The sequence below is a fragment of the Neofelis nebulosa genome, chromosome X (assembly GCF_028018385.1).
Source record: "Neofelis nebulosa isolate mNeoNeb1 chromosome X, mNeoNeb1.pri, whole genome shotgun sequence".
Taxonomy (NCBI): Eukaryota; Metazoa; Chordata; class Mammalia; order Carnivora; family Felidae; genus Neofelis; species Neofelis nebulosa.
The window spans coordinates 79,468,446-79,540,534 of record NC_080800.1 but is presented as its reverse complement, the minus strand read 5'-3'; positions in this window follow the sequence as shown (position 1 = coordinate 79,540,534).

Genomic DNA, 72,089 nt, shown 5'->3' with positions numbered 1-72,089 from the left:
CATAAGTGCTGTATAGTTTTCAGAGTACATACATTTTACCTCTTTGATTAGGTTTATTCATAGGTATCTTATGATTTTGGTGCAATTTTAAATGGTATTGACTCCCTGAATTCTCTTTCTACTGCTTCATTATTGGTGTATAGAAATGCATCAGATTTCTGAACATTAATTTTATATCCTGCAACTGTGTTGAATTTATGTATCAGTTCCAGTAATTTTTGATGGACAGACTCTTTCAGGTTTTCTACATAGAGTATTATGTCCTCTGCAAATAGCAAAAGTTTGACTTCTTCCTTGACAATCTGGATGGATGCCTTTTATTTTTGCTGTCTGATTACTGAGGCTAGGACTTCCATTACTCTGTGAAATAACAATGATGACAGTGGACATCCCAGTATTGTTCTTGACCATAGAAGAATATTTCTCAGTTTTTCCCCATTGAGGATGATATTAGCTGTGGGTCTTTTGTATATGGCATTTATGATGTTGAGCTATATTCCCTATACTGTGTTTGTTGAGATTTTATCAAGAATGTATCATGTATTTTATCAAATGCTTTTTCTGTACCTATTGAGAGGATCATAGGGTTCTTATCCTTTATTTTGTTAACATGAGGTATCATGTTGATTCATTTGCAGATATCGAACCATCCCTGAGCCCAGGAATAAATCCCACTTAATGGTGGTGAATAATTCCTTTAATGTACTGTTTCATTCGATTCGTTAGTTTTTTTGAGAATTTTCACATGTTCATTGGAGATATTGGCCTATAATTATTTTATTTCTTGAGGTATTTGGTTTTGGAATCCAGTTAATGCTGGTTTCATAGAAGTAGTTTTGAAGTTTTCCTTCCATTTCTATTTTAAAGAACAGTTTGAGAAGAATAGGTATATACTTTTTTTAAATGTTTGGTAGAAGTCTTCTGGGAAGCCATCTGGCCCTGGACTTTTGTTTGTTGGGAGATTTTTGATAACTGATTCAATTTATTTGCTGGTTTGGGGTCTATTCAAATTTTCTATTTCTTCTCGTTTCAGTGTTGGTAATTTAAATGTTTTTTTGTAGAAATTTGTCAATTTTTCCCAAATTGCCTATTTTTTGGCATATAATTTTTCATAATGTTCTCTTATAATTGTTTGTATTTCTGTGGTGTTGGTTGTATTCTCTCCTCTCTAGTTCATGATTTTATTTATTTGGGTCCTTTAGGATGAAATGTTCTGAATATATCTGTTAAATCCATCTGTTCCAGTGTGTCATTCAAAGCCATTGTTTCCTTGTTGACTTTTTGCTTAGATGATCTGTCTTTTGCTGTAAGTGGAGTGTAAAAGTCCCTTACTATTATTGTATTATTATCACTGAGTTTCTTTATGTTTGTTATTAATTGATTTATATATTCAGGTGTTTCAGGTTGGGGGCATAAATATTTACAATTGCTAGATCTTCTTGATAGATAGATTTCTTTATCATGATATTGTGCCCCCCCTTCAGTTTTGTTACAGTCTTTGTTTTAAAATCTAGCTTGTCTGATGTAAGTATGACTACTCCAGCTCTTTTTTGATGTCTGTTAGCATGATAGATGTTTTTCTATGCTCTGACTTTCAATCTGTAGGTGTCTTTAAGGTCTAAAATGAGTCTCTTGTAAGCATCATATAGATGGGTCTTATTCTTTATCCATACCCTATGTCTTGTGATTGGAGCATTTAGTCCATTTATATTCAGAGTAATTATTGACAGATAAGAATTTAGTTCTACTGTAATCTTTAAAGTCACAGATTCTGGAAATTTCATCTGTTCCTTTATAATCTTTGTTCCTTTAGGTCTATCTGTCCCACTTAGAGGCCCCTTTAATATTTCTTATAGGATTGGTTTAGTAGTCACATACACCTCTAGGTTTTTTGTTTTTTGTTTTTTGTCTGGGAAATTATTTATCCTTCTATTCTGAATGATAGCCTTGCTTGATAAAATGTTCTTGGCTGCATATTTTCCCACTTCTGTATGTTGAATATATCATGCAACTCTTTTATAGCCAGCCAGGTTTCTGTGGAGACATTTGCTGTGAACATGATTTGTCTTCCCTTGTAGGTTAGGAATTTCTTTTCCCTTGATGCTTTCCCAATTCTTATCTCTATGTTTTAAATTTTTACTACATTATATCTTGGTGTTGACCAGTTTTTCTTGAATTTGATGGGGATTCTCTGTGCCTCCTGCATTTTGATGTCTGTTTCCTTACCCAGATTAAGGAAGTTTTCAGCTATAATTTGTTCAGTTAAACCTGCCTCTTTTTCTCTTTCTTTGTCTTTTTATACTCCTATGATACAAATTTTATTACTCTTCAAGAAGTAGCTGAGATTTCCAGGTCTACATTTTGGATCCAATGCCTTTCTTCTTTTCTACCTTCTCTTCTTTTCAACTTCATTATTTTTCATAATTTTATCTTCTGTATCACTGATTAGCTTTCTTCTTTGTCCATTCTCATCATTACATCCAGTTAGTTTTGCATCTTAGAAATAGTATTTTTTTTAAATTTCTTTCTGACCAGTTTTTATTTCTTTTACCTCTGCAGTAAGGGATTCTCTAGTGTCTTGTATGTCTTTCTCAAGCCCAGTTAGGATATTTATGATAGTTGTTTTAAATTCTAGTTCAAGTATATTACTTATAACTGCTTTGACTAGATCCCTGGATATGACCTTGTTATTACTTTTTGGATGACATCCTCCATCTTGGCATTTGGTTTCAGTATCTGTCTTCTTGTCTGTGTTGGGAAGCCTGTTATGTTTCCTGATATTGAGACTAATGGCTATATTAAGAAATCCTATATTTTCCAGGGCCTGGTACTTCAGGAAATGTTGCTGGTGTGTGTTGTGTGCACTCTGCTGTTGTGCTTTGGCTACTCTTTCCCTCAGGTCAGTCTTCTGCAGAGTTTCTTCTTGCCTGAATTTTGGAGTGTTTGAACCTTGTCCACTGTGTGGCAAGTTTCAACTAGATGTATGTTGATCTGTTTAGTAAAAGAGGCTAGATTCTAGTTCCCCTATAACTAAAGCTTTCCAGTCCTCTATTATCAGTATAATAGGTTGGTGCAGGGTTTTTTTTTGCTGGTCTTCTGTGGGAGGAACCCACTGTTACTCTGACTCTCGGGCACACTTGCCCTAGTAAAAAAGCACCTGCAGAGCTCAGGAGAATGGGACTTCATCTAAGCAGCTTAAACCCACACTGTGTGTGCTGCACTGCTCACTGAAGTCACTCTGTGCTAATGGAGGGGGGTAGGAAGTGGTTTCAGCTGTCTCTTTCATCCCTGGTGATGAGAGTTTGCACTCATCACCATTCAGGAAGCCCACAAAGAAGAGCAATCTCCCTTCATTTGTACCAGGCTTCCCTCAAATCCCTGCCTTCATCCTGTTTGTGTCTGGGATGCCTGCCTACCTGGCATGCAGTGCTCCTGTGTCTTGTCTCAGGTATGCCAGCTGGGTTTCCAAACTACAAATTTTAGAGACCTGGCATGGCACAGACCAGCACTGATCCTCTGGAGGAGGGGGCTGTTGCACAAATCTACATAGGCTTGGAGTTTATGGTAAAATATAGCAAAAAGCCTGTCTCCAGGTTAGCTTCTTTCAACAGCTGCCTCTGCTCCTATGCTAATGAACGGAGCTGCTCAACGTCATCTGACATCCCTTTTGTCCCAGGAGAGGCAGCGCCACCTCTCCCAGATGCGCTCTAAGAAGGGAAACTGTCTCTCCCAGTGTGACCTAGGGAATCCTCAGACCACGCTGTCCACTCCCAGGCCTCTGCCTTCCTTCTCCACAGGAATACCTCTAAGCCCACCTGGCTCTACTCAGGCAACGGCGCAGACTTCTAAAACTACAAACTTTGAGCTCCCCTGCTTGTAGAAAACTTGCAATTATGAGTCCGTGTTGTTTTCTTTGTCAGTAGTTTTGGGGATATGTTTTTCTTGTGCAATGCCCTGTGCCTTGCTCTCTCTCTCTCTTTTTCTCTCTCCCTGACCAGGGCTCCCTCACCTCCAAAGCACCAGCGATTCTTTTCTCCCCCAAATCATGTCTCTGCATCCTACCTTCCACAATGTGCTCTCTTTTCTCCCTCTACTTGTGCAGTTTGTTCTCTCAGTCCTCAGATTGACTTCCTGGGTGTTTAGAATGATTTGATATTTATCTAGTTGTGTTTCAAGTGATGAGGCAAGCATAAAGTCCTCCTACTAGTCCACCATCTTAATTCTTCTTCCACTGGGAATTTTTTGATTACTGATTTAATTTACTTGCTGGTAATAGGTCTGTTATAATTTTCTATTGCTTTCTCCTTCTGTTTTGATAGGTTACATATTTCAAAGAATTAATGAATTTATTTTAGGTTATCCAATTTGTTGACATATAATTTTGCATAATATTCTCTTGAAATCTTTTCTGTTTCTGTATTTTTCATTGTTATTTCAATCCTTGTTTGTGATTTTGTTTATTTGTTTATTTTCTCTCTCTCCCTCTCCTTTATTTTTTTGATAAATTCAGCTAGAGGTTTATCAATTTTGGTGATCTTTTCAAAGAATCCATTCCTGGTTTTATTTATTCATTTACTTTTTGTTTTGTTTTTTTGTTTTATTTTTTGTTTTTTAGTTTCTATATCATTTATTTCTGCTCTAATCATTATTATTTCCCTTTTTCTACTGGTTTTGGGCTTTATTTGTTCTTTTTCTAGTACTCTTAAGCATAAAATTAGGTTGTTTATCTGAGATTTGTCTTGTTTTTTGATGTAAGCCTATATTGCTATAAAATTCCCTCTTAAATCACATTTAGCTGTATCCCAAAGATTTGAACCATTGTGTTTTTCTTTTCATTTATCTCCATGTAATTTTTGATGTCTTCTTTGATTTCTTGGTTAAACCATTCATTGTTTAGTAGCATGTTATTTATTTATTTGTTTGTTTGTTTGTTTGTTTGTTTTTGAAGGAGAGAGAGCACACACAAGCAGGGGAGCAGCAGAGGGAGACATAGAGACAATCTTAGGCAGGCTCCATGTCCAGTGCAGACCCAGAGACAGGGCTCAATCTCATGACCATGAGATCATGACCTGTGCTGAAATCAAGAACTGGATATGGAAAACAAAAAGAGGATTACTGGAGGGGTTGTGGGAGGGGGGATCGGCTAAATGGGTAAGCGGCATTAGGGAATCCACTCCTGACATCATTGTTGCACCATATGCTAATTTGGATGTAAATTAAAAAAAAATAATTTTCTTTAAAAAATTGAAAACTGACTGAGCTATCCAAGAGTCCTAGTAGCATGTTATTTAATCTCCATGTTTTTTAGTCTTTCCAGATTATTTTTTTTCTTGTGATTGACTTCTAGTTTCATAGTGTTGTGATCAGAAATGATGCATGGTATGACTTTGATCATCCTGAATTTTTGAGGCTTGTGTTGTGACCTAATGTGTGATCTATTTTGGAAAGAGTCCCATGAATACTTGAAGGGAATGTGTATTCTGCTGTTTTAGAATGGAATGTTCTGAATATATCTGTTAAATTCATTTGGTTCAGTGTGTCCTTTCAACCCACTCTTTCTTTGTTGTTTTTTGTTTGAATGATCTATCCATAGATACAAGTCTGGTGTTAATGTCCCCTGTTATTATTCTTTTTTTTTTTTTTTTTTTTTTTTTTTTTTTTTTTTTTATTTTATTTATTTATTTATTTATTTATTTATTTATTTTTTAATATATGAAATTTACTGTCAAATTGGTTTCCATACAACACCCAGTGCTCATCCCAAAAGGTGCCCTCCTCAATACCCATCACCCACCCTGCCCTCCCTCCCACCCCCCATCAACCCTCAGTTTGTTCTCAGTTTTTAACAGTCTCTTATGCTTTGGCTCTCTCCCACTCTAACCTCTTTTTTTTTTTTTTCCTTCCCCTCCCCCATGGGTTTCTGTTACGTTTCTCAGGATCCACATAAGAGTGAAACCATATGGTATCTGTCTTTCTCTGTATGGCTTATTTCACTTAGCATCACACTCTCCAGTTCCATCCACGTTGCTACAAAAGGCCATATTTCATTCTTTCTCATTGCCACGTAGTATTCCATTGTGTATATAAACCACAATTTCTTTATCCATTCATCAGTTGATGGACATTTAGGCTCTTTCCATAATTTGGCGATTGTTGAGAGTGCTGCTATAAACGACCTTTTTTTTTTCTGCCGTAATTCATGAGAGGTCTGTGGTTTTCTTGTTTGGTGCTGTATCTTCTGGTTTTGATATGCTAATAATACTGACCTCATAAAATGCACTAAGAGGTTTTTCATCTTTATTGAATTTTAGTAGTTTGTGATTTTTGAGAAGTTGGTCCATTTCTGTAAGTTGTCAATTTTGTACATATAGAGTTGCTTTATAATCCTTTATAGTCTTTTTAATGGCTTCAGCATCTGTAATGATTCTTCATGTTTCATTCTTGATATTGTAACTTGTGTATCCTCTTTTTTTAATTTTTGTCAGACTTACTAAGGGATTAACCATTTTATTTTTTATTATTTAAAAAACCAACAGTTTGTGTCATTGATTTTTTTCTATTGTTTTCCTATTTTCAATGTTACTGATTTCTGCTTCTTGTCTTTACTATTTCCAGCTCTTGCTTGCTTTGCATTGATTTTTTTTTCTTTTTCTAGTTTCTTGAGGTAAGAACTTAGATTTGAATTGGGATATATCCTTTTTAATGATGCAAAAATGTAGTTTTGTAAATATCCCACCCAGCCATGTTTTATTTGTGTTCCACACATTTTGATATGTTTTATTTTATTTACTTCAATATATATTCTTAAATTTCCCTATGACTTCTTCTTTGACCCATGGATTATTTAGAAATGTGTTGAATAATTCCCATGTGTTTTGTGATTTCCCTATTGTCTCTGTTATTGATTTCTAGTTAAATTTCACTATGGTCAGAGAGCATACCCTAGGTGATTTTAATTCTTTTAAATTTGTCGATGTTTCACTGTGCCTGGGATATGATTTTTCCTGGTGAACAGTCTGTAGGCACATAAAAAAATGTGTATTTTGCTGTTAATAGTTTGAGTATTCTACTACAGTTGGCCCTTGAACAACCCAGAGGTTAGGGACACTCACCCTATACATAAGAAAATTCATGTATAACTTTTGACTCCTCCAAAATGTAAATACTGCTGACTAGAAACCTTACTGATAGCATAAACAGTTGATTGGCATATATTCCATATGTTGTATATATATTTCACTGCATTCTTACAATAAAGTAAGCAAGAGAAAATAAAATGTTATTAAGAAAATCAAAAGGAAAATACATTTATAGTACTTTATTGTATTTATCAATACCATAAGTTCACGTCATCTGTTTACAAGATAAATCATCTGTCAGTTCCTACATCAATATTGTCTTATATGATACAAAACACTGTAGATATTATACATATTACTAACAGTGGACATCAAAAGTGAAAAGATAATGTGAGAAATAAATTCATATTTATTTGAAGTTTTATGCAGTGATAATGAAAAATCAACAGTATGATTGCTTTATGGCAGCCTAGTATAATCAATACAATTGCTTCATCATAACCTAGCCTATACATTGATGAATGAATCATTATAAAAATTTTATGGCATGCAGAGCCAAGTTTATGGGGGCTCAGTAGGTCAAATGTCCAAGTCTTGATTTCAGCTCAGTCATAATCTCTCAGTTTGTGAGTTTGAGGCCGCATTGGGCTCCGATGCTCATACACTCTCTCTAAAAATAAATAAGCCTTAAAAATTATGGCATACAGTATTACAGTAATATTCATAATACCATATTAGAAAGGTTGTTATTTTTTAAATTAATATTTATTTATTTTTGAGAAAGAGAAAGAGAGAGAGAGTAAGGGTCAGAGAGAGAGCGAGACACAGAATCTGAAGCAGGCTCTAGGCCCTGGGCTGTCAGCACAGCTGGGCTACAACCCATGAACCGTGAGATCATGACCTGAGCCAAAGTCAGACATTTAACCGACTGAGCCACCCAGGTGTCCTGAAAGGTTGTTAAATTTTTTAAAGTTTATTCATTTATTTTGAGAGAGAGAGTGTGTGTGTGTATGTGTGAGTGTGGGAGGGCCAGTGAGAGAAGGAGGGGCAGAGAGAGAGTGAGAGGGAATCCCATGCAGGCTCCACGTGAACAGCACAGAGACTGACATAGGGCACCAACTCACAATCAGGAGATCAGGGCCTGAGCTAAAACCAGGAGTGGTATACTTAACCAGCTGAGCCACCCAGGCACCCCAAAATGTTGCTATATTAAACAAAAAACATTTACCTGTGATAGTAAGCTGATACAAAATTTCTCCAATTATGAGAGGGATATTTATACATGGGGGACATACTGTATAGTAATGTAATTCTTTAAAAACAAAGTTACAAAAACAGTAATAAATCTAGCACATTATTAACTTTATAATAAATATCACTCACCTTATGCCATGTATGGACTCTCTATGAGTCATGAGAATTGACTATATATAGCTAATCTTAGGGTTATAATTAGACTTATGTATATTATATATTCATGTATATCCCATTCATTTATATATTAAAATTCACATTATTATTAACAGTAATCATTTTTATTAACCCACATATTATCTTTTATGTTGTTTTTTTTTATTTCTTAACTATATTTCCATCTTTCTGACTGGAATCATTTTCCTTCTTGAAGATCTCTATTATTTGTTTAGTAAGATTCTATTTTTGTTTGTCTGGTAATATCTTTATATTGCAATAATCTTTTTGTTTCTTTGCTTAAGGTAGAATTTTAAGTTGTTAGGTTTTTTTTGGCACTTTATATATGTCATTGTGTTATTTTATAACTTCCATTGTGTCTATTGAGAAATCTTAGTTCTCCCTGAAGAGCTGTTTTTTATTCTTACTGCTTTTGATATGTTCTTTTTATTATTGATTTTCAGCAAACTTACTGTGATAAATCTAGGTACAGCTTTTGTTTGCTTATCTTGTTTTGGGTTGGTAGGATTTCTTGAACCCAGGGCCTGAAATATTCAATGCATTGTTCTTCCAGCTTTAAGCCTTAATTGATATATAACATATCTAAGTTTAAAGTATATAATGTGATGGTGATAGATAGATGATAGATAGATACATAGATACATAGATACATAAATAGTTTACCACAATAGGAACACCTCCATCCCTTCACATATTTACCATCTTTGTCTCTGTGTGTGTGTGTGTGTGTGCGTGTGTGATAATAATATTTAAGACCCACTGTCTTAGCAACTTGTTAAGTATTTAATACAAAATTCTTAATTGTAGTCATTATGCTGTATGTCATAGCCCCTGAACATACTCATACTAAAACTGGAAGTTTGTGCCCTTTGACCAACATCCATTTCTCCCACCATTCAGCTCCTGGAAACCACCATTCTACTCTCTGTTTCTGTAAGTTTGTTTTGTTGTTGTTGTTGTTGTTGTTGTTTTTTAGATTCTCCCATATAACTGATAACATATAATATTTATCTTTCACTGTCTGACTTAGTTAGCATAATACACTTAGGATGCATTAGTATTGTTGCAAAAGGCAGAATTTCCTTCTTTTTCCTCAATCCATTTTGGAAAATTCTTGGACTTTATTTCTTTCTCCCTCTCTTGCTTCCATCTGCCCCTTCTGTGACTGTAACTATACATACACCAAATATTTTCTATTTTCCCTGCACGCCTCTTATGATCTCATCTGTATTTCCTGTGCTTTTGTTTTCCTTGTGCTTCAGTATGTATATTTTCTATTATTTTTCAGTTCATTATTTGTCTATGATGCTGTACCTAACCTGTTGTTTTACTTTGTTATTATTATTTTTTTTTAATTTGATAATTTCTACATTTTAAAATTTCAGTTCTCTGGGGAAATTTCTATTTTGTCATCTGTTGTCTTGAATATACTAATCACAGGTATTTCATATTCTACCTGATAACTCCAATATCAGTTACTGAGGTCACTTGTGAATCTATTCATATTCTTATGATCATATTTTTGGCATGTCTGTTTTTAGTTTTGAATATTAGATAATGTGTATGATAAATATTTGAGACACCATATGATTTTCTCTTGCTCCAGAGAAGGTTTCATTTATTTTCTGATAAGCAGACATAACAGTAACAGATCATCTCAAGCCAATCAGGGACTGAGATTACTGAAATTTTGGCGCCAGCTTTGTAAGGCATTCCCTAACTCTGGTCCATCTATAATTCTATGGTGAAGTCCTCCCTAGGGATCTGTTAATATGCTTAGGATTCAATGGGGCATTTCCTCCTTGGTGGATGGTATACTTCAGTGTATACTTTTTAAAAACACTCTGTGAGTTTTTATTTTGCCATTCAGAACTTTCTTCTTGCCCTTCCTCCTGCTTTGCACAGTTCAAGAATTTGGCCAAATGCTTACAAGGGAAAACTGGCAGTATGTCAGGCACAGTTTGATGCACCTCTCTTCTCACTGGGTTTTTATTGGTTGTTCAAGGCAAACTTGAACTCCAATTTTTGTGTCTCTTGACCCATAAGATTGCCAAATTTGTACTTGTTTATTTGTCTATTGGCAGTAGCCCTATGTTCTGGTTCTCTGCTGGAACAGCAGACTAAGACCAAGCAACTGCTATATAATTCTTGCTCACTACTCCATGACTTTCTTTTCTCTGTTACCTATTGAGTACTTTTGCTTAGCAGTTTTTAGATACTTTAAAATGTATTTTTAATACTTCATCCATTGGATTTTTACTAAGTAAGAGGATTCGTCTATCTCAAGCTATCTTATCAAAGCCTGAGGGAATCTCATGACTTGTTTAATTTTTATATAGTTTTAAAAGGGTCCTCTGCTATTATCCATTACTAAATAATGCCTCATTCTTTGTAATAAATTTTCAAACCAATCAAACCATTTTATGTCCATATGACAGTAATATTTATTAGCGATGTATTTTAAATGTTTTGTAAGGGCAAGCATTTTTTAATTTGTTGGGCTTTTAAAAATTATTTCATTTATATAAAAAGAAATTCCAAGTATAGCTTTTAGAGGGAAAGTCCACAATTTATTCCTTTGCTTTTTATCAGATATATATGTGCATTAAGTGTTACTCTAAGAATACATAGTGACTAGTTATAGCACAAGCTCTCCTTATATATGGACCATTAACCATACACTGAAGTAATTGACCTAATTGAAGAATCATCAAGTGATGTAAATTTCATAGATCTTCATATACCATGGATTTATCATTGGTGGCAGTTCTGAAATGAATTTGTTAAGCAGGCAGATATGATAGTAGTGCCGGTTTTTCTTCTTTCCCAAACACTCTATTAGTTTTAATTATGATGAAAACTGGAAACTGAGAAGGTTAATAGAAAATATTTCACACTTGAGGAGGATCCCAATGAATAGCCAAAAGACAAAGTTTTAAGATGTGCTCAAATTAAGTCAAAATTGCTGGTGAAAACATGAATAAATGAATAAATGAGGGACCAAACTGTAAGAATTAGGTAATAAAGACCCATTCCTCATCCTTATAATATTTACTGTTGTAAAAATTTTATTTTTATGTTTATGTTTATTAAAAAGTTTATGTTTATTTTATTTTTGTGAGAGAGACAAAGCGTGAGTGGTGGAGGGGCAGAGAGAGAGGGACACACATAATCTGAAGCAGGCACCAGGCTCAGCACAGAGCCCTGACGCCAGGCTTGAACTCACAAACTGTGTTATCATGACCTGAGCTGAGGTTGGACACGTAACCGAGTCACCCTAGCACCCCAAGATTTAATTTTCTTAAGTAGATGTCAATCAAGTCTCATATATGGTCTTTTACTTTGACATCTCATGCTATCTGAATTATAAAGAAGCTGGTAATGTCAAAGGTATCATTCTGGAAAATAATGTAAATATTTTATTTTAAATTTTTTTCTCCTAGGGGCACCTGGATGGCTCAGTCAGTTAAGCTTCAAACTTCGGTTCAGGTGATGATCTCCTGGTTTGGGAGTTTGAGCCCCATGTTGGGCTCTGTGCTGACAGCTCAGAGCCTGGAGCCTGCTTTGGATTCTGTGTCTCCCCTTTCTCTGTCCCACCCATGCTCATGCTCTGTCTCTCTCTGTGTCTCAATATAAATAAACATTTAAAAAATTAATTTTTTTTCTCCTATACTCATTTTCTCCACCATCTCTAAAAAATTGTATTGTCAGCAAGAAATTCTGATCATATCATTAAAAGCTTAATTCTGTCTCCCATTGCATAAATATGGATATATACATATATCGCTATGTATTATGTATACAGTATGTAGTATAGTTTGTATGTAAATCTATATAATCTACATATAGATTATATATTATTAATATATATATATACACATATCATTTTTATTCCTGTTAAAACTACTTAAATTTAAGCCAAGTCTTCCTATAGTAGTTACTTTTTGTGATAGAACTATTATAGCAAAAAAACAAAACAAAACACAGTGTCATTGGTAAAAGGAGTGTCAAGCTGCTTTTGAATTGACTAAACACAACTGATGTCCTCGAGGATTCTAATGTATTAAGACCCTGCCCTGTCAATCTGTTTAGCTACTGACGCTTCACCATATGGGGTCAGAGTGGTTTCCCACATAATGCCAAATGACCTAGAAAACCCTGTAGCATTTGTATTGTGAATACTTGCTAAAGAATTAGGCACAGATGGTGAGGTTTTAGTTTGTATGTTTGGATTTGTCATTAAATTACTGAATGTCACTTCTATGTATATTCCAGTCATCATGGGAAGATCCATGGTGATGAGACTCTACCTTCTGCTGGAGTCCTTCTCAATGTTAAATGCTCCATTTTCATTTGAACTTAGCAGTTTATAGTGGTGCACATGATTCTGTAAATCTAAAGAAAAAGAAAAAAAACAATACCTTGAGATAATTATTAGCCAAAGATGTCTTAAGAGACATCTTCCTCAAATAAAGAGAGAGAGATCTTGGATACAAATTTGGTAGTGGAAAAAGAAATAAATAATTTGATAGGCCATAATCACTTTTCTACATGATGGTTCATATAGAATACTTATTTCACAATACCATGTGAAAACACATCTGATATAAAAGCAAGTGGTATGGAGGATGCCAAAGGGCATGTGCAAGACATCAGGACAAAACAGTTTCAGAGTGTTTACAGGATTGTCAGTGAGGGCAATGTCGTTAGACACAGTGAATAATATTTGACCTTATAGACAACTAGGGACAAATGTTGAGGACAATGCACAGAAAAAGTAGATACCTAGTTTCAGTGAAGGAGAACAGAAATTGTTGTTCTAGTTAATACTACATATCATGTTGAAAATAAAAATATTAAAATATAGGTAAAAAAAAAGAGAGTGTTGCTGACATTGAAGAGATTTTTCATAGGGTCATAAAGGCCATGAAAATGTAGATGGCAATTAACAGACATGATCTTTATTTTACTTTAATTAAAATAAATGGTGGGGGAGAAGCGAGTGATTCTGAATGGTGCAAGGAGGACAACTAAATGCAAGAGTCACAAGGCATATTATCTAACTTTGATGGAGAAGCCATAGACATTCTTTCATCCATTTCCCCATGCTCTCCCCTGTTAATTTTCTTTTATTTTTATATTGGTTTGCTGATGAATGTATTTTTTTCCTCCTTTTATCATCTGTCTCTTAATGATCCACAACTACCTGACCTTGGTCTCGCCTCATGAATAAACCACCACTACAACAAATGTTCACAATAAAATTATAACCTTAAAAAATGTATCCTTTAGGGAAAGGTGACCTGTATTCTGCATTTTCAAGAATCCTGAAATCTGTTTAGAATATGAGAGGTTTTTATTTTTTTAAGTATTATCCTGAACTATTACACTCAGTTCACAAATGCTGCCAAAACCCTAGTGATGAGTAAACTACCATTTAATTTTCAAATAGCTTGGTGATGTCATGTTCTACATGATTTTGCAACTAGTGAGCCTGAAAAATACATGTGTTCCAGTTAAATACACACTAAATGTTATTCTGCTGTCTGATGGGTTATTGGATAATTTGTATTTGGCCTTGGGTTAATGTCTTACTCTTTTTCACTGATGAGAATATTATCTATTGAATTCTGATTATGCATTAAATTCCCCCCAAATTTTCCAACAAAGATTGCAATTCTTAATTGAACAATTTTAGCATAAACAAAATATTATCTTAAAACTTTCTGTAGTAGCCTGGATTAACACAAACACTAATAAACAGTGTTGTCTTCATTTCTGAAATAAATTAAACCATAAGAGTACATGCAGCTCTCACTATCACTAAACCCCAGAAGCCATGCTGCCTTTTCTGGAGTGAAAGAAATTAGCCTTTTTTCTAAGCTTGTCTGATAGTTTGTAATTCTCTTAGAATGCTGTCCTTCTATGATGCTTTCTTGGATGAAAGAAAATGCTGTACATGAACAAGCTAAAACTTATTTAAGCTTAAAGAAACTGCTCTAAAGAGCAAACTGCCTTCTGGAAACACTTTCTTGAAAAGGAAATATAGAAGGCCTTATGAGAATGAGAAATCTGCTCAAATGGAAATTATTATATAAGGAAGGTTTGCAGAAACGTAGAGCAAAAGGAAAAAAAACTCATGTACTTTAAATCTAACAGTATCCCTTACAAAAGGGGGTCTGTGAAGGTACGAAAAAACAATCAGAGGAAACAAACTGTACTTTGCATATATGTATGCTACCTTGCATATTCTTTTATAATGGCTCACTATGAGATAAAGGTATGTGTTTCCAGTGCCTACCTCCATGTAAATATTTCAGCATGTAGTATAGCATAAAATTATAAATTTAAGTGCTAAGGAGATAACTGCATGCCTCTTAGCATGCAAAAGAACAACTTGGGTTTAGAATGAAACATCTGTGTTTCACACAGAATTTACATTACACAATTTATGAAAACACATTTTTCCAACACATCAGCCAAGGTTAAACTTCCCAGTCCCCACTACTCATACTCACACAAAGTGTTTTTGCTGTGTAGATACAGCAGTCACACTGAACTTCTGTAAATGACATAGAGGCATCTTAGTTGCAACCTCCTTCTGATATATTAGGCATCCCAAGGAAAATTATTAGAATATAACACACTTTCTTCTTTGGCATGCACAAGAAGAGTTTGTGAAGAATAAGCTATGACATAAGGTTCCTGAGTAAACATAGGCCAATGAGGAAGTCTTTGGCCAAGCAATCCAGTCAAAAGGCCCAACTGCCCTGTGCTGTGTGTGTGTGTGTGTACATTCATTTTTAACTATACTTTATCAGACTTATTTATAGAATTTTTCTGGATCACTTTAGTTATGTGATTGAGTCATGAAAATCCTTCCTGAGATGCTAAGGATCTGAGTGGGGTTTTATAAATTGAATCATATCTAGAGGGTTTTTTTGGAGTGGTTGTCAATTATATATTTGTCAATCATATACCAAATATATCTTTGAGGAACACATTCTTCTGAAATTATGGTTATATGTGTGTGTTTAGAATAAATCATCCAATCAGAGAATGGTTTATATAATAGACTTTCCCACACTTTATGATATAAAGTAGAACATTCAATCATTTGGGGCATATTTAAGCCAAATATATACATGTACATCTTCCTAGTAGTAAGGTAAGAGAATTAATGTTTATAAAGCACACCAGGATTCTAAGATGAAAGGTCTTAAAGAAACACAAATTATTAAACATCCCAAAAAACATGTTCATCATGAAAGGTTTAAGACTAATGAGCAGCAGGGAGTTTATTCTTTGAGGTCTTTCTCAGCTTTAGTTATTAAGGTAAGAAACAAATGTTACTGGCAGAGTCAGATAGTTAGCCTTCTATATACCAGCAATTATAATTGCAATTTCTCTTTCTTCTTTCTTTGTTCTTTCTTTCTTCTTCTTCTTCTTCTTCTTCTTCTTCTTCTTCTTCTTCTTTTCTTCTTCTTCTTCTTCTTCTTCTTCTCTCTCTCTCTCTCTCTCTCTCACACACACACACACACACACACAAATTAAGGAAAATGATTCAATTTTTCATTAATAAATAACAATAATTGGGTGCCTGGGTGGTTCAGTTGGTTGAGCATCTGAGTCTTGATTTCAGCTCAGGTCATGGTCTCACAGTTTGTGAGATTGAAACCCGCATTGGGCTCTGTGCTGATGGCATGGAGCCTGTTTGGGATTCTGTCTCTCCCTCTGTCGCTGCCCCTCCCCCTTCTTTCTCAAAATAAATATACTTAAAAAATAAATAATAGTATGGCTCAAACTCAGCACTTTCATTCTGTTTAATACTATCTCTAACTCGTGACTTGTTACACAACATAGTCTTTTTTACTTCTTAGAAAGACTTAATTTTGAAATGCATGAGTTATTAAAACTGCACCTTTTGGGGGTGCATGGGTGGCTCAGTCAGTTAAGAATCCAAACTCAGCTCAGGTCACGATCTCACTGCTCTTGAGTTTGAGTCGTGCATCAGGCTCTGTGCTGACAGCTCAGAGCCTGGAGGCTGTTTCAGATTCTGTCTCCATCCCTCTGCCCCTCCGCTGTTCGTGCTCTGTCTCTGTCTCAAACATAAAAAATACAACATAAAAAATAAAAAAAAAAACTGCACCTTTTGAATGGTATTTTGAGAAATAAGTAACTGCAAAAATTACCCTTGTTATTTTCTGCAACTACATATCAATACAAACAAAATAGCTGAAATGGAATTGTACCCATTTTCACATCTGTAGCATTTAGTATATGAATGCACTGGGGTTAATCCCAGTTTGGTTACTTACTAGGTATATAACCATGGGGACGTTTTTTAACGTTCCATTTCCTTATCTGTAAAAGTGGTTAGAAACATATCTCAGAGGCTGTCAGCATGAAGAGTCAACTTGTTTAAAGTACTTATCATAGTTGCTAAATAGCACGTAACAAAGTAAAACATCCATTTGTGATAAAAAAAAAACCCTCAACAAAGTAGGTTTAGAGGGAACATACCTCGACATAATAAAGGCCATAGCTGACAAAGTCACAGCTAATATAATCTTCAATGGGGTAAAACTGAGAGTTTTTCCTCTAGGGTCAGGAACAAGACAGGAATTTACACTCTCACGACCGTTATTTAACATAGTCCTGGAAGCCCTAGCCACAGTAATCAGAAAACAAAAAAATAAATAAAAGGCACCCAAATCAGCAAGGAAGAAATAAAACTTTCACTAATTGCAGATGACAGGATACTCTATTTAGAAAACATGAAAGACTCCACCAAAAAATTGATAGAACTGTTACACAAATTCAGTAAAGTCACAGGATACAAAAGCAACAGAAATCTGTTGCATTTCTATACACCAATAATGAAGCAGCAGAAAAGGAAATTAAGAAATAAATCCTATTTGCAATTACACCAAAACTCATAAGATACCTAGGAATAAACCAAACCAAAGATGTAAAAACCTGTGCTGTGAAAACTATAACACACTGATGAAAGAAATTGAAGATGACACAAAGAATAGGAAAGATATTCTATTCTTATTAATTGGAAGAACAGATATTCTTAAATTGTCTATACTACCCAAAGCATCTACACATTTAATGTAATCTCCATCAAAAAACCACCAGCAGTTTTCACAGAGCTAGAACAAACAATCCTAAAATTTGTATGGAACTACAAAAGGCCCCAAATAGCCAAAGCAACCTTGAAAAACAAAAGCAAAGCTGGAGGCATCACAATTTCAGACTTCAAGATATATTACAAGGCTATAGTGATCAAAACAGCATGGTACTGGCACAAAAATAGACACATAGGTCAATAGAACAGAAGAGAAAGTCCCAAAATGAATCCACAACTATATGGTCAATTAATCTTTGACAAAGCAAGAAACACTATCCAATGAGGGAAAAAAACAGTGTCTTCAACAAATGATGTTGGGAAACTGGATAGCAACATGCAAAAGAATGAAATAGGACCACTTTCTTACACCATACACAAAAATAAATCTAAAATGGCTTCAAGAACTAAATGTGAGAAAGGAAATCATTACGATTCTAGAGGAGAACGCAGGAAATAACCTCTTTGACATGGGTCTTAGTAACTTCTTTGTAGATAGTCTCCTAAGGCAAGGGAAACAAAAGGAAAAATAAATTATTGGGAACACATCAAAATAAAAAAATCTTCTGCACTGCAAAAGAAACAGCCAATAAAACTAAAAGGTGCCTATGGAATGGGAGAAGACATTTCCAAATGACATATCTGATAAAAGGTTAGTATCCAAAATATATAAAGTAAGTATAAAATTCAACACCTAAAGAACAAATAATATAATTAAAAAATGGGCAGAAGACATGAATAGGCATTTTTTTCCAAAGAAGACATACAGATGGCCAACAGACCCATGAAAAAAATCTCAACATCACTTTGCATCAGGGAAATAGAAATCAAAATTACAGTGGGATACCACCTCACACCTGTCAGAGTGGCTAAAATCAACAACACACACACACACACAAAAACAGGTGTTGGTGAGGATGTGGAGATAGTGGGACTTTCTTATACTGTTGTTCGGAATACAAACTCATGCAGCCATTCTGGAAAACAGTATGAAGTTTCCTCAAAAATTTCAAAATATAACCACCCTATGATCCAACAATTGCACTACTATGTATTTACCCAAAGAATACAGAAATACTAATTCAAAGAGATACATGCACCCTGATGTTTGTAGCAGCATTATTTACAATAACCAAATTATGGAAATAGCCCAAATGTCCATCAACTGAAGAATGGACAAAGAAGGTGTGTGTGTGTGTGTGTGTGTGTGTGTGTGTGTGTAATGGAATATTACTCAGCCATAAAAAAGAATGAAATCTTGCCATTTGCAATGACATGGATGGAGCTAGAACATCTTATGCTAACTGAAATAAATCAGTCAGAGAAAGACAAATACCATTTGATTTCACTCATATGTGGAATATAAGAAACAAAACAAATAAGCATAAGGACAAGAGACAAAAAAAGACAATCCAAGAAACAGACTCTTAACTGTAGAGAACAAACTGATGGTTACCAGAGGGGAAGTAGGTTGGGGGATGGGTTAAATTGGTCATGGGGGGTAAGGAGTGCTCTTGTGATGAACACCAAATGTTGTATGGAAATGTTGAATCACTATATTGTACGCTTGAAACTAATATTATTCTGTATGTTAACTAACTGGACTTTAAATAAAAATCCGGGACGCCTGGGTGGCTCAGTTGGTTGAGCATCTGACTCTTAGCTTTGGCTCAGGTCATGATCTCATGGTTCATGAGTTCAAGTCCCATGTTGGGCTCTGCACTGACCGTGCAGAGCCTCTTCGGTAGTCTTTCCCTCTCCCAGTGTCTCTCTTCTCTCTCCTAAAATAAATGGATAAAGTTTAAAAAAAAATAAATAAAGTACCTATCATAGCGCTTGGTACATGTTAAGTAGTCACAAACATGTTAGGTATTTCTTTTTCTATTATTAGCAGTATTGCTCCTACTTCTACTGCTATAATTTCTGTTATTCCTGTTATGCTGCTACTATTACTACTATACCATTATTACTGCTGCTATCACTACTACTCCTACTGTACTCCTACTACTAACCTTCAATTAAAGGTTATCTTAAAGTATTTTAATTTGTCTTGGTATAAGCAATTTATAGTTCTCAGGTAAAGTTGCTGCCACATTGTAATCTCTGTGTAGTAGGTGCCGACTGGATTTTTTTTTCCTTGCAGGTACAGATTGCATTATTTTCTTCTCTGGAACAAGTTGAGCTTTCTGCCTCTGCAATTCTGTCAGCACAGACTGCACAATGACATGGTAGAGAGTAGCAAGTCAAGTAGGAATAGGAAAGGGCACATAAGTTAACTGTAACAACAACAACAACAACAACAACAACAAATACTCAAAAGTGTCTGTTTTATTTCCCCATTATCAAAACCACAAAGAATCCTGCTTTCAGCTTTGTGAGAAAGCCACATGTGTAACCATAAACTTCAGGCTGTTATCAGTCAAATAAACCTCTTTCAACAGATTTCTGAGAAACATGCTACAAAGCTAAAGACACAATTTATTTCCATGAAGTTAGTGAATGTTTTATTCTCTCATTTTGACAATGACATAGGGATTTCCCAAATGAACAAGTTCTCCTATTAAAACTTGCTGTCTTACCTGATCTATGCTTGAAGAAGGGAACAGTGCAAGCTTTTTGTCAGAGCAGAAATGCGAATAAACTTTGGCTTAGTTGGACGACAAGGAAAGAAACTGTGTTTATGCTCAAATGCTTTGCCATTTGCAAAAACTGTTCTTTTAGATTTGCATTTGTGCAGGCAGATGGCAAGTAGATTCTAGGGAACTATTTGTCAGGAAGCTTAAATGGAAAGTGGTTAATATATAGAGAAGTTAAACTTCTTTGTCTTGATATCTTTATTTCTAAAGTGAGATCGTCATAACATTTAGCATCCATAGACAATAGTGCTCTTGGGAAGATTGGGTTAATAATTTAATAGACTTTGAGATCCTTGATTAAAAGGTATGATGTAAGGAAAAGTAATGAGTGCAATTACACTATCAAACAGGAAGAATCTCAATTTTCTTCTGTGCAATAAACCTCCAATATGGACCACATTTTCAAAGGAAAGTGTAATGGGTATGCTTACCAATTTCATGTATATGCGTTATACCCTCCTAAGCATATAATTGCGTATGCAAAATGGATAATTGCATACAAAATTGCCCATTTGTGTGTGCAATTATCCATTTTATGAACACAAATGCTTGTTTGAAAATCTGGCCCTAAAACTTTAGCAGTTGAGGAAAAATCAGCTTGCACACATGCTTTCTGAAACAGAAATTACGGCATGGCTTGACTATATAACTGCTGTCAAGTATTTAAGCTGTCTTCTTTTCAGAGTTGAATCAGAATGTATTTCCAGACTGCATAACATGATAGTCGCTGGAAAGATAATTTTAAAAGATAAACATTGTAACTTCTTATCCAGCTTCCAGTGAAGATGCTGATACAGCTTGCGGTACTAGCAGACAGTGATGCTGTGTAATCACTACTAGGTATAAGAGGCTATTGTACATAAAGGAAAAGGGAATCATATTTGATCAAAAGTATGAAGCATTATGTTTTAAAGATCCTCACTTTTCTATGGTATAAGATGACTGAAAACAGTCGGTTAAATATTGGTCTTTTTAAAGGTAAACTGCTTTTTGCTGTTGTTGTTGTTGTTGTTGTTGACTAAGAACTGGCATTTACATAACCCCTGAGATTTCTTCATTAGAAAAGATCCATCTATGACCTAACTATCTTCTGTAGTATTTAGGAACTTAAGAAAAGAAAATCATAGTGGTGGGGTGGGGGTGCTTTATGAGATTAATTTATGAACTTAGAACTTGAATTTAAGCTATTATTTATTCTAGGTATTTCTTTCAACAGAATAATCATTGTTATAGAAGCTAATCTACAAAATTCTCATCACAGGCCTGGTTATTTCTCTTTCAGAGACCTCTGGTTATACTGTTCTTTTCCTAATTACTAATACATCCTGTCTTCAACTCTATAGTGGCTTATCCGTGTTTCCCCTACTCAGACCACACTTGCTCTCTACTAAAACAAAACAAAACAAAACAACAACAACAAAAACTTTCATTAGGCTATGTCAAACTTCCTGAAGTGCTCCTTTTCATGGTTTCCTTTTGGCCTGCTATCTGAGCTCATTCTTTTGTCAATCTCATTGTGTCTTGCATCCAGTTGTCTTATTTTTAACTTCCTGTGCTTTATCAGAAAATCCCTATCATCTCAAACTGGCAATCATTCTTATTCTTTCTTTTCAAAACCTCTACTATGTTACTAAAAAATACCTCCATCCAACCTGTTTTATTTGTGGGAATAAACTTCATTTCACAAAAATCACAAACAAAAAATAGTGTAGCCGGTATGGCTATAGATTCTTGCCACTAAATTATCACCTTGTAAATCATATGTGCAAAAGAGTTCAACTTGTTTTAATGAAAACTCCTGTAAAGGAATAGAGGTGAGGAAATGGGAAGACTTAGCACCATATATGTAGTGAGCATATTACCTGTCTCAAAAAATACTTTTGTTTCAAGATCATTTTACCAATTCTAGTGAGCTTCTAAATATATGATGCCATTAATTTTTCTTAACAATTCCAGAAGAGGGCAGATGAAGTAGTCAGAGTCATCTTTAGACATGGTAAGTTGAACTTCAGCAAGAGTCTTACTTGACCAAGAGATTGTGGGTTATTACTGGTGGATCCATGATTCTGATCCAGATTTTGTGAACTGCAAATCACCTTCTTTCTCCTCCACAGCACTACCAACATTTCAATAATTATATATGCACAGAATGAGTAATAGACAATAGCATACTCTCACCCTCTATCAGAAACAACACAAGTCCCTGGTGAATAAAATTACTAAAGCTGCAGGAATATCTGGAAATGAATTAATATTTACTCTTTAAAAGAAAAAGCTTTATCCAAAAAAGACACCTTGTCTTTACTTGCTACAGATTCTCTCACAAGCAGAGATATGGACTTAATTTCTATATGTTCTCTTACTCTCAAGTATAATTTTCTCCAAAGTCAGAGAACAAATCTCAAACTACAAGTAATAGTGAATGAGAGGCAAGAAACCACACATTCAATCAATATTTTAGTATTGTAAGGTGGGAGAAAATATGCTACTATCTTGGTAACTTCAACTGTAGTTGAAATGGTTTCTACAGATATGATAAGAACAATTATTCTTGGGAAATCCAAAATCTAATAGTCCATTTGTAGAGCAGAAATCACTGGTAGATGTAAACACTGACTTAGGAGCCATTTTCAAGTTTAAGGCACAATTTCATTCAGCGTATGGACAAAACATCAAGTGTGTACAAAATAGAGCACTTAAGATCTGCAGAATATCTCTAGTGGGATTTAAACATAAAAGTTTTGATGTTCATAGTATATAGATAATAATTCTCTGATCCAAAACATAATGTTTATTATAGATATGAATAGTTTATCCTACAAATTTTAAATTTTTTTTTCAACGTTTTTATTTATTTTTGGGACAGAGAGAGACAGAGCATGAACGGGGGAGGGGCAGAGAGAGAGGGAGACACAGAATCGGAAACAGGCTCCAGGCTCCGAGCCATCAGCCCAGAGCCCGACGCGGGGCTCGAACTCACGGACCGCGAGATCGTGACCTGGCTGAAGTCGGACGCTTAACCGACTGCGCCACCCAGGCGCCCCATATCCTACAAATTTTATAAAAATTGCTACTTAAATGGTAAACTAACACATATTAATATATCAATTACAATTAAGAAGACTAAATTAGCCATGTCTATGCATTTTTTAAATTGCCAACAGAAACACTTTAAAAATTTGCATAGTGTTTTTAACCAGATTCTTTACGTAAACATTTATACATTTCTCAATGGGTGTTATAATTAGTGACAATATATGGTATTTTCTTAATTTCACTTTTAAAATTTATCAGATCTCAAGAGAACATCTTTTTAAGGAGTAAACATTTATGAAATAAGTATTATTCAAATATTGTCATATTTATCTTTGAATTATATGATGTTACCTCCTGATTTTGTATTTGTATTTTGTATTTGTAAATAAATACATTTAAATAATGTATTTTTGTTGATATAAATACATTTAAATAATTGTATTTGTATTTTGTAATTGTAAGTAAATACATTTAAATAATAAGTAAAATATATATGCCAAGATTGCTATATTAATCTGTTATTTGGTGAAAAATTACCTAAGACCAATGTCAATGACTAATTTGTTAATATAAGTAATATTAATTACACACAGTGTAGTTTGTTTCACTTTATAAAATATTATTCTTAAAATAATTGCAAGCTATTACATTTGTAGTTTTTATACAATATACTTATTCACCAAGAGAAAAGTAGTTGAAGATAATACCAACTATTGTTGAAGAAAGTGCTCATGTGAGCTTGATGAAACATACTTTCAGTAATTTTTCTTTGGGGAGTTTAAAATAATATGCCAAAAATATCAATTATAAATTAGAATGTGATAATAATTAGAAAAAAAATGACGTCACATCAAGAGGTTCTATTGAAATTAAAGCCAGGACTTAACTGAACTTGATTGCTGAGGACACAGTACTAATATGGGTGGGATTAAATTTTATTCTATTTCCATGATTACAGTAAGCTGCCCTTACCAGCAAAATTGGGCTCTGGGTGTAAAGGGAAGGATGATCAATATAAATCCACTCCAACAACTGAAAAACTAGCTCAAAGTATACATCTTATTGACGGTTCAGAAGCATTTGTTCTTACACAAAGCATGATGCTATTATTTGAATAAATAGAAATATAAGAAGCCTACTGAAAAACACATTACACAGATGACAAGCTTAGGACAATTTTAGTGTTTTTATAAAATATAATTTGAATTATTTTCTACAAGAGAGATTACAACAGGCATAGAGAAAATTGATAGGGTGAAATGAAAGCTGTAATTTAGCTCTTGTCATCTTCCAAATGTGTTTTGTAGAGCATAACACATTTGGTTTCCAGCTATATTGTTTAAAATGAGAATGTATAGACTTTAGATTGTGGGGGCACTATTAGTAACAAGGGTACAGTCTAAATGAAAGAACACAAGAATGCTCCTAAAATGCCTGTCACATTCCACCAAGTTGTGGTTATGGATCTACACATATACTGGTTTTATCACATAATCTTTGCACATGTAATGAGAAGATCTATTTCAAATTTGCATATCTGGTAAATGATAAACTTGCCTTGATCCTCTCAATATTGCCTCTAACCCTTTCTTCCTCACCCTTCACTGGATGACACATACACTTTGAACACACACACACACACACACACACACACACACACACATCACAACTGGAGATAGTATTCAAGGCTGAGTTTTAAGTATACATTCCAAATCTGAGCAATCATGATCCCCTAACTCCTGAGCATTACCATTCTTTGGGAAAACAAAAAGCATAAGTTATCTGTTGCCATAATAATGTTAATAATGTTACAAAACAAGGGGCGCCTGGGTGGCGCAGTCGGTTAAGCGTCCGACTTCAGCCAGGTCACGATCTCGCGGTCCGTGAGTTCGAGCCCCGCGTCAGGCTCTGGGCTGATGGCTCGGAGCCTGGAGCCTGTTTCCGATTCTGTGTCTCCCTCTCTCTCTGCCCCTCCCCCGTTCATGCTCTGTCTCTCTCTGTCCCAAAAATAAATAAAAAATGTTAAAAAAAAAATTAAAAAAAAAAAAAAATAATGTTACAAAACAAACTATTCCAAAGTTCAACAGCCTAAACTGATAACCTTATAATATTGCTTGTAAGTCACTGTGTTGGTCAGTAAGTTTCTCTTGTATCTGTTGAGCTTGATAAGGCTCATTCATGGATCTTCAGGTCAGCTGAGCAATTTTACTGATCTTTGCTCTCTCTCATAACTGAGACCTCATCTGGGGCAACTTGGCTGAAAAGTTTCCACTCCACATGGTTTTCATGTCTTCCAGCAGGAAACCCTAAATTTGTTCTTATGGAAGAAACAGGGATCCTAAAAAAATAATAATAAAAATAAAAAATAAAAAAAGGTAGAAGTGTGTGAAGCCTCTTGAGGCCTAGACTCAGAACAGGCCCATCATCTGCTACATTCTTTTGACCAGAAAAAGTAACAAGATTAGCCCAGATTTAAGGGGTGGGAAAGTAGCCTCTTAACTATTGATGAGAGGTACTATAAAATCACATTGTTAAGGGCCTAGATACAAAGAGAAGTAGAGAATTGGGCCATTTTTCTATCAATATACCACAGGAATATTTCAACTATGGAAGATCTGAAAGAATTGAAATTCTCCAATTTACAAAAGTTCTGAATACCAATTAGGCAGGCTTTCAAATGGAAGACCAGGGCATATCTGCCCCCAGATATCTGCATGACTTCTTGTCTCAAATTGTTTACTTTCTCCATAAACCTCATCTTTTCATAGAGGCCTTCCCCAACGACCCTTCATCCTAAATAAAATTGTGGACCCTATTCATACTCTCTTTACAGTGCTTAAGTTTTTTTCCTAAAACTCATCAAACCCTGACACGCTATTTATTTGTTTGTTTGTTTGTTTGTTTGTTTGTTTGTTTATCTGTCTGTCCTAAGATGTAAGTTCCTTGAGTCCAGGAATTTTGTCCACCTTGCCCATTTCTGTATTCCCAGCACTTTTAAAACATTGCCTGGCAGAATAGACGCTCAATTAGTGTTGAATAAACGAATGTCTTAATATACCAGTACTATTGAAGTACCACAGCCACTGCCTCAAAAGTTAAGCATAAAAGCCACAAATCCTACTGGTAGCTATATTTGGTTCTGACTTGGGCACTGGCATATGGTCAAGCCATATCTCTATTTCTGACGTCTCTTCAATAAGTCTCATCTACTGATTCTGTGGTGATCTGTTTTGATCCTGAAGCATTATATCATCTCAATACATTCTATTTTGACTCCTGTCCCAGCGTAGCCCTTAATTTTGTATAACTGTAAATCCATATGGTTCTCATTTTGTGAAACAATGCTTCTTGCTTTAGGAACATGTTATAGAATGGTGAAAAAGACTGACTTCTGAGCATAAGGACCTGGGTTAAAAAAACATTTCTGCTATGATGGTGACTTTGGAGGGGTTACTTACTCTACTGAGACTCATATTTATTTCATCTATAAAATAAATTACAATACATACTCTAGCTAAGCTTATAGTGATCCCTTTAATAGAAACTCTGGTCCAAGTAAGTGGACCACCAGTAGCCATGTTTTTACTAGATTAACCTCCCCAGTCATATATGATTGGGTCGAATCTAGCCCACGTTGAACTTATCAGCCTCTTCCTATGCACCCCCATGCTTGGAATTGGAAATGAAGTTTATGAACTTGGGATCTGTGGAATGCCATGAAAACTGAGTAAAAGAACTATTCTAAAAAGTGAGAAAGATAATGCAAGCCTGCAGAAAAAAATCAGAGGCAAGAAATGGAGGGAAAATATACCCTTATTTCCCAACAACTTCCAATTTTCTCATTCCAATTTTTTCCGAGGTTTTTCTATGTACATCTTTAGGTGTCATGAAATATTCCTGGTTCCAAACAATGAACATCCCATTTCCTTGTGAATATAGTTAGTTTATTTCAGTTACTTAGAACCAAAAAATCCAAATAAATATACCTACTGTTTTTTTTCCTTTAATTTTTTTGTATCTTTTGATTTTCTACTTTTTTCAATTTTTTAAAAATTCTAGTTAGATAACATATAGTTTAATATTGTTTTCAGGAGTAGAATTTAGTGACCATTTCTTACATATAACACTCAGTGCTCAATACCACAAGTGCCTGCCTGAATACCCATCACTATTTAGCCCATTCCCCAACCACCATCCTCCATCAACCCTCAGTTTGCTCTCTATCATAAAGAGACTTGTGGTTTGTTTCCCTCTGTCTTTTTTACCCTTCCCATGTGTTCATCTGTTTTGTTTCTTAAGTTCCACATGAGTGAAATCATATAGTATATGCATTTGCCTGACTGACTTATTTCAATTAGCATAATATACTCTAGATCCATCTACATCATTGCAAATGGAAAATTTTCATTTTATTTTTAATTTTTATTTAATTTTGAGAGAGATAGAGGGCATGAGTGGGGAAGGGACAGAAAGAAAGGAAGACAGAGGATCTGAAGCAGGCTCTGTGCTGGAAGCAGAGAGCCCAACATGGGGCTCAAACCCACAAACTGCTAGATCAGGAAGTTTAGCCAACTGAACCATCCAGACACCCCAAGATTTCATTATTTTTGATTGCTGAGAAATATTACATTGTATATAAATATATGTACCATGTCTTTTTTATCCATTCATCAACGAATGGACATTTGGGCTCTTTCCATAGTTTGACTATTATTGATAATGTTGCTATAAACATCAGAGTGCAGGGGTGGCTGGGTGGTTCAGTCAGTTGAGTGCCTGACTCTATTTTGGCTCAGGTCATGATCCCAGGTCGTAGGATTGAGCCCCACATTGGGCTCTGCACTGTGCGTGGAGCCTGTTTAATATTCTGTCTCTCTCTCTCTCTCTCTCTTTCTCTCTCTCTCTCTCTCTCTCTTTCTCTCTCTCTCCCTATGCCCCCTCTCCCTTATTCATGCTCTCTCTCTAAACAAATAGACAAACAAAATATCAGGGTGCATGTACCCTTTCAAATCTGTATTTTTGGATCCTTTGGGTAAATACTTAATAGTGCAATTGCTGGTTGTAGCGTAGTTCAATCTTTAACTTTGTGAGGAACCTCCATACTGTTTGCAGAGTGGCTGCACCAGTTTGCATTCCACCAACAGTGCAAGAGGGTTACCCTTTCTGTGCATCCTCACCAACACTTGCTGTTTCTGTATTTTTTTTTTATTTTAGCCATTCTGACAGGAGTGAGGTAGTATCTTATCATAGTTTTGATTTCTATTTCCCTTATGATGAGTGATATTGAGCATTTTTCCATATGTCTGTTAGTCGTCTAGATATCTTCTTTGCAAAAGTGTCTATTCATGCCTTTGCCCATTTCTTCACTGGATTATTTGTCTTTTGGGTGTTGAATTTGATAAATTCTTTATAGATTTTGTATACTAGCCCTTTATCTGATACATCATTTGCAAATATCTTCTCCCATTCCATAGGCTGCCTTTTAGTTTTGTTGATTGTTTTGTTCACCCTGAAGAACATTTTATCTTGATGAAGTCCCAACAATTCAGTTTTGCTTTTGGCAAATGTTTCTGGCAACATGTCTAGTAAGAAGTTGCTCCAGCCAAGGTCAAAGGGGTTATTACCTGTGTCCTCCTCTAGTATTTTGGTGGTTTCTTGTCTCATATTTAGCTCTTTCATCAATTTTGAATTTATTTTTGTGTATGGTGTAAGAAAGTGATCCAGTTTCATTCTTCTGCATGTCATTGTCCAGTTTTCCCAACACCATTTGTTGAAAAGGCTATGTTTTTTCAATTAGATACTATTTCCTGCTGTGTCAAACATTGGTTGACCATATAGTGGTGGGTAAATTTAGGGGTTTCCTATTTTGTTCCATTGATCTATGTGTCTGTGTTTGTGCACATACTGTACTTTATTAACAACTACAGATTTGTAATAAAGCTTGAAGTCTGGAATCATGATGCTTCAGCCTTGTGTTTCTATTTCAGGATTGCTTTGGCTATTTAGGGTCTTTTCTGGTTTCATACAAAATTAAGGATTGTTTTTTTCTAGCTCTCTGAAAAATGCTGGTGTTATTTTGATAGTGATTGCATTAAATGTGTAGAATTCTTTGGGTAGTATATATATTTTAACAATGTTAAAATAAATTTAACAATTTAACAATGTTCTCCCAATCCATGTGTTTGGAATATCTTTCCATTTCTTTGTGTTCTCTTCAATTTCTTGTATCATTGTTCTATAGTTTTTTCAGAGTACTGATCTTTGGTTAGGTTTATTCCTAGGTATCTTATTCTTTTTGGTGCAATTGTAAATGAGTTTGATTCCGTGATTTCTTTTTCTGCTGCTTCATTATTGGTGTATAAAAATGCAACATATTTCTGTACAGTAATTTTGTATCCTGTGACTATGCTGAATTCATGTATTATTTCTAGCATTTTTTTGGTGGAATCTTTCATATTCAGGTTTTCTGCATAGAATAGCATGTCCTCTGCAAATGGTGAAAGTTTGACTTTTTCCTTGCTGATTTGGATGCCTTTGATTTATTTTTGTTGTTTGGTTGCTGAGGCTAAGACTTATAGTACTATCTGAAATAGTAATGGTGAGAGTGGGCATCTCTGTCCTGTTCCTGATCATAGAGTAAAAGCTTTCAGTTTTTCCCCCATTGAGGATAATATTAGCTGCGGGTCTTTTGTATGTGGCCTTTGCGATGTTGAGGTATAATCCATCTATCCCTACTTTGTTGAGGGTTTCATCAAGAACAGATGCTATATTTTGTCAAATGTTTTTTTCTGCATCTATTGAGAGGATAATATGGTTCTTATCCTTTCATTTATCAATGTGGTTTATCATGGTGATTGATTTGCAAATATCAAACCACCCTTTCAGCCCAGGAATAAATCCCACTTGATTGTGGTGGATAATTCTTTTAATGTATGGTTGTATTCAATTTGCTAGTATTATTTTGAGAATTTTTGTGTTTACATTCATCAGGGATATTGGCCTGTAGCTCTACTTTCTAGTGGGGTATTTTTCTGGTTTTGGAATCAAGTTAATGCTGGCATCATAAGAATAGTTTGGATGTTTTGCTTCCATTTTTTTTTTTTGGAACAGTTTGAGAAGAATAGGTATTAACTTTTCTTTAAATGTCTATTATAATTCCCCTGGGAAGCCATCTGGCCCTGGACTTTTCTTTCTTGGGAGATTTTTGACTACTGATTCAATTCCTTTGTTGGTTATGAGTCTATTCAAATTATTTCTTCCATTTTCAGTTTTGGTAATTTGTATGTGTCTAGGAATTTGTCCATTTCTTCCAGATTGTCCCGTATGTTGGCATATAGTTTTTCATAATATTCTGTTTTAATTGTTTGTATTTCTGTGGTGTTGGTTGTGATCTCTCCTCTTTTATTCATGATTTTATTTATTTGGGTTTTTTCTCTTTTCTTAATCTGGCTAGGAGTTTATCAATTGTATTAATTTCTTTAGAGAACCATGTCTTAGTTTTATTGAACTATTCTGTTTATTTTGTTTCCATGTCATTTATTTTAGCTGCAACCTTTATTATTTCCTTTTTTCTGCTGGCTTTAGAATTTATTTGCTGTTACTTTTACAGCTCCTGTAGGTGGAGGGCTAGATTGTGTATTCGAGACTCTTCTTGCTTCTTGAGGTGGGCATGTATTGCAATATGCTTTCTTCTTAGGCCTGCCTTTGCTGCATCCTAAAAGTTTTGGACTGTTGTGTTTTCAATTTAATTTGCTTTCATGTACTTTTTTTTTTAATTCTTCTTTAATTTCTTAGTTAACCCATTCATTCTTCAATAGGATGTCCTTTAACCTCCATATATTTGTGGTTTTTCCTTTTTTTCTTGTTGACTTCAAGTTTCATAGTGTTGTGGTTTGAAAATATGCCTGATATGTCTTAACATTTTTGTACTTGTTGAGGGCTGATTTTTGACCAATTATGTGATCTATTCTGGAGAATGTTCTATACGAACTCAAAAGGAATGTGTATTCTGCTGCTTTAAGATAAAATGTTCTGAATATATCTGTTAAATCCATCTGGTCCAGTGTGTCATTCAAAGCCATTGTTTCCTTGTTGATTTTCTGCTTTGATGATCTGTCCTTTACTGTAAGTGGGATGTTAAAGTCTCCTACTATTTTTTTCAAAGTTTTAAATGTTTATTTATTTTTGAAGGAGAGAGAGATAGACTGTCCACAGAATCTGAAGTGGACTCCAGGCTCTGAGCTGTCATCACAGAGCCCAACAAAGGGCTCAAACTCACGAGTTGTGAGATCACAACCTCAGCTGATGTTGGATGCTTAAATAACTGAGCCACCCCAGGCGCCCCTAAGTCCCCTACTATTAATGTGTTATTATTATTATTATTATTACTGAGTTTCTTTATGCTCATTATTAATTGATTTATATATTTGGCTGCCTTCAAGTTGGGGGTCATAGATATTTACAATTCTTGGATCTCCTTGAGGATAGATGCCTTAATTATGATGTAATGACCTTCTTCAACTTTTGTTACAGTGTTTGGTTTAAAATGTAGTTTGTCTGATATAAGTAAGGCTACTGTGGTTTTCTTTTGACATCCATTAGCATGATAAATGGTTGTTTATCTCTTCATTTTCAATCCGCAGGTATCTAAGGTCTAAAAAGAGTCTCTTATTGGCAGAATATATATGGGTCTTGTGAGGTTTTTTAATCCATTCTGAGACACTATATCGTTTGATTGGAGTATTTAGTCCATTTACATTCAGAGTGATTATTGATATATATGAGTTTAGTGCCTTTATTGCCTTTAAAGTTGGTGTTTCTGGTGATGTTCTCTGTTCCTTTCTACTCTTTTTGCTCTTGGTCCTTTTTTTCCCCTCAAAGAGTTCTGTTTAATATTTCTTGGGGCTGGTTTAGTGGTCACAAACTCTTTTAGTGTTTCTTTTTCTTTTTTTTTTTAATCTGGGAAACTTTTTATCTTTCTTTCTATTCTGAATGACAGCCTCACTAGATAAATAATTCTTGGCTGCATATTTTCCCATTCAGTATGTTGAGTATATCATGCCATTCTTTTCTGGTCTGCTATGTTTCTGTGGACAGATATGCTCTGAAACTGACCTTTCTTCCCTTGTATACAGCGTAAAGACTTTTTTCCTTTGCTGCTTTCAAGTTTCTTTCCTTGTCTGTGTATTTTTTGAATTTTACTATGATATGTCTTGGTAATGGCTGGCTTTTTAAAAATTTAATATGGGTTCTTTGTGTTTCTCGGATTTTGATGTCTGTATTCTCCTTCAGTTTAGGGAAGTGTTCAGTTATAATTTGCTCAAGTAAACTTTCTGCCCCCTTTTCTCTCTCTTCATCTTCTGAGACTCCTATGATACAAATATTATTACATTTTAAGAAGTAACTGAGCTTCCCAAGTCTACATTCATGATCCAATTACCTTCTTTCCCTCTTCTTTCCAGTTTCTTTATTTTCCATAATTATGCCTTCTATATAACTGACTTGTTCCTCTGCTTCATCCATCCTCACCATTACAACCAGTTAGCTTTGCACCTCTACTATAGCATTTTATATTTCAGTCTGATCAGTTTTTAGATCTTTTATCTCTATAGTAATGGATTCCCTAGCGTCTTCCATACTTTTCTCAAGCCAAGTCTGTATCCTTATAATTATTGTTTTAAATTCTAGTTCAAACATCTTACTTATATCTGTATTAATTAAATCACTCACTAGCTGTTACTTGTTCCTGTTTTTTTTTTCTTCTTTTGGGGTGAATTCCTTCGTCTTTTTATATTGCCAAAGTCAAATATATATTATATATATAATATATTATATATAATATATATATGTATATTTATATATAATTTATATATATTATATATAAATAAAATTTAAAAATTGCTTTTTTATGTATCGCTTAAAAAAATAACAAAAAACAAAAACAGAGGAAGATAGATCCAACTTCCCCTACAGCTAAAGCTTTTAGCACCTTATGATCAATAGACTTGGTGTGTTTAAGGAGTTTGTGCTAATCTGGGTTTGAGGCCTGATTCTCAGGTGGACTTGCCCTAGTGGAGATGCACCTACAGGGTATGTGTGGGTGGGGCTTGGTGTAAGTGGCTCAGCTTTCCACTTAGTAGCACTGTTTTGCTCATTGAAGTTTGTCAGTGCCGATGGGAGGGGTGAAAATGGCATTGCCCCACTCTCTTGTCCCCAGAGAGGTGAGCTCATGTCTGCCACTCTTCAGGAAGCCCTCACAGAAGAGCAAACAATCAGCTGTCTTGTGTTCCAGTCTTCCACCCGGTCCCTGCCTTCACCCTGCTTGCATCCGAGCTGTCAATCTGCCAGACAGCACAGCACTCCTATGTTTATAGCACTCCTGTGTTTATTTCAGGCCTGCAGGTAGGTTTCAAAACTCCAAAATTTAGGAGCGCCTGGCTGGCTCAGTTAGTTAAGCGTCTGATTTCAGCTCAGGTCATGATGTCACGGTTGGTCAGTTCAGGCCCCACCTCGGGCTCTGTGCTGACATCTCAGAGCCTGCAGCCTGCTTCAGATTCTGTTTCTCCCTCTTTCTCTTCCCCTCTCTCGCTCTCTCTCTCTCTCAAAAATAAACATTAAAAAACAAACTCAAAACCACACTCAGATATCACCTCACGCCAGTCAGAGTGGCCAAAATGAACAAATCAGGAGACTACAGATGCTGGCGAGGATGTGGAGAAACGGGAACCCTCTTGCACTGTTGGTGGGAATGTAAATTGGTGCAGCCACTCTGGAAAGCAGTGTGGAGGTTCCTCAGAAAATTAAAATTAGACCTACCCTATGAGCCAGCAATAGCACTGCTAGGAATTTACCCAAGGGATACAGGAGTACTGATGCATAGGGGCACTTGTACCCCAATGTTTATAGCAGCACTCTCAACAATAGCCAAATCATGGAAAGAGCCTAAATGTCCATCAACTGATGAATGGATAAAGAAATTGTGGTTTATATATACAATGGAGTACTACATGGCAATGAGAAAGAACGAAATATGGCCCTTTGTAGCAACATGGATGGAACTGGAGAGTGTGATGCTAAGTGAAATAAGCCATACAGAGAAAGACAGATACCATATGGTTTCACTCTTATGCGGATCCTGAGAAACGTAACAGAAACCCATGGGGGAGGGGAAGGGAAAAAAAAAAAAAGAGGTTAGAGTGGGAGAGAGCCAAAGCATAAGAGACTGTTAAAAACTGAGAACAAACTGAGGGTTGATGGGGGGTGGGAGGGAGGGGAGGGTGGGTGATGGGTATTGAGGAGGGCACGTTTTGGGATGAGCACTGGGTGTTATATGGAAACCAATTTGACAATAAATTTCATATATTGAAAAAAAAAATAAAACCTTTGATTTTGCATAAAAAAAAAAAAACCTCAAAAATTTAGAGATCTGCATGGCCCAGACCCATGCTGATGCTCTGTGGGAAGATCTCCCTCTGCTCTGGCTGATGCTGGCTTGTACCAGAAATTGGTTGCATGACTGCACAGCAGTTTGGAGTTTATAGTAAATCACTGCAGAAAGACATCATAAAGTCTCATTGCCGAAGCCCTCATCCTCGTTCTGTGTTAGTGATTGAGGCAGCTCAATGGCTCCTGCTTGGTCTTTTGCCTCTGGAGAGGCTGTGCCACTTTTCCCAAGTACACTCCAAGCAGGAGAACTGCTTCTCCCCCATGTGATCCAGGGAATCCTCAGACCACTTCTCCTGTTCATGAGTCTCTGCCAACCTTCCCCACAGCACAGCTAAGCCCTCCAAGGAACTACCCTGGCAATGGAGTGGACTCTGAAACTTCAGACTCTGTGTTCTGCTGTTTATAAACAATTGGAGTATTCAGCTCCACACGTCTCCCCAGTCAATGGTTTTGGTGAAGAGTTTTTCTTGTAAATTCCCCACACACACTTTCATTCTTTCTCTCTCTTTCTGTCTCTCACTCCTCTTTCTGTGATCAGAGCTCCCTCTCTAGCACAGTACCCACAGCTCTTCTTTCTCCCAAGTCAACTCTCCATAGCTTCTACTTTCCATGATATACCTTTTTTTGTTTTAACTCTAGTTGTGCGTTTTCACTCTTTCAGTCCTCATATCAATTTCTTGGGTCTTCAAAATGATTTGATATTTATCTAGCTGTGTTCAAGGAGTGAAGCAAGCCTAGGGTCTTCCTACTCTTCAGCCATCTTAAATCTTCTCAATATACCTACTCTTTGAGTTGTTGCAAAGATTAAAAGATATAAGGCCTGGGGCGCCTGGGTGGCTCGGTCGGTTAAGCGTCCGACTTTGGCTCAGGTCATGATCTCACGGTCTGTGAGTTCGAGCCCCACGTCGGGCTCTGTGCTGACCGCTCAGAGACTGGAGCCTGTTTCAGATTCTGTGTCTCCCTCTCTCTCTGCCCCTCCCCTGTTCATGCTCTGTCTCAAAAATAAATAAAAGTTAAAAAAAATTAAAAAGATATAAGGCCTGAAAAAGGCCTTTGAGTTGTTGCAAAGATCAAAAGATTAAAAGATATAATTAATTGTACCTCAACTGTTATCATTTAACTCTACTGGAACTATGCCTATCCCTAACCCCAGTCAGTCCATTGCTCCTACCTGTATCCTTAATGACCTTTCTCACTGCTGATTTAGTGAGACTGAGCAGATTGGTGTAATGAACTTTTTGCAGGTCTATTTAATAGTGTATTTATGCATCTGTGCTTTGATCCATGCATTTTTAAAGGAAATATACTTACTTTGTTTCCCCAAGAAGATATACCTCAGAGATAGATTACATGTGTTCTCACTTCCCTAGAGATCTTACTCCTATCTTCATAGCATCCAAACTGGTTGAAACTCTAGCTTTGTCATTTGCTAGCTATGTAGATGTGTATAAAATACTTAACCCATCTTGCCTCTGTTTCTCCTTCTGTAAAATGGGATCAACAATAGTACCCACTAATTAAACTGTTATAAAGCTTTAATGATATAACATGTGAAAAACATTTTAGAACAGCTCTTTGATATTGAATTAAGTTACTCCTAAAACACTTTTGGCCTTTCTCAGTTAACAAATACCCCTGAACAGAGTTAACAGACTCCCTTTAAAATATAATTCATTATTTATTGATAATAACTAAAATCCACACATATGAACACTTCTATTCTTATTATTATTGTTATTTGTGATCACATTATTGTCTAGACCAGGTTAAAAGAAAAAAGAAAAAGAGAGAATTACTTACTAAATTAGTTATTTCCCCATCCAGTATTGATAATTTTCTAAAGGAAGAATAGTAGAGATAAATTGTTGAATTTATTGATGCATCTTTGTACTTAAAATCCCCAAAACACACAAAAAATTAACAAAACAAGTCCTGTTATCATTTATGTTTTCTGTTTTTGAATGACCAAGGGTACTTAGAATGAAAAGTTTTTTTTTTTTAAATTGGGGACCTCAATTTCAATGAATTACATATAAAACAAGAAATGTGAATGCTAATAAATGTTATGGTAAATGGGGTATAAGAGAGTGTGTTACATGTTAATAAAAACACAATTTCTGACTGTTTTTTTTTAATTGATTGAAAATTGTAACTTTGCAAATTGCATCAGGATAAACTTCAAGAAGTTGCATTTTTTATGAAATACTATTACCTTTCATCAGTGCAGTCTGGACTCTTTTATATGTATGATTCTCAGCCCACTATATACTATATATTCCCTTTTCCAAGAAGTGATTACTGCATCTTAAGGAAAAAAGAAAATTAATTCTTATATGTATGCAACACTGCCTTAAAGAAGAGTAGTTCAAGGTTTGACAATTATAAAGTCTCTTAGATTCTGGTTAAGAGTGGTGGAGCTATATTTGGACATGTGGGCTGTTCAGTCAATTAAACGTCTCACTCTTGATTTAAGCTCAGGTCTTGATCTCAGTGTCGTCAGTTCAGGCCCCACATTAGGCTCCACATTGGGCATGAAGCCTACTTAAAGAAAAGTGCTGGAGCAATATAAATATTAAGGAAAAATGCTTTGAAAATTACTCTGGTGGTGTCTGGGTGACTCAGTCAGTTAAGCATCTGACTTCGGCTCAGGTCATGATCTCACAGTTCATGAGTTCAAGCCCTGCGTCGTGTTCTGTGATGAAAGCTCAGAGCCTAGAGCCTGCTTTGGATTAATGTGTCTCCCTCTCTCTCGTTGTCCCACCCCTGTTTGCACTCCGTCTCTCTCTGTCTCTCAAAAATGAATAAATGTTAAAAAAATTAAAAAAAAAGAAAAGAAAACTACTCTGGATTAGTGTCTTAGTTTTTAGTTCATTTATTTTAATAAGACTTGCAATTTCTATATTGCATCTGTGTAGATGTTTTCTTTTGGCTATCTACCACACTAGAAAATATCACTCTGTAATAGAGTGATGGCTTTAATACAAAATCTTGGAACTCAAGAGGGTGAATATTTTACTTCTGTGGTATGTGCATATCTTTAGAGTGCAACATTTATTTGTATATTTAATAACTTTATTAAATAACTACAGTATGTGGACCCATCTCTAACACTTGTGGGGTCTAGAGCAAGAGTATAAATATGTTTAAATATTTAAAATTTATATTAACAAATACACTATCATAATAAAAAAATTGTAAATGTGTAAAGCTATAATTTTCATATAACTGAAAGTAGTAAAAATATAAAATCTTGCCATATTTATCATTATTCTCATGTTGGGTCATCATTATTCTGTTTGAATTAGTAATGTATATATAATACATGAATTATATTTTCTTCCATAAAATTTATTTTTCTTAACTTTTAGTATAATCACTTTGTTGTAATTAAATTTTCACATAACTGGTTACTGACACTTATGATCTAAAGAGTCAAAAAATAAAATATTATTTTATTCAAAGTGTACTAGGGGTGCCTGGGTGGCTCAGTCGGTTGAGCGTCCGACTTCAGCTCAGGTCACGATCTCACGGTCCATGAGTTAGAGCCCCACGTCGGGCTCTGGGCTGATGGCTCAGAGACTGGAGCCTGCTTCCGATTCTGTGTCTCCCTCTCTCTCTGCCCCTCCCCCGTTCATGCTCTGTCTCTCTCTGTCTCAAAAATAAATAAAACGTTAAAAAAAAATTAAAAAAAAGTGTACAAAATTGCATCTATTTTATCACAATGTAAATAAGTAATGTATAAAATAAAAAATTAAATTTAGTTTTCATACATATGGCAATAAATTATTTTTGATCTAAAATATTCAAAATATTTATTATATTTAAATAACAAAACAAATTATATTTAATGAATAGTAAAATTTTAAAGTGATTTTGTATGAGTAAAACTGAAATTCTATCACTTTTGAAAATATGAATTTTATTACATACCTTTGTGAGTAAAACTCTTCATAATTAATTATTCAATGTAAATCAACATCACATTTAATATGTGTTATATCTCTACCTCATAATTACAAATTTAAGAATTATACGAATTATTTAATATTGCAAAATATTCCTGAGCTGCCATGTGCGAATGTCACGCTAATACGCAAATATCCCCAAAGCACTGAAACAGCAAATTGGACACAGAACTACTGGGAATTTATATTTCATTTTGCAAGAATCTATTATATTTATGATACCTGAGAGGATGGATTTTATTGTTTACTTTTCATTGAGTTTATTCAAATAAGATCAGCACCAAGATCCTAATAGATATATTTGACACAGGCAAAAGATCTGAAAAGTTGTTTCACCCAAACGGAACTATATAAAACAAAATAATATACGGAAATCTGTTCATTTGACTAGTATTAAAAATAATAATAATTACAATAAAAACAAAGTCTTAGTCTACTCCTACTAAATTAGAAAATAATTCTATATTTTTAAAAAAGCCAGATAATGGGAGAACATAGGAAAGCTGGCATATCACACTTTTCTGGTGATGAGGTAAATTATGATGATTATTCTATCAATTTGAAATTTAATCAACATATCAAGAGACATAAAATTGCTTAAGCTTTTTCTTTTGATAATCTACTCTCAAATAATTACGCTAGGAAATCTATTCCAAAAAAAGGAAAAAATCCCTATATACAAATGTATTTATGTTTATATTAGAAAACATTTATGTTTATATTAGAAAACAGAGACAGTATAATAATTTCACATAAGGGAAGTATTAAGTAGATTATGCTACATCAAATGAGCAAAGCATCTATTGAAAATGGTGAAAAAATTGTAACAAATGAAATAAAAAATACTAAGTAAACAAACCAAAGAAATGAAGGCACAGTATGGTTAAATAATGTAAAATATACATGCATATGGCTAAAGACTTGCCAAGGAACAGAGACTTAAAAATAGTTGTTAGAATATGCACATTTTTTCTTTTCTAACTTTCTTGACAATATAAGTAATTTTATTTTAATTTTCATTAATACTCAGTTTACATGGCATTGCCTATCATTTCAATATATCTGGTGCCAACCCAGAAAATGTCCTGCTCCCTTATCTTCTCTTAACTACCCAGCCAAAATCCCAACCCTAGATAAAACCAAATATCTACTATCCCTGCACTTACATGCAGGCAACAAATCACTACTAGGGGAAACAATATGACAAGGATTTTGGTAGGACTGTAATGATTACCAACCTCCATTTGGCCTCCAACCACTCTGGCCATTTTAATGATGTATTTTTTTCTCAGCTGGCCCTTCTATGCTCTATAAAAATTATTTCCAAATTAGCTGCATTGACTTCAAATATCTGACCTCTCCCTCTCACTTTCAGCAGATTATTTCTCAGGGGTAAAACAAGCCATCTAATGGGAATTATCTCAATTTCCATACATCACATTTAAAAGCCTACCTGAATGTAAGATATAGCATAGCATAATGATTAAGAACATAAGGTCAGAAGGTGGAACTTCTGAGTCTAAAGCCACTTACTAGGTGTATGATTAGGGGAACGTTACTTAACCTCTCTGTATTTCTATATCCTCACCAGTAAGATAGGGATAATAATATCATATATAGGGTTGTTATAATGCAAGAATTTAGTCTTGTGAATATATTAGAATGGTATATGGTGTATAATAAAACTTCAATACATATTAGCTATTTTTATCTGAACTCATTCTTCTTTCCTTTTGTTTTTTACAATGCATAAATAACCCTCTGTTTCGAATTGTGATTGAATTCCATCATCCCATAACTCTTTAAGAACATTACCCAGTGGAATTTCTTTTTTACTGATATGTTTTCAATCATTTAAGCAGTACAGACTATTTTTTTTATCAGTATTTGAATATGATTAAGCATCTTCCCCTCACGACTAAATTTCTCAAAATAATTTTCTCTACCATTTGTTCTCATACTTGAACATATATCAAAATCAACTGGAGGGCTTGATAAAACAGATTTCTGGGCCCTCCCTCAGTGGACCCAGAGAATTTGCATTTCTAACTAGAATTTATATGGTGTGTCTGCTACTGGTCCAGACACCACACTTTGATAACTTCTGAATTACACACTGACCACCCGCATATTTTTACCTCACAAATTTCACTTATACACATCTCTAGAACTGGTCTATATAAGATCAGCAAAGAATTCCAGGTTGCCTTTATTTACTTACTTTTGCAACAATTATTACTCACTCTTCTTCTTTTTGTCCTAGAGAATATGTATTGTGAAATTTCACCCTGCACATTGTTAGACATGATTTAAAAAAAAAAACATAACTTCCAAATTATGCTGACTTTAACAATGCAAAAAATGGGCTCCTGGGTGGCTCAGTCATTTAAGCATCTGACTCTTGAGTTTGGCTTAGGTCATGATCTCACAGTTTGTGGGTTCAATACCTGTGTTGGTCTGTATGCTGTCATTCTCTATCTGCCTCTCTCTCTCTCTCTCTCTCTCTCTCAAAAATAAATAAATAAGCTTTTAAAAAATAAAAATGTAAAAATAGCAACAGCCTTTCAAGGATTTAGAAGAACAAATCAATTAATCTATTATGATACCTAGCAATCACACAAAAGACATCAAAAACTATGGTGTTCTCAGTGATATGAGCACCATACCCATAGAGTGGGAATCAAAATTATTCTTTGTTCATAAGACTACCAGGTTATATTGATGCAAGTGGACCTTGAACCATACTTTGAAAAATAATGACTGTCAAAATAAAAACAAACGTGTTAATTTGGGTTAAAAGTCTGTAGAAGGTACAGCTCTAGCAGATTGATGATTTTGTAAAGTGTGTGTTCAACGTTTTGCCCATTTTTCTACTGTGTGCTTTTGTTCTCATGAAGTAGTAATAGTTTCATATATTCTGGGTATGAGTGCTTTGTTGCAGGTATATGCTATGAATATTTCCCACACTGTGAATGGGTTGCCTCTTCACTTTCTTAATGGTGACTTTGATGAAGTTCTTTCTTGTATTATAGACAAATTTGGTATTTTTTTAAATTTAAGATTAGTACTTTCTGTATATTAAGAAATATTTACTTCTAATGTCACAAAGATGTTCTATGTTTTCTTCTGAAAGAATTATGAATTTCTTATTCATAATTATATATTAAGTCATTAGGAATGGATTTTGTTATATGGCAGTGATTCTCAGGTTTTAGTTTCAAAAGTCCTTTAAAGTCTTAAAATTAGTGAGGACTTCAAAGTGATTTTGTTTATGTGATATATACCTATTGATACTTATCCATAATAGAGAATAATAATGAGAAAATTTTAACATATTTATTAATTCTATTACAAATAATAAAATTTACAGGTTAATAACATTAACATATCTTATGAAAATAATTATATTTTCCAAAGCAAGACACCTATTTAGTGAAAAGAGTAGCATCATTTTTTTTTTTACATTTTTGTAAAACTGTTCAATACATGACTTAATAGGAACAGTTAGATTCTCATATCTGCTTTCCCAATCTGTTACACTATGCTGTTTTGGTTGCAGCTTATGATGAAAATTTAGTTTCACACAGATTATAGTTGGAAAAGGGAAAAGTATTATAATATCTTTCAAGATAACTATACAAATTATTTGATACTACTCTTGACAAGTGGTAGTTCCTTAATTTTTTTTTAATGTTTATTTTTGAGAGACACAGAGCATGAAAGGGTGGGGGGTGGAGCAGAGAGAGATGGAGACACAGAATCTGAAGCAGGCTCCAGACTCTGAGCTGTCAACATAGAGCCCAATGCAGGGTTCGAACTCATGTACTGCAAGATCATGACCTGAGCTGAAGTTGGACGCTTAACCATCTGAGCCACCGAGGCTGCCCAACAAGTGGTAGTTTCTTAAAGGTTAGTTGTATACAGAATACAAAAATATAGTCATAAACATTTTGTACTCTGCTATTTTATTATTTATTAATTTATTTATTTAATTTTGGGGGGGAGAGAGAGAGTGCACAAAGAGGGAAGGAACACAGAGGTAGGGAGAGAGAATCCCAAGTAGGATCCACAATATCAGCATAGAGCCTGACATGGGGCTCAATTCCAAGATCTATGAGATCATGATCTGAGCTGAAATCAAGAGTTGTATGCTTAACCAACTGAGCCACCCAGGTGCTCCAGTACCCTGTTATTATAAAGATAATTGATGTATCTTTCATGTTGGATGAATATTTGACAAATGAATAATATTGTAACATATTGATCATTTGGAAAATATTTGTTGATTAATTTATGCATATCTTTCAAATGTTGACACATTTTGCTATATAGCATTTAAAATATCACATTAGTTAATGTTACCACAGATCTCAACAAAGAAATATTTAAGCACCTGGATGATATCAGGTGCACAGTGGAAGATACAAGTTTTCCATAATTCCAATTTTTACTTGAAGGTCACATTTTATCATAGGCAATAAATATTATGAATTGTTTATCTTTAAGTGACAGACTGACTTCATTCATTTTCTGGAATATTGTCCACCAAATAAGAAAGTCTCAAAAACCATAGTTTGATAATCATTCCCTCAAGTAAATTTACATGGCATTCCATGTAAAAAGTGACTAGTTCAGCTGACAACTCAATCACTCAACTGTTTTGCCTCAGAGAACCATCATAAGTACACAGCAGTAATTTTTTTTTTTATGAGGAACTGGTGAATTGGAGTCATCTACTTGACACAAATGTTGATATCTTGTGTTTTTATTATCATTCAACTTAATATGTTTCCTAATTTCCTTGTGATTTCTTTTTTTTCTTTTTTTAAATTTATTTATTTTTTTTAATTTTATTTTTTAATATATGAAATTTACTGTCAAATTGGTTTCCATACAACACCCAGTGCTCATCCCAAAAGGTGCCCTCCTCAATACCCATCACCCACCCTCCCCCCCTCCCACCCCCCATCAACCTTCAGTTTGTTCTCAATTTTTAAGATCAAAAACATTCTTAAGTGAAATTAGCTTTTGTTTCTTTTGGGAGTGTATGGTGACAAACAATACAATGAATACTAGTATAGTTTTCTGCCATTAATTTAATTGGTGCTAATACACCATAAGTTTACCTCTTACTTCTCTTTGTGCCACCATGTCAAATGTCAACACAGTGAAAAAGGTAAAGAATGTCTCAATATAGTTATTAAAAGAGGTTTTAACTCAAAGATTCCCTTAAAAGAACTTGGGACTATTAAGGGTTCATGGACCACACTTTGAGAATCATTAGTGATTGTCCTAGATAATTGTTTTTTCTATATGGATTTCCAATTTACCAATCATAATCTACTTAAATGTTACTTTTTTTCCAATTGCATTACTATATCATCTCTACCATAAATCAGGTGACTGTCTATATGTAAGTCTATTTCTTGGCTCTTTTCTCTGATCTATTGGTCAGTTTATCTATGCATGTGTCAGTATCACACAGCGTTAATTCCTACTTTTATAATACATCTTGATATCTGATAGTTTATATCCTCAAGCTTTGTTTTCTTCTCCAAAATACCTTTGGCTACTCTTGGTTTTGTCTATTTCAGTTTTTATTATTATTATTTTTTTTAATTTTTAGTGCTTATTCATTTTTGAGAGAGAGAGACGGACAGAGCATAAGCAGGGGAGGGGCAGAGAGAAAGGGAGACACAGAATCTGAAGCAGGCTCCAGGCTCCAAGCTGTCAGCACAGAGCCCAATGTGGGGCTCTAAGTAATGCACCGCTAGATCATGACCCGAACTGAAGTTGGACACCCAACCTACTGAGCCACCTAGGTGCCCCTCCATTTCACTTTTAGAATCAGCTTAATAATTTCCTCAAAAAAAAAAAACTGCCAATATTTTTCTTGTGATTATATTGAATTTATGTAATAATTTGGAAGAATTGACATATTTATCGTTTGGGATTTGTATTTCTCTACAGATCGTCCTTGACTTATGACAGGGTAATCCAATAAAACCCATTATGAGTTTAAAAAATCGTAAGTTGAAAATGCTTTTAATGCACTTAACCTACTAAACATCATAGCTTAGCCTAACCTACCTTAAACATGCTTAGAACATGTACATTAGCATATAATTGGGCAAAATCATCTAGCACAAACCCATTTTATAAAGTGTTGAATATCTTATAATTTATTGAATACTGTACTGAAAATGAAAAACAGAATGATTTCATGGATACAGAATGGTTTTAAGAGTATCAGTTGTTTACTTTTGTGATCCCATGGCTGACTGGGAACTGTACCTTACTGGTATTGCCCAGGATCACAACAGTATTGCATTGCATATCATTAGCCCAGAATAAGATCAAAATTCAAAATTCTAAAGAAAGTTTATTTTTTTTTAATTTTTAATGTTTATTCATTTTTGAGAGAGAGAGAGAGAGAGAGAGAGACAGCACGAGTGGGAGAGGAGCAGAGAGAGAAGGAGACACAGAATCTAAAACAGGCTCTAGGCTCTGAGCTGTAAGCACAGAGCCCAATGTGGGGCTTGAACCCACAGACATGAGATCATGACCTGAGCTGAAGCTGGGTGCTTAACCGACTGAGACACCCAGGTGCCCCTAAGTGCAGTTTCTATTAAATACGTATTACTTTCACACCATCGTAAAACTGAAATATTCTAAGTTGTAATAACTTACTATTGTAAGTTGGGGGCCATATGTAGATATTTCTTAGTTTCTCATATATATATATATATATATATATATATATATATATTTAGTTTCTCATATATATATATATATATTTAGTTTTTAATGTAGAAGTCTTATACATCTGTCATTTAATGGAGTACTAGATATATGATTTTTTAATGTTTTGAGGTACTATTTTTATTAGTTTTTATCTTTTATATTGGTGTAAAACATACATAACATTAAATTTACCATCTTAGTCATTTTACCTGTACAGTTTAGTAGTGTTATACATATTTACATTGCAGTGCAACTTGTCTGTAGAACTTCTTCATCTTGCAAAACTGCCCATTAAATACCCTCCCATGAGCTATTCTCCCCAGCCCCTAATAACCACTGTTACAAATTCTGTCTCAATAAATTTGACTATTCTAGATAAGTCACATTAGTGCCCTCATTCAATATTTGTCCTTTTGCGTCTGGTTTATTTCACTTAGCATAATGTCTTCAATGGTCATCCAGATTGTGACATACCAACATTTCATACCTTTTTGTGAATTAATTTACATTTTATGTATATTCCATTTTTGTTTATCCATTAACCTGATGTATGCAGGTTGTTTCTACATTTTGGCTATTGTGAATACTCTGCTATGAATACTGCTATACAAGTAATCTGAGTCCCTGCTTTCAATTCTTTTGAGTATATAGCTAGGAGTAAAATAACTGGCTCTTAAGGCACTTCTGTGTTTAACTTTTTGAGGAACTATCAAAGTGCTTTCCATAATGACTTCAGTATTTAAATTCCCACAAGCAATATTGGATACAACTTTTTTAAAATTGAAAAATAAATTCATTTTAATCCAAGTGTATGTGATGTAGTGTGTTGTAGTGGTTTCAGGTGTACAATATACTGATTCAACAATTCCATATGTTATGTAGTGCTCAACCAAAGTAGTGTACTCTTTTTTTTAATTTTTTTTAATGTTTATTTATTTCCAAAGGAGAGAGAGACAGAGCGTAAGTAGAGAAGGGGCAGAGAGAGAGAGACAGAAAGAGAGAGAGAAAGAGAGAGAGAGAGAGAGAGAGAGAGAGAGAGAGAGAGAGAGAGAGAATCCAAAGCAGGCTCCAGACTCTGAGCTGTCAGCACAGAGCCAGATGCGCGGCTCAAACCCACAGACCGCGAGATCATGACCTGAGCCAAAGTCCAATGCTCAACCTACTGAGCCACCCAGGCGCCCCCAAAGTAAGTGTACTCTTAATTTCCTTCACCTATTTCACCCATCCTCTAGCCACCTTCCTTCTGGTAACCCTGTTTTTTCTCTTAACCCAGTTAAGAGAATGTTTGTTGGTTTCTCTTTTTTTCCCCTTTGTTCATTTTATTTGCTTCATAAATTCCAAATATGAATTAAATCATGTGGTATTTGACTTCCTCTGGCTTCTTTTGCTTAACATTATAATCTCTAGATCCATCCATATGATTGCAGCTGGCAAGATTTCATTCTTTTTTTTTGTGGCTGAATAATATTTCATTGTATTCATGTAACACATCTTTTTAAATTTTAATTCCAGTATTATTAACATACAGGGTTACATTAGTTTCAGGTGTGCAATATATTGATTCAACAATTGCATACATCACCCAGGTCGCATCACAACAAGTGCATGCCTTAATCCCTATCACCCTATTTCACCCATCCACCCACCCACCTCTCCTATGGTAACTAACCATCAGTTTGTTCTCTATACTTAAGAGTGTGTTTCCTGATTTGTCTCCCTCTTTCTCTCATTTTTTTTTCCTTTGCTCATTTGTTTTCTTTTTTATTATGTTTTAATTTAAATTCCAGTTAGTTAACATAAAGTGTAATATGTGTTTCAGGTGTACAAATTAGTGTACAACACTTACATGCAACACGTGATGCTCATCACAAGCACACTCCTTAATCCCCATCACCTATTTCACCCATACTCCCATCCCGCTCCCCTCTGGTAACCATGTTTGTTCTCTACAGTTAAGAGTCAGTTTCTTGACGGGAACCCTCTTGCACTGTTGGTGGGAATGCAAATTGGTGCAGCCGCTCTGGAAAGCAGTGTGGAGGTTCCTCAAACAATTAAAAATAGACCTACCCTATGACCCAGCAATAGTACTGCTAGGAATTTACCCAAGGGATACAGGAGTACTGATGCATAGGGGCACTTGTACCCCAATGTTTATAGCAGCACTCTCAACAATAGCCAAATCATGGAAAGAGCCTAAATGTCCATCAACTGATGAATGGATAAAGAAATTGTGGTTTATATACACAATGGAATACTACGTGGCAATGAGAAAGAATGAAATATGGCCTTTTGTAGCAACGTGGATGGAACTGGAGAGTGTGATGCTAAGTGAAATAAGCCATACAGAGAAAGACAGATACCATATGGTTTCACTCTTATGTGGATCCTGAGAAACTTAACAGAAACCCATGGGGGAGGGGAAGAAAAAAAAAAAAGAGGTTAGAGTGGGAGAGAGCCAAAGCATAAGAGACTGTTAAAAACTGAGAACAAACTGAGGGTTGATGGGGGGTGGGAGGGAGGGGAGGGTGGGTGACGGGTATTGAGGAGGGCACCTTTTGGGATGAGCACTGGGTGTTGTATGGAAACCAATTTGACAATAAAATTCATATATTAAAAAAAAGTCAGTTTCTTGATTTTCCTCTCTCTTAGTTTCCCCTATTATCATTTTTTTAATTTTTAGGTTTTTTTTCATTCCAAGCTTTTATTTAAATTCCAGTTAACATACAGTAATATAAGTTTCAGGTGTAGAATTTAGTGATTGATCACTTACATACAACACCCGGTGCTCACCACAAATGCTCTCCTTATTACTCATCAACTCTTTAATCCATCCTCCCCCCAATTCCCCTCCAGTAACCATAAGTTTTTTCTCTACAGTTAAGAGTCTGTTTCTTTATTTGCCTCTCCCCCTGCCCATGTTCATTTGTTTTGTTTCTTAAATTCCACATATTAGTGAAACCATATGGTATTTGTTATTCTCTGACTGACTTATCTTGCTTAGCATAATACTCCCTAGCTCCATCCATGTCATTGCAAATCTTAAGATTTCGTTATTTTTTCTGGGTAAGTAATATTTTATTTATATATACCACAACTTCTTATTCCATTCATCAGACAATGGACATTGGGGTTCTTTCCATGATTTGGCTATTTCTTGATAATGCTGCTATAAACATCGGTGTGCATGCATCCCTTTGAATTAGTATTTTCATATGTCTTGGGTAAATACCTAGTAATGCAATTACTTAAAATTAGGGTAGCTTGACTTTTAGTTTTTCTGAGGAAACTCCATCATGTTTTACAAAGTGGTAGCACCAGTTTTCATTCCTACCAACAGTGTAAGAGGGTTCCCCCTTCTCCACATCTTCACCAACACCTGTAGTTTCCTGTGTTGTTAATTTTCGCCATTCTAATTGGTGTGAAGTGATATCTCATTATACTTGTGATTTGTATTTTCCGATGGTGAGTGACATTGAGCATTTTTTCATGCATCCGTTGGGCATGTGCGTGTCTTCCTTGGAAAAATATCTATTCATATTTTTGGCCCATCACTTAACTGGACTATTTTTGGGGAGGGTGTTGAGTTTTATAAGTTCTTCATATATTTTGGATACTAACACTTTATCAGATATGTCATTTACAAATGTCTTCTCCCATTCTTGTAGGTTGCTTTTAGTTTTGTTGCTTGTTTCCTTCACTGCACAGAAGCTTTTTATCTTGATGAAGTGCCAATAAGTTTTTCAGCTTTTGTTTCTCTTGCCTAAGGAGACCTATATAGTAACAAGTTGCTAGGGCCTATGTGAAAGTGGTTACTGCCTGTGTTCTCTTCTAGGATGTTAATGGTTTGCTGTATCACATTTAGGTCTTGATTCAATTTTGAATTTATTTTTGTGTATGGAGTAAGAAAGTGATCCAGTTTCATTTCATTTCATTTCATTTCATTTCATTTCATTTCATTTCATTTCATTTCATTTCATGTTGCTGTCCAACACTGTTGAACAGACTTACTTTTTACATTAGATATTATTTCCTGCTGTGTCAAAGATTAATTGACCATATAGTTTTGGGTTCATTTCTGTATTTTTTATTCTGTTCCATTGATCTATGTGTCTGTTTTTCTGCCAGTGGCATATTGTTTTTATCACTACCCTTTTGTAATATAACTTGAAGCCCAGAACTGTGATGCCTCCAGCTTTGCTTTTCTTTTTCAAGATTGCTTTGGCTATTTGTTGTATTTTAAGATTTAATTTTAGGATTGGTTTTTTCTAGCTCTGTGAAAAATGCTGGTGGTGTTTTGATAGGAATCAAATTAAATGTGTAGATTGTTTTGGGTAATCTAGACATTTTAACAATATTTGTTTTTCCAATCCATGTTCATGGAATGTTTTTCCATTTCTTTGTGTCATCTTTAATTTGTTTCATCAATGTTTTATAGTTTTCAGAGTACAGGTCTTTCACCCCCTTGGTTATGTTTATTCCTAGATGTCTTATGGTTTTTAGTGACATTGCAAATGGGATTGATTCCTTGATTTCTTTTTCTGCTGCTTCATTATTGGTATATAAAATGCAACAGGTTTTTGTAGGTTGATTTTATCACCTGTGACTACTAAATTCATGTATCAGTTCTACCATTATTTTGGTGGAGTCTTTTTGGTTTTCTATATAGAGTATCATATCATCTGCAAATAGTGAAAGTCTGACTTCTTCCTTGCTGATTTGGATGCCTTCTATTTATTTTTGTTGTCTGTTTGCTGTGGCTAGAACTTCCAGTATTATGTTAAATAACAGTGGTGGGGTGCCTGGGTGGCTCAGTCAGTTAAGCTTCCTACCCTGGATTTCGGCTCGGGCCATGATCTTATGGTTCTTAGGTTCAAGCCTTGCATTGGGCTCTGCACTGATGGTGTGGAGCCTGCTTGGGATTCTGTCTCCCTCTGTCTCTGTCCCTCCCCCACTTGCTATCTGTCTCTCAAAATAAATAAAAAATAAACTTAAAAAATAAATAACAGTGGTGAGAGGGGAAATCCCTCTCTTGCTCCTGAATGTACAGGAAAAGCTCTAAATTTTCCCCATTGATGATATTTAGCTGTAGGTTTTTTTTGTATATGGCTTTTCTATGTTAAGGTATGTACCTTCTACCCTACTTTGTTGAGGGTTTTTACCAGGAATGGGTACTGTACATTGTCAAATGCTTTTTCTGCATCATATAGTTCTTAACCTTTCTTTCATTAATGTGGTGTATCACCTTGATTGATTTGTGAACATTGAACCATGCCTGCAGCCCAGGAATAAATCCAATTTGATTCTGGTGAATGATTCTTTGAATATACTATTGGATTCAGTTTGCTTGTATTTTGTTGAGAATCATTACATCCCTGTTTGCCAAGAATATTGGCCTGTAGTTCTCTTTTTTAGTGGGGTCTTTGTATGATTTCGGAATCAATGTAATGCTGGCCTCATAGAATGAGTTTGGAAGTTTTCCTTCCATCTGTTTTTTTGGGAACAGTTTCAAAAGAATCACTATTAATTCTTTATATATTTGGTAGAATTCCCCTGGGAAGCCATCTGGTCATGGACTTTTGTTTGTTAGGAGATTTTTTTTTTTTATTACTGATTCAATTTCTTTACTGGTTAGGGGTTTGTTAAGATGTTCTATTTCTTCTGTTTCAGTGTTGGTATTTTACATTCTTCTAGGAATTAGTCAATTTCTTGCAGGTAGCCCCATATGTTGGCATATACTTTTTCATAATATTCTCATAATTGTTTGTATTTCTGTGGTGTTAGTTGTTACTTCTCCTCTCTCATTTGTTTTTTTTTATTTATTTGAATCCTTTTTGTTTTGATGAGTCTCATTAGAATGTTATTGATTTTTTAACATTTTCAAAGAAACAGCTTCTTATTTTCTATTTTTTTATTATCTATATAATTTATCTCTAATATTTATTATCTCCCTTCTTCTGCTTGCTTTAGGCTTCATTTATTTTTACTTTTTTGGCACCTTTAAGTGTAAGGTTAGGTTGTTTATTTGAGATTTTTTCCTGATTCTTGAGGTAGACCTGTATTGCTGTATACTTCCCTGCTATGACTGCTTTTGTTGCATCCCAAAAGTTTTGGACAGTTATGTTTTTATTTTCATTTGTTTCCATGTACTTGTAAATTTCTTATTTCATTTCCTGGTTCACCCATTCATTGTTTAGCAGCATGTTGTTTAACCTCCATGTATTTGTGATCTTTCCATTTTTTTTTTCTTGTGGTTAACTTCAAGTTTCATAGTGTTATGGTCAGAAAACATGCATGGTATTTTAAAAATATTTTTGTACTTATTGAGGCCTCATTAGTGATCTAGTATGTGATCAATTCCAGAGAATGCCCCATATGAACTTGAAAAGAATATGTATTCTGCTGTTTTAGAATATAATGTCTGAATACATTTGTTAAGTCCATCTGGTCCAGTGTGTCATTCTATCCATCGTTTCCTTGTTGATTTTCTGTTTCAATGATCTGTCCATCTATGTAAATGTGGTGTTAATATCCCCTACTTATGGTATCACTGTTGACTAGTTCCTTTGTATTTATTATTAGCTGTTTTATGTATTAGGTGCTTTCATGTTGGGTGCATAAATATTTACAATTGTTATGTCTTATATGGTTGTCCCCTTAATGAGTATATAGAGCTTTTCTTTCAGTCTTATAACAGTGTTTGTTTTAAGACCCTTTTTGTCTGTTATATGTATTCCTATCTTGACTTTCTTTTGACTCCATTTGCATGATAAATGATTCTCCATCCCTTCACTTTAAATCTGAATGTGTCTCTAAGTCTTAAATTAATCTATTTTAGGCAGCATATAGATGGATTTTGTTTTTTATACATTTCGTCACCCTTGTCTTTTGGTTGGAGCATTTAGTGCATTTACTCTCAAAGTAATTATTGATAGGCATGTATTTATTGCCATATTGTTATTTGTTTTGTGGTTGTTTTTGTAGTTCTTTTCCTCCCTTTTTCTCTTGTTTCACCAAGAGTTGGCTTTCTTTACTTGTATTCTTTTCTCTTTATTTTTTGTATATTTATTACTGGTTTTTTATTTGTGGTTACCATTAGGCTTGTATATAGCATCCTTGGCATATAGGAATATATAATAAGTTGATGGCACTTTGAACAAATTATTTTCCTTTCTCTTCCCCTCGTTTAGGTATATGGTATGATACTTTAATCCTTTTATTTTGTGAGTCCATTGAGTGATTTTTACAGATATACTTGTTATTGCTTGTGAGGTTCCTACTTTTCTTAATCTTACTTATGGTCTTTCCTTTCTATTGAAAGTCCCCTTTAACATTTCTTGCAGGGCTGGTTTAGTGGTCGTGAATGCTTTTAGCTTTTATTTTGCCTAGAAACTCTTTATCTCTACTTCTTTTCTGAATGATAGCCATGCTGGTTATAGTATTCTTGGATGCAGATGTTTTTCCCCTTTCGGTACTTTGAATATATCATGCCACTAACTTCTGGCCTGTAAGTATTCTGTTGAAAAATATGCTTATACCTTTATGAGTTTTCCCTGTATGTAACTGTTTTCTTTATTCTTGCTGCTTTTAAAATTCTCTCCACATCACTACTTTTTGCCATTTTAATTATTATGTGTTTGGTGTGGTTCTCTTTGGGTTGATTTTGTTGAGGGATCTCTTCCCCTTGGGTGTGGATATCTATTTCTTTACCCAAATTAAGGAAGTTTTCAGCTATACATTTTCTGTCCCCATTCATCTTTCTTTTTATTCTGGGAACCCTATAATGGAAATGTGATTATGCTTGATGGAGTCGCTGAGTTTCCTAAGTATTTTCTCATTTTGCATATTTTTTCTCTTATTTATTCAGCTTTATTACTTTCTATTACTCTGTCCTCCAGGTCATTAATTCATTCTTCTGCTTCCTCCAGCCTGCTACTTATCAAGTGAATTTTTATTTTATTAATTGTGTACTTAATCTCTGATTGGTTCTTTCTTATGTTTTTTTTTTTTTTGCCTGTTTGTTAAGGGTGTCACTGATGTCCTCCACTCTTCTCTTAAGTCCAGTTTGTATCTTTGACTGTTACTTTAAATTCTATACCAGGCATATTATTTATATCTGTTTCACTTAGGTCTCTTGCTGTTGTTTGGTCCTGTTCTTTCATTTAGGACATATTTCTTTCCTTCCTGATTTTGTTTAACTCTTTCTGTCTCTTTCTGTTCATTGGAAAAGTCATTTATATCTCCTACTCTTGAAAGCAGTGGGCAGGGCATTCACTTTTAACAAGGTTGTGGTGATACTTTGCCAGAGGTGACATACAGCTTCTGCAGAGAGCAGGGCCTACCAGGGCCACTCCACAAATTGCATGGGCATGGCACTCAGTGTCCACAAGTTTTATGCACTGATCATCTTCCACTAGTACAGCCACCTCTAAGACGGGGATGGACAGGGCATGATACACAAAGTGCATGGGGCAGGTTGTGCAGTTCTAGAAAGATGCAAGGTTTCTCTTCAGGAGTTAGTTGACTAGCTGCCACACCTCCAGGACTGAGTCAAGATTGGCTGGAGGGTGCAGCACACAGTATAAGCAAGTTATGTGGTGTATGCTGGCAGTGTGCTGGTTTCCACAGTTGGCTGTGTTTTATGCTAGGGGTTGGGAGGGAAATGGCACCTGTCAGCTCCTCTGTTCCTGGAAAACTCTACCAGTAAAATCTGTCCTTCTGAGACACATTCTGTATTAGTAAATAACTCTCCCTCCCCTACGACCTAGGTGTTTTTCAAAACACTGCTTATATGCTGTCTCTCTGCCAGCTGTTTCTTCTGCTATCTCTATAAGGGCAGGTAATCAGTTTTCTATCGCATTCCAGGCTCTCCCAAAGCTGAGCCCATTAATTTTTAATGTTCTAGGGTTTAAGTCCTGCTGTTTGTAAGAACTCATGAAATTTGGCCCCTTTGGCTTTCAAAGCCAAATGCTATGGGGATTCATCTTCCTATATGGGATCTCTGGTGTGAGAGACCTTGTAAATGGCCCTCATCATGCCCATTTCTCCCTCTTGTGGATGTCCTGACAGTCTGTTTAGCTCCTGACTGCATGCCCACCCTTCTTACCTTCTTTGGTGTGGCTTGTTTTCTACATTTAGTTGTGGAGTTTGTTCTGCCAGTCTTTGAAACACATTCTGGGTTATTTAAACCTATGTGAGTGTTATCTAGTTGTATCCATTGGATGAGGTGAGCTCAGGGTCCTTCTCCTATGTAATTTTACCCACAAGTCATTTGGATATTACTTTTTTAAGAAATGTATTTCTGGACACCTGAATGGCTCAGTTGGTTAAGCATCCAACTTCAGCTCAGGTCATGATCTCATGGTTCATGAGCCTGAGCCCCATGTTGGGTTCTGTGCTGACTGCTCAGAGCCTGGAGCTTGCTTCAGATTCTGTGTCTCCTTTTCTCTCTGTTTCTCCTCCACTTGCACTCTGTCTCTCTCAAAAATAAATAAAACGTTTTAAAAAGTAAAGAAATGTATTTCATTTTATATGATGCTGGTACATAGCCACTTTTGGATTTTCTAGGTATAAAACTAATGAGGGTTTTATTTGCTTTCCAAACCTTATACCTTTTTATTTATTTCTCTAGCATTCTCAAACAGACTGGATTCTTTAGTAGAGTACTGAATAAAATCAGTGGTAGTGGGTAGTCTTGTCTCATTTCTGAGTTCAGTAAAAATGTTTCCAATATTTCCTAATTACCGTGTTTTTTAGATGTCTTGCAGTGGCCAGTACAATCCTCCATAAATGTCCGTGCCTTATCTCTGGAATCAATGAATATATTAGATTATATTGACAAAGGGACTTTGTAACTATAATTAAGACTGCATACCTTAAAATAGTGAGATTATCCAGGTGGGCCCAATCTGATCTCATGAGTCTTTAATAGCAGAGCAATTTCTCTACCTAGAGTTATAGAGAGGAAGTGAAAGAGAAAGCAGGAGAAATGCAACAGAGGAACTCAGAGAGATGCCAAGCATGAGAAGGGTTCACCACATCATTGCATTGGAGTCATTTACAAGGGCCAAGCAGAGACCTCTAGAAGGTAAGGCCAGCCCCCAGGTGATAGCTTTCAAGGAAACAGAAACTTGTTTCTGCAATACTGAGAAACAATTTCTTGCTATTGCAATACTGAAGTCTTCCAAAAACCTGAATAAGGTTGGAGGCAGATCCTTTTCCAGAGCTTTCAGTAAGAAAAGCAGACTGACCGGGGCGCCTGGGTGGCTCAGTCGGTTAAGCGGCCGACTTCGGCTCAGGTCGTGATCTCGCGGTCCGTGAGTTCAAGCCCCGAGTCAGGTTCTGTGCTGATAGCTCAGAGCCTGGACCTGTTTCAGATTCTGTGTCTCCTTCTCTCTGACCCTCCCCCATTCATGCTCTGTCTCTCTCTGTCTCAAAAATAAATAAATGTTAAAAAAAATTTAAAAAAAAAGCAGACTGACCAATGTCAGCCAAATCCAACTAGACTTCTCCTCACAGAACATATGAGATAATAAATTTGTGTTATTTTAGGCTGCTAAATTTGTACTAATTTGTTTTTGTAGTAGTAGATAAATAAAACATGATCTTTACCATATTAAGAAAGCTTCCGTCTATTCTTAATTTGCTTAGAGTTTTATCATGGATAGTGCTGCATTTCTTCAAATATTTTGTCTGCATCAATCAGGATGATCATATGAATTGCCTGAGTTTTTTTTTTCTGTTAATGTAACTGATTGACTGTAAAGCACTTTTAAATACACATATGATACAACATCACTAAAATGAAATTCAGTTTGATACAATGTATTATTATTTTAATATATCAATGATTTTAATTTGCTAATATTTTATTATTTTGGCATATATTTTGGTAAGAGAGACTGATCTGTAATTTTTCTTGCCTGCCATGCTGTCAGACTATAGAATTAGGTTATGGTGTCCTTAAATACATTAAAGAAGTGTTCCTTCTCTTTTCTGGAAGAGTTTGTACAAAATTGGTGATATTTATTTCCTAAATATTTGAATAATTTATTAGTAAAACTATGTGAGTGTGTGTGTGTGTGTGTGCTTGTATGTGTGCTTGTGTATGCATGTTTTTGTGTGTGCATGTGCATGTGTAAGAATTTAACAGAATTATTTTCTTTAATAGAAGTCAGTGTATGAATATATATTTTTTATTTTTAAAAATGTTTATTTATTTTGAGAGAGGGTGCACAAGTTGTGGAAGAGCAGAGAGAGAGGGAGAGGAAAATCTAAAGCAGGCTCTGTGCTGTCAGCACTGAGACCAATGAGAGGCTTGAACTCACAACCTGTGAGATCATGACCTGAGCTGAAGTAGTCAGACACTTAACTGACTGAGCCACCCAGGTGCCCCTAGAAGTCAGTGTATAAATATTTCTAATATTCTCTGTCAGTTTTGATAGTTGATGCTTTTTGAGGAGTATTCCATTGAATACTCCATGGAATACTCCATTTCATGGAGTATTCCATTTCATGCAAACTGTTAAAAGCATCTACATAAAGTAATTCTAATAACCTCTCATTATTTTGAAATATCTGTAGAATCTGTAATGTCCTTGTTCTCCCTTTCATTTCCTTGACCAATCTTTCTAGACATTTTTCATTTCTATTAGTGTAAAAAACCAATATTTGGCTTCACTGATTTTTCTCTCTTTTATGTCTGCTTTCCAATTAATTGATTTCTACTTTAATCTATTTTTTTCTTCCTATGCCTAATATTTCCCCTAGATTCTTGAGATAGAAACTTAAATCATTTAGTTTTAGTTTTTCTTTTCTGATATATCACTTAAAGTAATGAATTTCCCTCTAGACACTTGATTAGGCTGTGTCCCCCAAGTTTTGTTTTGTCATACCATATTGTTATTTCTTCCAAAATATTTTATAACTTCTGTTTGAATTCTTCTTTCACCCATGAATTATTTAGTAATGGGTTGCCTGGAGCACCTGGATGGCTCAGTCAGTTGGACATCCAACTCTTGATTTTGGCTCAGGTCATGATCCCGGTGTCGTGGAATCAAGCTCCACATTGGGCTCCATGCTCAACATGGAGACTGCTTGAGATTCTCTCTCTCCCACTGCCCCTTTCCTATGCTCATGCGCTCTCTCTCTCTCTCTCTGTCTCTCAAATTAAAAAAAAAACTGAATTGCATAATTTCCAGCAGTGGAATTTTATATAATTTTTACTTTCTTACTGAGTTTTAGTTTAATTCAATTATGGTCAGAAAACAAAATCTGAGTGATTTAGTACTTTGAAATGTATTGAGACTTTATGGACTAGTCTATGGTTTATGTTAATACACATTTGGAAAGAAACTGAAGTCTGTCATTGTTAGGCACATGTTCTGTATGTCAATTAGGTCAACTTAACTGTATAGTTCAAATCCCTGTATCATCATTTTTTTTGCTTGGTGTTCTACTATGCATTGAAAGAAATATGATAAAGACTATTACTATATTTGTGAGTTTTTACATCTGTTTTTATTTTTGTTAATTTCTGCTTTATATACTTTTATCTATGGTGCTAGTTAAAGAAAGATGTAGAGTTATGTTATTTTGCTGTTAGACTAACACCTTTCTATTATGAATGCCCCTGTATATCCCCAGTAATGTTTTCCTCTAACATTTACTATGTCTGATGCTAATAGAGCTATACCAGGTAACTTTTGATTAGTTGTTTATATGGAGTATGTTTCTTTTTTTTTCTGTTAAGCTTGTTCTCTTTTCTTATTTTTTTTATTTTTTTAAAATAACATATGACTGAGTCTTATTTTTTAATAAACTATGATAATCTTTTAACTTGGATTATTTTGCCCATTTTCATTTAATGTAGTTTTTTATATAGTTAAGTATATTTACTTTCTTTAACTTTATAGTTGCATATTATTTTAGTATTATAGTAACTAACCCAAAGACTATAATTCATATGCCTTACTTATCATACTGTGTAAAAATTATTTTAACCACTTCTTTGATACTTAACAGAAACTTAGAATATTTAAGCAAATTATGTCCACCCCCTTGTTATATAATCTTATACACATATTTAAAATTCTTTATAACATTGTGGTTGTTGATGCAAGAATCAATATTCATTTATATTTATTCACATATTTGCCCTTCTTGGTGTTAAACATTTCTTTCTGCATTTTCAATTTCCATTTGAGATCATTTTCCTTCATTCTAGTTACTTTTAATTTGTCTTTTAGTATGGAATTACTGTCAAAAATCATTTGTTTTTATCTCTGAAAACAATGAAATTATTTGACCTTTACTTGTATGATTTGTATTTAAACTTATTTTATGTTTTATCTTTTTATTTTAAAATTAATTAAAGAAAATAACATTAAATAAATATATACTATAAAACAAATATCCTCTTATAACCATCACCATAGCTCAAGAAATAGAATTTGTTCAATTATCCAAGAGTTCCTATCATGTGCTTTATTTTTATCACAGTCGCTACTCTCTCTCGAAAAATACCACTATTTTGACTTTTACAGTAATTTCTTATTTGTTTTTCTTGATAGTTTTATTACCCAAGTTTGAATCCCTAGATATTATAGTTTAGTCTTGCCATTTTTAAAAATATGTGATATGTGATAAATTATGTGAAATAATTTGTCTCTTACAATCAGTGTATTCCCCTATCCTTCATTTCTCTTTTATAATTTACCTGCTAAAAACATGAGCTATTAAAAGTGTAGACTTTCCCATAGTCAAGATTCTATTGATTTAACACACATGGTGTAGCTTAAAAATTTCTTTTGTATTTCCTGAAGATTGGCAACTAGATCCAAGGTCTGATCAAACTCAGTTTCAAACCCTTCATCAAGAATGGAGGCAATATTTTATTTTGTCAGGAGTCACATAATTCTTGATGTTCTCTCAAATTTTCTCTCTCTCTCTGTCTCTCTCTCTCTCTCTCCCCCCACCATGTCCCACTCCCTGTCCCTCATATAAGCAACCAATGATATTCAAAGCATGCATCGATTAAATAATTTGAGGGGTAAAATTTGATATATATTCATTCAATTATTTTATATTCATTTATTCACTGGAAGAATTTTATAAGGAGAAAATTCCTCTCATTTAGTATTCTGTTATCAATTGTTAGATTTTACATGGGAAAAGCAGTATAAGCACATTTCATTCCATTTATTCAACCAATTTTCAAGATAATGAATCAGTTCTGTCATCCTCAGATGGATTTCACCCTCTGAAACCCATCGTCATTTTCTTGTTCAATATAATTTAAAACTCAAGAGATGAAACACAATTCTTAGATTTTAATCTTGCAATACTTACCTATTGAAGCTAAAAGTTTTCTTATTTTTGACCACTGGGGCCTCGCCAAAGTTATCTTTTGAGTCCTTTTGACATGACCCTTATAATAACTGATAGCTTCCTATCTGATATCTCAGAATGTCCCAGCTCCAGTATCTATATTCCCTCCCTTAGTCCTGGAATCAGTAATTTCCCCAAGAAGTCCTGGTTTCTTTGAATGGAAACTATATTTCAAGGTTGCAAACTGAGTGCACTAGTGATATTACTACTGGTTTGTAATTATTTCTAAGACTTTTCAGGGAACAAAGATAGGATTATAAGGGAATTATTATTATTATTATTATTATTATTATTATATAATATAGATGATAGGTACATAGATAAATAGATGATTTTAAAAAACCATAAAACATAGAATACCAAAAGTGTCTCTCATATACTTTCCAATTTATATCATTCAAGAGGTAGTCACTGTTCTGCTGTCAATCCCCATATGTACTAATTTATGTCTTATTTCTCTGTCATCATTATATCTGTGAGGATCATCCATGTTGTGTATAGCATTACTTCATTTTATTGCTGTGTAATATTCCATTGTATAAATATACTGCAATGTATTCTACTATTATTAAACATTAAGGTTATTTAAAATTTTTGGCTCTTACAGATGATACTGCTGCAAACATATCTACATTTTTGGTGAACGTAAACACTCCTTCTATGGTTATATGCCCAAGAATGGCATTTCTAGTCTAAATTGTTATTTGCCCAAGAATGGCATTGCTGGTCTATATGATAGATACGTTTATCTTTGATAGATTCTTCCAGTTTTTTCACACTTCTACCAGCAATGTATGAATGTTCAACTTGATTCACATTTTTGACAATACCTGATATTTTCAGTCATTCTAATTTTACCCATTCTGGTATGTGTGTGTGTGTACATGCACATGTATGTGTTTGAGTGTGTATATATGTATGTGATCCTATTCTGTTTAAAATTCCATTTTTTTAAGTTTATTTATTTTTAGAGAGAGAACATGAGAGGGGGAGAGGGGGAGAGGGAGGGAGGGAGAGAGAAAATCACAAGCAGGCTCTGCGCTGTCAGCACAAAGCTTGATGTGGGGCTCTATCCTATGAACCCTGAGATCATGACCGGAGCCAAAATTAAGTCAAACACTTAACTGACTGAGCCACCAAGGCACCCCCTAAATTTCACTTTCTTAATGAACAATAATGTTGAGCATTTTTTCATATGTTTGTTGGCCATATGGACTATGGATTTTAACAGCTGGAATTTTCTGCCTTTTTTGCCACCTTCCTTCTCTTTTCACTCTCCATTCTCTCTATAGTTTATCTCATCTAGTCCCATAGATTTATTACTATCCATACATCTCTGACTCTTAAATCCATAGTTATATCCAAAACCTTGCTACTGGGTCCTAAATTCTTATAATTGCCCTCTCTACAATTACCATAACTTCTTCACCTTTCTCTTTTTGCCTCTTTACTTGTCTTCCATCTTGACAGTAATGTTGATGTGAAGCCTGGACACACAGCAGTTATTTTGTAACCATGAGACAATAAACACAAGAACAAAAACCAACACACTAAGAATGGCAGAAGACAATGATGAAAAAAAAAGGTCATTTTTGGCACTGTGGAACTGCAGAAACCTAGGCATCTTATTGTAAGAGACAAACCACAATATTGTTAGGCCACATTGATAAGATTTCCTGTTTTTTAAGTATGATAAAGTGTTGACACAAGTGGGACCTCAGTAACAATGATTGAAATTTGATTCCATTACATTTTAAAAGAAACTGAAAAATTTGCTCTACGGAGTGAGATTACTTGTATAATCTAATAGGAAAATTTAGATTTAAGGAGTTTGTCAGTTTTGTTTTGTCATATCTTTAACATTCATGATTTCTTATAATTCCTAGTGTACACATTTTTATCGATATGTGTGTGCATACACAAATATGTATATGATCTTTTTATGTCTTTGCAGTTATAATGTATGTACACATATGATGTATTATTCAAGGCTCTTTCAATTGAAGTGAGACAAAGCCAACCCAAACAATTTTAAGGAGAAAGGGGATTTATGGATTCCTATATATAGAAAGGTCAGACTTATATCTAGCCTCAGAAAAAACAATATTCAGAGTCTCAAACAATATTACTAATTCTCTCTCTCTCTCACTCAATTTCTTTCTCTCTCTTTTCATCTCTTGATCTCTCTCCATTTTCTTTCTGTTTCTCTTCACTTAATGAAGGAAACATAGAACATTTCTATGTGTTAGCTTACTTCTTTCCTACCATCTGGGAGCTTCCTGTACCCAGAAGTAGCTTCAGGTTTATATCATATCAGCTTATGATATAGAGGAAAAATATATCTCTTACTCTTAGCTACAGAAAATATAGCAAATGGCAAGTCTCTATTTGACCCAGTGTTAGTGATTCACCTAACTTTTGGGTTCATGGGAGTAAATATTATGTTTGTTGGAGTGTGAGAGAATAAATTCACCAAAAGAAACATGATGTCTGATACTGTTTCAAGGAGTGAAAAAATGCTGAGCAAATAATATCTGCTAAGTATACTATAATGTGTAATATCTGCTAATTATACTATAATGTGTATGTTTAAATATATGTTTGTGTTTGTGCCACATAAAGAAGCATAAACCTTGATTGATTTATCTTTCAAAAAATAATAATGTCATCCAAGAAATACATTTTATAGATAATATAACTATAGACCAAACAAAATAAGTAATCACTGGCCTGACAAGTCAATACAAATGAACAGTGATTCTCATGTTGAACATTAATTAGCTTATGGTTTTTTTAGAGGGAAAGAAGTTACAAATATAGAATGGCAACATGAGGAGCTCCATGAACCTGCTCCCTAATAAAACAATAATAGTGGGTAAAACGATAGACAAATAGATAAGATAGACAAAGGTATAGATTAGATATAGCTATACATAGATATATACATACAAATATGTACATATCTATATTATCTATATATCTATAGATTAGATATAGACATATCTCCATATCTATATGTAATCTATACCTATCTATCTATATAGATCTGTGAGAAATAAGTTTAGGGATTTCCTGAGCTTGCACCAATGGGTTAGCAAGGTTTAGAACAAAAACACTGAGAATAGGTAAACAGGGCTAAAGTACCCCCAGTATAGCATAAAAACTTAGAGCAGAAATCTGCTTTCACAGGACAAAAGCATCCAGAATAGGTAAAGAGGGTGATACACCACTGCAGCAGGTTGAAAATGCCTGGAGCTAATTAGCTAAAAAAAAAAAAAAAATTGACCTGAGATAGCATGCTCTGTCTTACCCCCTAGGCAAATTGGTGCCTGTTGAAAACAGCCATCTACTTGGCACCAGAATTTTGTTTTGTATTGACCCAACCCCTAACACTGCATATCTTTGAAACCCCTTTCTCTCACACGCTTGAGTTAATGATCACTGTTTCATTGTCTCTTTCTACAGGTCGATCACGTTTGTAAGCCTTTTGATCCTAATAAATATGGAGCAAGGACCCTTACTTGGGGCTCTTGTCTCCTCCTGGACATTAGCCTTTCTCATATTCAATTCTGCATCTGCTCTCTTGCTGGACAAGAGAGAACTCCAGCCTCAAAGTTTGCAGCAGATGGTGGTTATGATGTGACTAGAAGTCGAGATGACTAGAAGCCGATATGGCCAAAGAGCGGTAAGATTCAAGGACCTCAGAATGCCACAGAACGACTAAAGAGCTCCACAAAAAATGCACTGGACTTCAATCTCTTCCTGATGAAGTAAGAGAAAAGTGAAACTATATTAAGATTCATTGCCATGGAACTTTTGAGAGACTTATTATGGGAGACTCCCTATCCCCAGAGCAGAAACAATACATTCGTATTTTACAATCATTGGGAAAGGTGGCCGGCACTATCCTCAATCAGAAAGCGCTCCTTCAATTATTAATTATTACCTAGCAACACTTTCCTTAGTTCCCAAAACAAGGGACTTGTGATCTTGATATTTGGGAACAAATAGGGAAAACATTAAAAGTTTGGCATTCTGAGGGGGCTAATGTCCCCCCTGACGTAGTCCTCGATTGGTCCATTGTCCGCACTGCCCTTCTCCCCTTAACTTCAGACGATGTATATAAAGATGTAGAATTACCCAAAATAGGGGAAAAACACGAGCTTTTTTATAGTCAGCCTGTGACTTCGGTGCCTTTACAGCTGAAAAATACTCTTCCTCCCTCAAAAAGGTAGGACGATATGGAGCCTCTAAAAACCTCACCGGCTGGTTGTCATAAGGTCCTCACCCCAATGCAAAAGTACATTAAGGAAGTCCATAAGGCCAGTAAATTCCAGCTGTTTCCTGTTATCAGGAAAAATGGGTAATATGTCCATAAAGGTTTGCCCATTCAAATAGTAAAAGAATTTCAGAAATCAGCTCATCTGTATGGCCTCCACAACCCTTTTACAATTAGCATTTTATAAACTATTTGTGGCAATTATTCTATGTGTGTCTGGGTCTGGGGTTCTCTTATAAAAAATATTTTGATCCCAGCCCAATATGCTATCTATGCCCAAGAGATTCATGATGCTTGCTTGATTTGTACTATGCAAAACTTTGACACTGCTGTTCCAGTGTCTTTTGAACAACTGTCCAGCACAGGGCAATATATCCAATCAAAGCAGCAAGCCAAGCTTCCAGTCATTGTCAGTAAAATAATGGACTAAAATAGTATGGTGTGTTTTACACAGGTAATCCCTATTGAGGGGGACTCTGACTCTCTCTCTCTCTCACTGTTTCCCCCAATACACTCTGGTTATTCTAACTATATGTGGGGGCTTCTCCCTTATTCATTTCTTGGGTTAATAACTATGATGATTAGAGCCTATTGTCTCTGGTTAGCCTATCGCAGGATGGAGACTTTAAGGAATATTCCCAAGCAGCTGCCCAAACTCCTTTTGCTTAGGGGAACTTCCCTCTCTTCTCTGTCCTCATGGGGATTGCCTAATTCCACTAGTGGAAAGCAAAACCAAACCAAAGAAAACAAAAATGTGTATCTGTTCATCTGTCTAAGCTGACAGGCTCTGGGACCAGGAGAACTCTTTCTCTGCCCTCTGCACCTTTATCTGCCTCCAGGTCTCTTGGGGGTACCTCACCTTTTCTGCCTTCCTTTCCCCCTCCTCCTGTTTCTGCACGACCTGGGGTGTGGCCTGCATATCTGACTCTCCAATGCCTCATTCAGCATCAGCTCCTCCTTCCCACATTGTCTAGGAGCAAAATATATCCTCTTAGACTTATGCCGCCCACTTCAGATTTCCTTACTGGCTTCCTGGGAAAAAAATTGACACTGGTAAACTTTTGAGGAGACACAGATGAAATGTAAGTGAGATAAACATGTCTTTTAAATTATCAGAATTAAATAATAAAATTTTATTCTACTAAGGTTTACTGAAGGTCAAATAAGCTCATGTTATTTCTGTTCCCATTTGTTAGCAAAAGGATGACTTAAAGTAATGGTTAACTTTATCTGTCTCATAGTTTTCATGGGTAATTTTTAAAATAGCTTTCAGGGTCCTTGGTAATCTGAAACTTTAACATTTTTCTTGAATTATAAGTTGAATTAAGTTCATTGGACATTTAGGCCTGTTCCAAATCACATGGAATGCTGAATCATTGCTTATTAAACATAGGTTTGTGCTCCTGGGTTTCTATGGCAAAATAAACCTAAGGATATTTAAATCTATTAAAAAACATGCTGTATGCTTAATGAATCCATAAGTCTGCCACCTAAAAAAATTATGTTGTAATGGTTCACAATTGGTTACTACTTAGTTTTCACTGGAGACTAAGGTTTCTAAGAGTTAAAATTCTGCTAAATGTAATTAAGGCTAATGGAAATAAAGAAAGTAGCTGTATTAAAAAAGTAGGAGATATTAAGAAAAATAATAAAAAAATGAGAATAAATTTTTAAAGGTAATAAATAAATAAATAAATAAATATGATTTTAACAAAAAAGGTAAAACACACCCTTTTGAGCTGTTTTACTCAAGCCTTGGTTGGAATTACCCATTCCTTATAATCCACAAGGCCAAGCAATTATAAAATGAACACTTAATATTCTCAAAAATATGTTAAAAAAAAAACAAAAAAAGGGAAATACCCATAGCTGTCTACATTACAAATTCAACTTCTCAATTGTGCTAGGATTACTTTTAACTTTTTAAATCTTGACCCTCAAGGACTAATTGCATTTGAAAGTCATTTTTCAAAATCTGATAAATCTTCTCACCCTATGGTGCTATACAAAACCCCTGAATGGGGGGACCACATGGAACGGGCCCACTAAATGTGTAACCTGGGGTTGAGTATATGCTTGTGTTCTTTCAGATTCCGGACTTCTGTGGATTTACTCTCATTTGGTGAAGCCATTCCATGGCATGGTGAAGACTCCCAGGATATCTTACAATGAATCAGAACATCCAGAGAATGACTGAATAAGCAACCACTTCCTCCCCGCTTTTTCAAGATGAAGAAGGCTCTTCATTGACTCCTCACCCTGAAGCCCCTCCACAAATGCAAATCCTCGCCTCTGATATAACATGGAGAAGCATTAAACGCCTGTCTAGCCAGGCCAGCATCCTCTTATAATACAATGGTATTGCATATACCCCTGATTCACATCTGATGGCCATGATTTCCATCATTGATTCAATATGTGTAACCCTGATTCTTCTGCTTGCCCTCATTTGTCCAGGCCAAGCTCAATATTCGTATTGGGCTCATCTCCTTAATCCACCTATATTTGACAGCTTAACACTCCTAGACCGGGATATTCTTATTAGCAATAATGACACTGAGTTCATGGGAGGAGCCAATCTTAACCTGCCCTTCCAAACTGAACAAGAGCATTGGCTTTATATGCCCAGACCTCACTGGTGGCTTACTCCAGCACTTCCCATGTGTGTTACCAAACATAGCAACTTATCTGCTTGTCTCAAACCAGGAATCAACTGGCTTTTACATGTACAGTCAAAAACCTCTACAAGGCCAGACAGTTTTACTTTTTTTTCAGCCACAAGTTTTGATATACCTCAAAAAACAAACATATCTCACATTCCTAATGTTCTGGTTTGCCCTAGTCTCAAGTATTCAGACCACCCTGGAATAATATTCCTTGGACAACCTGTTATAGAGAGACTGAGCATAATCTTCACTGGGGCAATTGGGCTATTACTGACAGAGGTCCTAGAGGACATCTTGAAAGCAAAATATTCAAATAAGACCATATTGTTTGTCCAATCTACTTGGAGAATATTTTTTGGAAAGACAGAGGCTTGTCAGGCCCTATAATTTCTGCACATAAAGGGAAATTAAAAGGACCTTGGCTTGTTAATATTTGGAAGCTAGGCCTTCCCTTTATTTGTACTATTAGCCACAGTGAAATTTATATAAATTGACATATTAACCTAATTTGGGCCTCCCTACACAATGATAAATTTGCATGGACCACTATTTGTGTCCCTTCTTCTTACCTTCTCTTTGCTACTTCCATTTTGCAGATCCAATAGAAGATAATTACAACATTTCTACCTCCCAGGGATGGTTCATGTCCTGAGTAAATAATGATAATATTACCCAATTAAAATCTCCTCTTTATTAGTACTTAGCATGTCTCACCTTGGGTTCCTGTTAATAGCTCTGAGGCCTATATGCATCCATTGGGACTAGGCACACTTTATAAGATTGTTCAACACTAGTACTCAGCTGTAAGAAAAAAAGATTTGTTGGCCTGTAAATCATGGGCATCCTAGCAGCAGTAGGTGTTATCACCTCTGCCACTGTCACTGGAATCACCCTGAATCATACTATCCAAACAGCCCATGTCCTTAATAAATTTATGGTCAACACTACCAAATAATTAATAAACCAAACTTCTATTGACAGGCAAGTTTTGGCCCACCTCGAAGCTCTTGAGACTACAGTGGAATTTATTGGAAAAAGTCTGGAGGCCTTGTTCCTCCACTCTAAACTGCCCTGAGACCCTAACTACCAGCATATTTGCACAACTGGCATTCCTTACAATCACTCCCAATCTTGGGATGCTGTGCAGACACACCTTCACAGTGTTTTTTTTTTCTTCCTACTGCTCTAACAATAGAGAAAATTTAGATGTGACATTGCACCAACAGCTACAATATGCAGAAGATCAACTTAGAAATGAATGAACTGATTCCTGGGCAATGTGGCATGACCTAAATACTTTATCACTTATAGCCAGCACCCATCTAAATTTCTGGTTAACTCTGGGAAGTGGAATGCTTTTACTGTTTCTCTTTTTATGTCTTTGCAGAATCATCCTCCAAACCACCTGAAAACAAAAGAAGGACCAAGAGCTCATCATGATGGTCCTTGAACACAAAACTAGAAAAAACAAAACAAAACAAAACAAAATGTGGGGGGAACTGTGGTGAATAAGTTTAGGAATTCCCAGATCTTGTACCAATGGGTTAATAAGGCTTAGGACAAAAGTGTCTGAGAATACGCAAACAGGGCAAAAGTGCCCCCAGCATAGAACAAAAGCATAGAGCAGAAAGCTGCTTCCACAGAATGAAAACATCCAGAATAGGTAAGAAGGGCTATAGACCACTACAGCAGGGTGAAATTGCCAGGAGCTAATTACAAAAAAAAAAAAAAAAAGTGTTTTGTTGACCCTGAGGTAGCATACTCTGTCTTATCCCCTAGGCAAGTTAAGATAGACATGGTGCCTGGTGCCTGCTGTAAATAGCCATCTGCTTGGTTCCAATTTTGTTTTGTAATTACCCAAACCCTTAATCTGCATATCTTCGAAACCCCTTTTTCTTCACCCACATGAGTTAGTAAACACTGTTTCCTTGTGTCTTTCTGTACGTTGATCACATTTGTAAGCCTTTTGATCCTAATAAATATTGAGCAAGGACCCTTACTCGAGACTCTTGTTTCCTCCTGGATATTAGCTTCTCTCATATTCAATTCCGTGCCCACTTTCTTTCTGGGCAAGAGAGATAGCTCCAGACTCAAAGTCTGAGACATAGATCTATATATCTATAAATCTATATCGAATTTATATCTAGCTATATTTCTATCTATCTATCATTTATGTTCAATCTCTATAAATAGGTCTAGGGGTATATTGCAAGTGAAGAAATTTTTCAAGAAAATATACTAAAACTTGATAAGAACAACAAGAGTCTTGAACATTTAAACCATTACTCCATCTCTTATCCCTCCCAGCTCAGTATCATAGAAACTACATCTCCCGTGCAGGTGAATGTAACCAAGACCACAGGGCTAATTCTCTTCCTATCTCTCAGTCAAGAGCTATAACATCATCTGGTAAGAACAGACTACTTAATTTCTCATCCTCCTCCAAGCTACTCATTGCAGAAGTTAAATTCTAGGTGAATGTGGTAGAGAGGTTGGAGGTTCATTCCTCCTCCAAGTCTCCATTCATAGAGTAAAGGCTCTATTCCAGTTGTTACAGGCAGAAAGCCCTGGGATCCTGATCCTGGGGTATTCAACCCACCTCACTCAGAGAACACAGGTTAAACACTGAGAAGCAAGCAGGGTAAAAAAGGAAGCAAGCAGAGAAGGCTTGAGGCTACCAGCATGTCCAGCATCTAGAGCAGTTTTCCAGAATTTTTTTTCCAGGGGTAAAGTTCATAAGAACAGAGAGCTCTGAAGAACTCCATAGATGAACCAACTGTATTTGAAACAGAGTGGGGGAAAGTTCAAGCCTAAGGGCCCTCTTGAAAACAATGGGCATTTTGGTGGTAAACAAATAAAAGGAAACTGGTAGCTCCTTGAGACCAACAATCTAACAGGTCAGATGCTTTATCAGAGAAAACCAGGAGAGGAGGTCACTAAGAGCTGTCCTGGCATAAGAAGAAACCTCAAATACCTTCCTCAACAACTATCCTTGCAAAGGGGGTCCCAATGTAATCGGATCAAACAGTGGAGCAATTTAGGGTCCAGGGCATTTTCAAGAAAATAGAACAATGAAGGGGCACTTGGGTGACTCAATTAAGCATCTGACTTTGGCTCAGGTCATGATCTCATGGTCCGTGATTTCGAGCCCCATGTCAGGCTCTGTGCTGACAGCTTGGAACCTGGAGCCTGATTTGGATTCTGTGTCTCCCTCTCTCTCTGCCCCTTTCTGGCTTGTTCTCTCTCTCTCTCTTTTTCTCTCAGAAATAGAACAATGAATCAGCAATTAGTAAAGCCTAACAGCTGGATAAAGGGAGAGTCAAAGCAATGACTGCTAAAATGCCATGCTAATGACACTTGGCTAAATTACTGATGAAAACACTATAATTCCAGAGTGACTGCACATGCCCAAGCAACACTCTCTGAGGATTGATATAAGATAATTCACACTTCTGGGGAAATAAACTTCACTAAAATAGTCCAGATAGCCAAGCAAACAACAAAAAATGCCCTGGAATGTGGTTCTGATTATCCAGATTTGCTACAATATATAAATTTTTTTTAATATTTATTTGTTTCTTTTTTAACGTATATTTATTATTGAGAGACAGAGAGAGAGCATGAACATGGGAGGGGCAGAGAGGAGGAGACACAGAATCCAAAGCAGGCTCCAGGCTCTGAGCTATCAGCACAGAGCCCGATGCGGGGCTCGAACTCACCAACTGTGAGATCATGACCTGAGTCGAACTGGGACGCTTAACTGACTGAGCCACCCAGGTGCTCCTATTATATAAAACTCTTAAAAAATGCATGTAAATCCTTAAGATCTTGAATTAGGCAATGATACCTTGAATTAGATATGATACCTAAAGCACAAGTTACAAAAGGAAAAAAATAAATCAGGCATAAAATTGAAAATGGGTTTCAAAAAGCATTATCAAGAAAGTAAAAATCTCCCATATAATTGGAGAAAATATTAGCAAAACATATATAATAAAGGATTAAGGGATTATAGCCAGGATATAAAAATAAGTCTTACAGCTAAACAATATAAAGACAAATGATTAGCAAATAGGCAAAATAATAATAATAATAATAATAAAGCCTGAAGACCCATTTTTCCAAAGAATATATGAAAATAGCCAATAAGCACATGATGAGATGCTCAGCATCATTAGTCAGTAGGGAAATGCAAATCAAAAGCACAATGAGATACATACTCCCACTAAGATGTTTTTAACGAAAAAATATAAAGTGTTGATACAGATGTGGAAAAATTGGAATTATCTTACACTGCTAGTAGAAATATAAAATGGAGTGACTACTATGAAAAAAGTCTAGCAGTCCTCAAAATTAAACATAAAGCTTCCATATGACACAGGAATTCTACCCAGCAAATCCACCAAAAGAATTGAAATGATATGTCCATGCACATACTTCTACATGGATATTTATAATAGCATTATTCATAAGAGCCAAAAAATGGAAATAACTCAAATATCCATCCACTGGTGAATGTATAGACAAAATGCCGTATATCCTTACAAGATAATATTATCTGGTTAAAAAAAAAAAAGAAAAAAAAAACAACAATGACACATGCTACAACATGGATGAACCTTGAAAATATGGTAGGTGGCAGAAGCCAATCACAAAAGACCACATTGTGTATGATTCCATTTATGTAAAATTTTTATAAAAGCATGTATATGAGATAAAATATATACTAGTTGTTGCATAGGATATGCGGGAGGGGAGGATTGAGTATTAATGCCTACATTCATGCAGGTTTTTGGGGGGAAGGTGATGAAAATTTTCTATAACTGATTATAGTTGTGGTTTTACAACTCTGAATATACTAGAAATCATTGAATAATACACTTTATTTTTTCCCTTTCATCCCACCCCAACCTCTTCAAATGGTGAATTATATGTTAATTATATCTCAATACAGTGGTTAACAACAAAAAATAAACTTTCAATTATGACACTAATGCATGCTCTGTAATATTAACTTTTTACAATATTTTATAGTGGAATTTTAAATAATCTAAATACTATTTTAGTCTTTACAGTCTCATGAAGAAATACATTTTGTATGTATATACTATTTGTGTGACTTATTCCATACTTGAAAAAGAGGAATCAAATAGTTTGTGTGAAACTATATCCTGTGAGGCTATAATGTAATAATTTTATTAATTTCAGTATATCAGGTGATTCTGGGCTGAATTTTAACTACCATTCATTGATACCATGGTATATAATTACTTCAACAAGTAGAAGCTGA